Source organism: Homo sapiens, chromosome 5 (assembly GCF_000001405.40).
Source record: "Homo sapiens chromosome 5, GRCh38.p14 Primary Assembly".
NCBI lineage: Eukaryota > Metazoa > Chordata > Mammalia > Primates > Hominidae > Homo > Homo sapiens.
This window is the reverse complement of record NC_000005.10, coordinates 51745806-51817894: the sequence shown is the minus strand read 5'-3', so window position 1 is coordinate 51817894 and position 72089 is coordinate 51745806.

Here is a 72089-nt window from a genome sequence, read left to right as displayed (position 1 = left end):
TTGGCCACATCCTGCGCTGCTTTTCTGCACTCTATGATCTAGTGACTTTATACCCTATCTCCAGGACACATGAAGTTGCTCACTCCTTTAGCATATCCACATGCTGTTCTCACTTCTTTGCAGATTCTTTAGACAGGATTCTTCCTGCCCAGGCTTCAATGCTCACCAGGTCTCATTTCTTCCATAATCTGCCAAAACGAATCTAGCAAATGTGATGTCTCCCTTCTCTTTCCCCCTCAGCACTTAGTCAGAAGCTTACCACAGAGCGCAGCTCTCTGATTCTTGTTCCTGTGCTAATTCTTTCCTCCCAGCTGGACAATAATGCACTTGACAGAGAAGACGTTTATTGCTCATCACCCTTTACAGCCCTGGGGATAACACTGGCTATTTAAAATACATTCATCAATTATTAATTATGTTCCAATTTTCAGGTTGTACACTTTGACCGTCTAGGAATATATAGCTTATGGAAGCATGATCCCTACCACAGGAGTTTAGAATCTACTAAAGGAAACTTATTTAACTTAAATAAGTTACATAAATGCCAAGTGGGACACTTTATGATCTGAGATCCCTTCATACGTGTGCATCACATTCTCTGATCTCATATGAACCCTGTGAGGAAGGAGACTTTGCAAAGGAGGAAGGTGAAGCCCAGAGCCCCAAGTCAGAGGAACAGTAAATAGTAGTGTGAGAACTAGAGACTGGGTCATCTGGCTTTGGGCCCAAGACTTTCAGCTAAAACTGGACACCTGATCAAGAGCCTATAATCTGAGAATGGAGCACTCATTTGTTGAACAATTAACTGCCAGACACAAAGTTACTGGACATACAGTTGTTGTTTTAGTTTGGACTCTCCGAAAAGGAGATCCAGAGACAAGGAATTGGTTGCAGGTAATTTATTTAGAAGGTGACCACAGGAAGCACAAGTGAAAAAGTACAGAAAGTGAGACAGGAAACATTAGAATATCTATAAGGGGGCAAATGGGGCTTAATTCTGTTGGAGACACACTGAGGAACCCTTGAAGCTTGGAGATGGTGGGTAGCGGGGGACCATATGAACACCACCTCTTATCTGCCATGGGAGAAGGATTGCTGGAGGGGAGGAAGTGTCCTCTTCCAGCTGTTTTTAGTTGCTCTCTGGCAGGGAGGTAGAGAAAAACAGGCACTTGAAGTGGGAAGATGTCAGCCTTCCAGGAAACTCTACACAGCTGTAGATGAACTCAGAGGTGGGCAGAGGAGATATGAGGCAGGCCATCAGCAATATCTTCTATGGTGATGAATAACACGAACGTGTTTAAACATGAGCTTTGCCTTTTTGGAACTGATACACTCAAATAAGAGGTTTATAGCAAAATGTAATGGGGACTCAGGGAAGAGAGAGTAATCCAGATGTTGTGTAGTGTTGAAGCAGGGCATGAATTTACCATCCTCCACCCTCACTGTCAGGTGTAGCACATGCAGACACACTGCTTCATAATACCTCTATGAATAATTTAAATGTTTCATGTTTGTTTAACACACATTTGCTTCAGCACCCAAGTATTAATGATTCCAGAAGAGGTAAATGTGCTGGCCCACCTTGAGAAGCAACAGTTTATGCTCTGTACGTCCACGTTTTTGGCCACAAACACTATCAACTTAAAAATCACTCATACAAACATCAATACCAGAAAGAGTTTGCAAATAAGTTGGACTGGCTATGAAGCAATCTTGGCAAACAGTCATTTTTCTCTTGTAGGGAAGTTACTGGCCATATATCTTAGTCTTTGGGAAGTGTGGTGAAGGTTGAAATAGAGATGCACTGGCCAGATTTCTCTTCAAGAAAGGACTTGCAAAGCATCACCCTGTGTGTAGCTGGTGGACAACTCCCAGCTGTCACCTCCTTCAAGAGGAGGAGGGAGATTGTTTCTGCTATAGAGAGCCACCTTGTTTGGGATCAAGCTCCTATCAGGATAGCCTGCATTATGTGACTTAGCAAAGTGGGGAGGAGTGGTGTGTGAAGGCTCAGTCAGTTCAGTCCCCATGGGAAAACACTGACAGGCAAAACTCAGTCCAGGCTGCTGAATTTGTTGAGCCTGAGAGCAGTTTGACTTCTTCTGCCCCAGATTGGTTTGTTTGTTTGTTTGTTTGTTTTGAGACGGAGTCGCACTCTGTCGCCCAGGCTGGAGTGCAGTAGTGTGATCTTGGCTCACTGCAATCTCTGCCGCCCAGGTTCAAGCAATTCTCCTGCCTCAGCCTTCTGAGTAGCTGGGATTACAGGCACCTGCCACCACATCCGGCTAATTTTTGTAGGTTTCAGTAGATGGGATTTCAACATCTTGGCCAGGCTGGTCTTGAACTCTTGACCTCATGAATCCTCCTGCCTCGGCCTCCCAAAGTGCTGGGATTACAGGCATGAACTACAGCACCTGGCCACCAGATGGTTTTTATCCTTCTCCTTCCATAGTTGTTAATTTCTAATAAATGTCTTCTACCCCAAACTCTGTATCAGCATCTGCTCTAGAGAATACAAACTATACAAGGAAATGGGGGGCTAATTGTGTGCAATTTAATATTTTTAAAAAAACAAAATCAGGCCTGGCATGGTGGCTCACGCCTGTAATCCCAGCACTTCGGGAGGCCGAGGTGGGTGGATCAACAGGCCAGGAGATGGAGACCATCCTGGCTAACATGGTGAAACCCTGTCTCTATTAAAAATACAAAAAATTAGCCAGGCCTGGTGGCACGCACCTGTAGTCCCAGCTACCCAGGAGCCTGAGGCAGGAGAATCACTTGAATCGGGAGGCAGAGGTTGCAGTGAGCTGAGATCACACCACTGCACACTAGCCCGGGCAACAGAGCTAGATTCTGTCTCAAAAAAAAAAAAAAAAAAAAAAAATCAAATGACTCATAGAATGTCATAGCTATAAGGAATTTAAGAAATAATCCTAACCCATTGTTTTCATTTAATACAAAACAAAAAAGATCTGAAGAGGCCAGGTGAACTGTCCTAAGTGACAGAAACTTTAAGTTGAATTAGTATTCCATCTCAAGCAGGTCAATAATTTAAATTAATTCCTAAATATGGGTTTTGGTGTACACATAGTTTGAAGGAAGGTGAAAGACAACCAAAAAATTCGAGTTTAATTGTAGAAACACTTGAATTTCTGAGTAATATACTAGTAATAATACTAGTATTATTACTATGCTAGTAATAATACTAGTATTAGTACTAGTATATTACTATGCTAGTATTATTACTAGTATATTACTAGTAATAATATACTAGTAATAATACTAGTATTAATACTAGTATATTACTATACTAGTATTAATACTATATTACTATACTAGTAATAATAGTATTGTATTATTTGCAGGTGTTGAAACTGGAGCTTAGAGAAGTTAAGTGTTGTTTTGTACCTCACACAGCTAATACATGGTATTGCCAGGGGTTTAATCCAGTCTTTCAAAAACTAGATGAGAGTTCTTTCATTGTGCCATCCTGTTACCTTAAAAGAGCATGGTGGTCTATCAGCCATAAGTGAGAAAAAATATTGACTGTGAACCTTATATGTGGTAATATTCTTTGGAATAGAATTTTAACTGAGTGTTCTGTAGAATAATTTTCTCAGTATATGATCCATATGAACCACCTGCATAAAGATCCCTGGAAATGGGTTTGGTAAGCCAAGTTGTTATCAAGTGCCCTAGGGTGATTTTAATGCACACACTTAAGTTGGGTAGCTATTGTAGAAATCGATTTATTTAGTGTTACTAAGAGTAAAATCAATTCATATGATGGATTATAGACACATTAATATAGGCAAAGCAAAATTGCTTTAGTGAGTATGAGTATCTTAATGAAGTTACTAAAATGTTTGCATAGAATAGAGAGAAAAATTAGAGGGACTAATGTATTAATATATTCATAATTGCAGCAACAAGTCCACACCCTCTCGTTTCCACTTTAGTGCATGGTGACCTGACTTCCAACTGCCAATAACTGATGAGTGTGATGCATCACTCAGGTTGCCTTAGATAACTTTGAGACACACTTTTTACACCAGCCCACAGACTTTTTCCAGCTCTCTAAAGTGGTGGCTAGCTTGATAACCCAACCTGTATTCTCCCTGTTCCTTTCTCCCTCAGTTCTAAAATTTCTTTAACTCCCAAACAAACGACTTGCAGGACTTCTCTTAAAACATCCAAGGCATAAACATCTATATAAATGGAATCCATAGACAATACAAAAGTTTAATTTAATTTGTAAAAATGCTTCTTACATTTTACATATATATGCTGTAGTATTTTCTATTAATTTCTTTCTAATCAGTCATCCAGAGACAGACAGTGATAAGTTATCTTCTCTCTGTGTAAAGCAATGTCTTTAATCAACTAAATTTTTGAGCAAATTTCCTTCTCCATGTTGAAAAACTTTTTTTTAAGTTTATAGATATTTTGTTAAACTCCTATTTTATTGTTCTTTGATAAGGAGCCATGTCATGAATGTCCATGGTTCTAGTTCACTCTGATATCTGGGAAGAAACTCAACAGATCTGACTCTGTAGACCTGTCAAAACAAAACATTGAAGTGAAATGGAATTTTTAATCAGATTACTCAGATAATTTGCTACTAAAATAATTGAATTCCAGGAAAGATTAAAAAAATATGAAAATGAGTTGTCTCCTATATTTCCAAAACTGTTCCTCCTGTACATGTCAAAAATGCAAACATACCAAATAGATACTCACATTCACATGAAACATACACACACACACACACACACACAGAATGACAAAGGGTCATATCATCCTGGAAATACAAATAAATAGCATTTTATCGCTGATTAATCCTAAATTTAGGTGATTTGTATGGGCTTTGAATTTGAACTGCAGTACAACAATGTAGCCTAAAATACATGTTGGATTCAATTTGGTAATTCCTTGTCTTGCTAATTAACAGTAAGATTTAAAATTCCTGTTTAAAAATCGGGCTTTGTAAATGCCTAAGCCTCAATTGTATATGCAAATTCCACACATTTTCATACTGCTTGGAATAACTGCATATGCAAACAGGTAATTTGACAGTTAATGATTCATTTGCACGTGCAAACCCACAATTTAAACATACAGATGCCAATTGGTGCATGTAAATAATATTCCATGTGGACCCTATTTGCCAGGTTTCTTTTTTCTTTTCCTAAAGAAAATGACCCTTTAAATAGTTTTCCTTTTTTCATTTTCAGTACAGAAAATGTATTAATATTTAGGCAGGAAAAATATTTTAAAATTTTAAATATATTTGAAAAAATACTCCTGTTTGCCTATTTGATATTCATGAAAGCAAAGTTTATTCATTTGGTCCCAAATTTATAGGATATACTGTATTTATTCATGCGATGCCTGTATATGTTTGATTAGAAATATAAAATTATGACACAGCTGACTTTGTGTTTATCATCTTAACACTTTTCAACCTGAAATAACATAAAAGCTTTTTTCTTCAAAAGACCAATATTTAAAGGGTGTTGATTTATGTAAATCAATAATTTATCAACTTGCTGTCTTTCCTTGCTGCTAGCCAGATGCTTCTCGCTTTGCTCGGCCAGACAATGTCAGCTGCAACACATAATGGCCTCTGCTTCATGTAGAAATAAGAGCATAAATATTTTAAAAATCCTGCTACAGGAAGTAAGGAGGGTTGGGGTGGGGGTGAGAGATTTTACTGGTTTATTGTGAGAGTGGAACAAGTCTACATATTTTATGGGTTGGTTTTATCAGAAGTGGAGGCAGGGACGTCTCTTAGCCTGATTTTTATCTCCTAACAAGGCTGACAGACCAAAGTCTTTTCATAGCAATTTGTTGAAGACATCTGGTGAAGCTTTCTAGGGGATGAACGCACTGCAGAGTGTTCCTCTGGTATCAGTTGGCATGGCAACCAGTAAAAGACTATTCAACATCAGTAGGTTTCAAAAAGGTTGAGGCCTAGTTGAAAATCCATTTGGGCTCCTACCTGCAAAATTCTTTTGAAAATGCACTAAATCTTTTCTTAGGGCTCTAGAGACTGAACCAATATGTACAACTGTGGCACCTTCAATCTTAAATAATTTTCAAAACATGGGATTAATGATTCCAGTCACTGGAGGTATTACAGAAGATAGGGAATTACTGGCACTGTGTTGGAGAGGATATTAGTAGAAACACGGTTGTTGTTTCTCTTTGTGTCTTATCACACAGGAAACAAAGTGTTACTTTCAAATTTCAAGTTAATAGGATCAAATGAATGAAAGAAAATCTTTACAGGCATTTTAAAAATATATGTATTTGTCCCGAAGGACTAACTATGATTTTCAATGCTGAAAGTGAATAATCTATTTTAAAATATTTGTTACTATAAAGAGTCTTTTCAAAAGATTGCTACTATTTTATGCTAGAATATTCTAGTTCCAGGACATTTTTTATAATGTTATTATCTGTTTAAGCATTATGTTTTGCTATCAATAAAGTTATAACTCTTTGAAAGACAAATAAACACTGACGTTAACACAATTTTTATAAGTTATAACTAAACTAATATTAACTTTAACTAAAATGAAAAGTTCTTGTGATATTTCATCCAAATACATGTTGCATTGCATTGCTGATTTACAGCCAGGATCCTAAAATGAAAAGACAAAAAAAGGAAATAACTTTCTAAAAACATATTCTAAAAATTTATAACATGAGAAAAATAAATAACAGCACATGACATCTTTGCCCTGATCATGAGTTAAGATATAAATATTTCATTTAAGCGAAATATTCCATTCAACAGAGGGTAGTCATCAAACTTAATTTTAAATTAAAAGTTTACTCAAAATTTAAATGACAATGTTATTCTTCAGTGATTTTCACTGGCTCATGAAACTTGTGTAATGGAGTCCAGCAATAACACCACCAGCATCCCCACAATATTTAGAGCCGATTTGTATCAGTATCAAATGATACTAGTGCTGTTATCCCCCTCACCTCAGAGGCATGTGAGAGTGAATGAGGTGGCACAGGATGTCTGTGAGCTGCTTGAAATCATGCCATGAGGCATATCCAAACAGGAATTTATTTGTATTACGGACGAGTAATTCTGGTTATACTTTATTACATTCTATTGCCTCAGAGGCCATAACAATATTGGCAAGTGATGATTCAGCCTACTACAGGGGCCAGGAAGCCAAACAATTTGGGTGCTTTTCCTGGTCCTAATACTGATCTGAGTAAGAGGGAGGCCTTCCCTTCTTGCAGCCTCCTAAATTCTTTCTCAGGAGAATGAGGACAGAAGGCAGCCCTTGCTGTTCCCACAGAATTGTGATAAAGAGGGTAATTCTGCTTGATAGGGTTTTGAAAATTATAGAGTTCTGAATTATAAACTGTTTTTGTTGCTGATAAAGTAAGGAATGAATTGAATTAAAAATATTCAACATAATCAAATAATACCATTAAATTTTGAAGGCATTTAGAAATTCAGTAATTTTATAGCTTCCCAGGAAGCACTAAACAGCAACTTTTCTTCTTGAGTCTGGAAGTTGCAACTTGCTCTTGCTTTCTTTCATTCTCTCCTTTCCTTGAAAATGGACTGGGGACTACTGGCTGTTTTTCTGTGACCATGAAGCAGCAGAAAGGAAGACCTCTTTGCTCACTCTCCAAATTACATTGATGTGAAGCTCCTTCTTTTACAGTGTACTAGGGCAAACGCCAATATATCGCTTAATAATTGCAACAATTTATAAAGCATTTATGAAATGCCAGGCACTATGTCAGGAGGTCAATACATATTATTTCATTTATTCATCGTGACCTCCCCCAGAATATATTATTATGCCTTTTTTACAGATGAAAAAAACTGAGGCTGAGACAGGTTAAGCAGAATCATTATGAAAAGCCTTAAATCCAGTTCTGTCTTTCCCCAAAGGTGCACATATTTGGACAAATCAGAAAGGCCAGAGAAAGGATTTTTTTCACATTTACTCAAATCAAAAAGTAAACACATCTGTGGATAAGTGAATAATTTACAGGTGAAAGTCATAAGAAGGAATCTATTCTGACTTCCTGCTCTTGGTCCAAGCTACCTACACAAAGCAAGTCTTAAAAGCTCCCAGAATTTTAGACTTCTCTTCAGGCATTTATAGATGATGGGTCATTGCTGCTAGAAAGAGTACAAAACTCTCCACCCAGTCTTATATGGCTGTGTGGGGATCAGTCGGCCCCTGCACTTTCACAGTGAGTACTCAAAGCAACAAATACTGACAATAAATGACATACAAAGCTTCTATTCCCCTCTTCTGTTCCATTTCTCATTTTTCAGCCCTTGGTAAATGCCACATCCCCCAACCCTAGAAGATGTATTTGCGTCCAATCTTTTGACACAGGACCTTCAGGTCAGTGGATTGAAGGACAAAGAATAGGAAGAAATAGACAATCAGAATGACTAAGAACTAAATTTAAATAGACAAAAATTAATTTTTAATAAGAACATATGTTGACTACATGGCCCCAGGGAATTGACAGTTGAGCTTTGTGTCTTGTTAAACTTGTTTCAGTCCTTGCTACAAGGATTGAGTCTTTCACCAAAATGGAAAAGTTCCATAAGCCAAGAGGCTTCAGCTAAACATTTTTTTAAAAATTAATTTCCAGAATGCCAGGAACATCCTGCTGCAAAACCACAGGTGTAGCTCACTAGTGAACGTTTGAGTGATAAATTTATTACACAGCCTAATATCTACTAAGTCACATGATGAGACATAAGATGTGTTGTACCATCATGGCTTCAACCACCATATGCACAGAACCAGCCAGTACTCCAAATTAGAGCTGAAAATGTATCTTGCAACCAAACATGCTGCACTCCTCCCACCATAGTCTCATTCTGGAAAACAACATGATCTACTTCAATATTTAGCAATTTACTGCCCATAACATGAATACAGCCCATTTAGCTAAAATACGGAGGGGAGAAAACAGTATCAGCATGGGTCAAGAGCACATCAATAGATCAATAGATCAACTATTAAAAGGTGGAATATTATATTATAATAGTTTCAGCAGGAATCAGGTATCCACACAAAACTAATTGATGACAAGGTCACATAAGGAATATGGCAATTTCCTAGGTTGCCATGTGAATAGGTACGCATTATCCAGTTTAAGAGATTTCAGGGAGACTGGGGGATGGGCACATAACCATGTGGATGCCCACCAGATACCTGAAAATACAGAGACAGCATGTATAGTGCTTATGATGTGCATAATGACAGCACATGAGCTTTGGGGGTCTTGAACATTTTCCTGGAGAAGTTTTGGTCTGAGATAGAGATTCAAGAATGGGTAACTTTTACCCAGGGAAGTGGGAAGCACAACCAAGAGGGGCCAGTGTTTCACAAACATGAAAGATGACATGGTAGTGAGACAGTTTGCTCTTGTGGGAACAAAACCATTTTATTGTGAATTTGATGAGATTTTATCATTTCTGAAACAGGCAAAGGTATGTGCTAAAGTACATATTCAAAGAAATATTATTAGATAATTCTTCATATTGGACTTAATGGAACTATAACAATGAACTCAAGTGGTTGATCTGCAATGAAAATAGAATTGCAGGATAAAGCTTTACACTTACACAAAGCACCCACTATACTGAGAACTAGCTGTGAGATCTTGGGCAACTCGGTTGATGGTCCTACGACTTAGTTTCCCTATTTATAGAAGTATCTCCAAGATCCTGCCCATCTCTCTCAATTTCTACATCTGTGGTGGTGGTGTTGACATTTTTATTGAATGGAGCTCTTTTGCACAAAATCGGGGCAATGCTGCATTTGCTTTTCAATTAATTATTTCTCAACTAAATAAATAACCATCATTTTAAGTCAGATTACTCTAACTTCGAAATAACTCTAATAAGTAATTTGCTGCTTTAGTGGCATTTTAATCTATATTTATGAAAGAAGGTGGGCACCTGAGAATAATTCATTTTCTACTTATTCCTTAAGTTCAAAATTTGATAGATTTGACATATTTGTTCTCAAATATGCATGGATTAATTTCCTCTGCCAGTGAAACTACACACACACACACACACACACACACACACACACACACACACACAAATTGATTAGAAACCTCAATGTTTCTGTCATTAAAATGAGGGAAGACCATAGTGGCCAGAATTTGAAGTTAGATCCTGGATGGACATTAAAATCTAACATCAGGCCAGGCGCGGTGGCTCACGCCTGTAATCCCACCACTTTGGGAGGCCGAGGCAGGTGGATCATCTGAGGTCAGGAGTTCAAGACCAGCTTGGCCAACATGGTGAAACCCCCGTCTCTACTAAAAATACAAAAAAAAAAAAAAATTTAGCCAGGCATGGCACATGCCTATAGTCGCAGCTACTTGGGAGGTTGAGACAGAATCGCTTGAAATTAGGAGGCAGAGGTTGCAGTGAGCAGAGACCACACCACTGCACGTCCCAGTGACAGAGCAAGACTCTGTCTCAAAAAAAAAAAGAAAAGAAAAAGAAAATAAGGAAAAAGGAAAAAACATCTAACATCAAAGAATGCATCAGTTTCACACCTTTATAAACTAGGAACCACTGTTAACCTGTTTAGAAATTCATTAAAACTGGAGACCCAGAATTTTGCCACTATATTGAATGTCTTAAATTTCAGTTAATAGTATCAAGCTTGAGTTTCAAACTATAGTTCTTTGGTTTGTTGCTAATTTATCATTTGAGTTTGGTTCTTTATATAGTTATATTTAAACCCAAAGAACACCTAAGAAAAAATTCACAAGCTTTCACCTGCTTCAACCAACAAACATTTATTAAGTACCAAGTATATTATCATTGTTCCAACTTCTGGGGATATAAAATAAATAAAACTATGGAGTCTTCTCCTCCCAGAGGTAATACACAGGGCTGTATGGAGGAGGGGCACCCACTGACTGCCTCCCATCCACTGCAGCACAATGTCCCAAGTGCTAAGAGAGCATGAAATAGGAAGTGATCTGTTCTGTCTGAGAGGTCAGGGAAAGGTTACACGGAGGAAATGATATCTGAGCTGCAATTTAAAGGATGGATGGGTCTTAGCTGGATAAAAAAGGGCCAGGGGGAAGAGAATTCCAGGGAGAGGGAAAAGCGACTGACTTAAGAGCATAAGCCTTTTTTGAAAGAAATATGAAATCATCTGAAGATGTATTCCAGAGAATAAGTTTAGAAAGATAGTGACTTTATTGTTAAGAACATTAGATCCCAGGTATGGAATTTGAGATTTTATTCTCTAGAAAGTGAGAAGAGTGGGTCAAAGGAGCTAGCCAGTCAACAGTGGCCTTGAGTGATTCTAAAGAAGATTTGAACTGAGAGTTTCTCCCTGCCCTTCAAATTTGAAGTCATCATCTGGAGAATAGGGATATAGAAGGAGACCATGGGAAAAACACTAAAATAAACCTTCAGGAACAGGGCTAGTTTGCATTTATTCCTTTTTTTAAATTTTTTATTTATTTATTTTTGAGATGGAGTCTCGCTCTGCTGCCCAGGCTGGAGAGCAAGAATGCAATCTCAGCTCACTGCAACCTCCGCCTCCCGGGTTCAAGTGATTCTCCTGCCTCAGCCTCCTGAGTAGCTGGGATTACAGGCATGCACCACCACACTTGGCTAATTTTGTATTTTTAGTAGAGTCAGGGTTTCTCCATGTTGGTCTCAAACTCCTGACCTCAAGTGATCCACCTACCTCGGCCTCCCAAATTTCTGGGATTACAGGCATGAGCCACTGTGCCCAGCCTATTACTTTTTTATTTCATACATGTTTACTGAGCACTGTACTGTTTATTTGGGAAAAACAAGACTTAAAAAGTGTTGTGCCTCCACCCTTAAAGAACTATCCCAATAGTGAGGAAGAAAATAGAGTAGAGGCAGCATCTGGCAAGACAGTACAGGATATCATGGGAAGTATATCTGCCTTTGACGTGCTGGAGAAGTATTTTTTAGAAAAGACAATCAGAGAACTAAATCTGAATTGATGAGAAAAAAAACACTTAAAATCTGCGTGGTCCTGAGCCACATTTAATTTCTCTAGGTCTCAATTTCCTCATTTGCAAAGAGTTGAGTGTTAGGTTAGGTCAGTGGTTCTCAACCTTGGCTACACATTAGAATTACCTGGGGAGATTTTAAAACTACCAATGCCTGGTACCTACTGCAGACCAATATGAAATCAGTGTCTTTGGGGGTGGGCCAGGCTTTGGTAGTTATTTAAGGCTCCCCAGGTGATTCTTAATGTGCAGCCAGCATTGAAGATTGCTGAATGAGATGATCGCTGAGGTCATTCTCATTTGTAAAATAAGATATTCAAGACTAGCTTAAGTAGAAACCACAGAAAGCGGATAATCTGTTCAACAATGTCTTCTACACTGTTAGCACTTCCCATTCCTGTACCTCAATTCTATGGCTCTCATGCTGCTCAGGAAGCACCACAAAGAAGCTTACTTACACCCTGGACATGCCCAGTACTAAAGATTTTTCTTCATCTTCAATCCAAAATATGCCTGTGTCACATCCAATTCTCTAAGAGAATGGTCTCTGCTGAGAAGTTTTCTTTTTTGATTAGTTTTTAACAAGTCTTCCCCAATTTACCTTTTACCATTTCCTGTCTTTATAATGTTTAATTTAGGCAAACGACTCTCTTACTTGGTCTCCTAATTGCTCCTTCCTATCTCTGAGCTTTCTTGCTTGTGAAATTATGCATGTACTTAGTCCCCTTCTAACATCTTAACCCCTACCTAAATGTTATCCAATTTTCCAAACCCAGTTCACCTCTTACTTTTTTTCCAAAATCTGTCCAGATTTCACTTTCCTAAATTTATGTCACTATTCTCCAAGCTATAATTAATATCTGTATAACTTATTTATTTTATAATAAATAATTCTCTTCCATGTATAATTTTTTATTCTTGTGGATAACACGTAGGTATTACTTGAATATTCTTTCTATGATTACTTTGCTTGGGAAGAACTAAAAATAGGAAGAAAAATTAACAACAAAATAAACAAAATATATATATATAGGAAATTTAATTTAAAAGGTAGAATGGATACAAGAATTTTTAAGCTGAAAGGAGCTATAGAAATGTGATTTATTTACTTATTCATTCATTCCTTCCTTCATTCATTCATTATATATTTGTAAATGCCTTAGCATGTGTGGGTTCTATTTTAGATGCTGTAGAGTTGGAGTGAAATCCCTGGGAACATGAATTTTTGCATTCTGTTGGAGACACCAAACACTATATAACTAAATAAAACATGCCATGTCATAATAAACTTAATGAAAACCAATAAAATGAACGAATGAAAAGCTGAGTGAGGCCCTAGATAAGGACGAAAGGAAGTTGCCTTCTCAGGGAGGGTAGACTGAGAAGTCTTCTTTGAATCATGTGGATATCCTGATAGGTTTGTTGCAATATTTGGATAGGCTTAGACTAATTCATGTAGCCTGTTTTCCCATTCTGAGAAATAATAAGAATATCTCATTCTTTTTCAGAGAAAAGCTAAATTGTCCTATGATTATAGAAGAGTACCAAGAAATCAGGGTAACTATTGTGCTGGCCTTCAAACAGAACATTCCTATTCTTTGTCAGATATCTGTAACTTTCCCCAACCTGTGCAGGGAACAAATGCTTTTACATTTGATTAGTATTATTCCATGGGTATTAAATTTATTTTTGAAAGAGAAGTAGCTTTAGTGGCTTGAAATTTCTGGTGGTTTTCATACACACACAAAGATATACCTTGAATTTATTAGCATTGAAAAAAATTTCTTAGTGACAATCTCCCACAAATATTTTATAAAAATTACAAATATTTCATGAAGTTACTAAATAAAAATTTTATTCAAGTTGAATAAAACATCAAGCAAAATGAAAACAGCTTCTTGCAGGTGTAATAGAATAGAAATTCCACAGTAAAACAGGTAATTCAATTATTTGTTCTTATTTGTTGATGACATCCAGCGGTGTCAGACAGTATAATTGAGTTGAAAATGTAAAATAAAAAGTTCTGTAAGTTCCTTCCACACACTAGAGCATAGTATGGTTTAAATTTGGTGGAAAACCACAAGCCAGTTCTCATAAAATCAAATCTGGTTTGCCATTTCTGCTGCTGACAGGAAATGTCATTGCTAGGAAATAAGGCAGTTAGCTGCCGTCTCCAAAGTATCAGCACCTCAGAGACAGATGAGGAGAAGGGTCTCATGTGTAAACAAGAGTGACCTGTGCCCTGGATGAATATGTGTGACTTCCCGGAGATTGTTTGTGTCATTTTTGGCTAGAAGGGAATTGAAAGAATCTTAGGGGAAAGTATTCTGCTCCTAAAGACTGTGAAGCAGATTATTAGAAAATAAGCAGTAATAAGGGGAAAAAATTATAAGGGAAGGAAAAATGGTCAAGGGAGTATGCTGTTTGAGTTCTGGGGTGATCATTTTCAAATTCATGGGCAGTTAAAGAGTAGCCATGAGACATTTTTGTACAGTTTGTGATATTGAAATACTCTTGAAAAAAATGTGTGTATGATATGCAAATAAACATTTACATACTATATATATATAAAACACTTAAGAGTATTCTAGTCAGAAACAATTGGGGTATATTTCATGAAAAGAAATATTGTAACTTTCCTTCCTCTGTGTGTGTCTATGTGTGATGAATACGTGCTATGTGAATTGAAGTAATTCACATAATATACAGCTATAAACACTATAAACTATTAGAAATGTAGGCTGGAAAATCTCAGGTATTTGTGTATATTCAGTCCGTATTAGAGCACATATCTGTGATCAATTTATATTTCATATATCTTGCCCAGGGATTTGTACGTTGGCAAAAAGGGTTACAGAGTCCATTAGCTGATCTGAATTTATGACAATAAATCCCTTGATGTTTGGCTATGACAGGAATTACTCTCCTCTAATGAGTAATAAATGTGGATAAGTCATGTGTCCCATTGGATTACTTGGCTAAAATCACATTTAGAAGATGGCTAATTGTCTAAAATTTATCCAAATTCAATACAAATTTTATTGCCACTAATTGCCTTTGCAGGTTTTGGAACATCAAGCTTATTTAAATGTATTTGTCATAGCACTTCTGTGCATATGTAACACATGAATAGCATAGTCACTGCTATCCAGTTTAAGCTTTTCAGCTATTTTGGTAATTTAACTTTAGATTTTTATGACTTGAAATATAATTTTCCATTTTTAGAACCATGACATATTGTATTTTTAAATTAAATGTTTTTGTCATGAGTAATCTACTACTGTTTTGAAGTTTTCACGTGACTTAATTGTAGTATCAGTGTTGCCAATAGGTATGAACTTACTGTAGCATCTGTTAGTACCATTGCAGATTCAGTCGCATTGCCATCCTGAGTCAACTAAACTGATTCACCAGTGCCCGCATGCTAAACAATTGCATCCAAAACTTTTGTATATCTTAAACATGATCCTTTATTTGAAACTTCACATAAGGAGATGTTAACTAAACAAATTTAAAAATCATAGAAAATCTATACATATTTAGAAAAATAAATGAGATAGCATAACTATGTAAGAAAACATATTCTTTAACAAGATTTCTAGGGAAATTTTAGAGTTTTTTTCTGTATTAAACAAGCTTATAAAATAATATAGTAATAGTTATTCAAAGGGTTTTGGGGTGAGATGATTTTATACTGACATATTTTCCATAGTGGAAAAGCCCCAGGTAGAATTGTTTAGATTGAAAGCAGAAAAAAAGAGAATAAAATGAGATGAGTACTTCTTCTCTTCTAGCTAGTTTGAAATGTAATGCTTTTAACATAAAAAGAGATAAATGTTTGAAATGATGGCTATCCTAACTACCCTTATTTAATCATTTTATATTGTATACATGTATCAAAATATCACACGTACCCCCCAAAATGTACAACTATTGTATATTTTTAAATGAGATGAATAAATATGTTTTCTTTACTAAAAATTCAAAGAGATAGCAATTATAAGTCAAATGACAGTATGATAGCATATTCCTACTCCAAAAAAATAGGAATAATGGACAGAATATAAAATTATTTAATACATAGATAGGTTATACTGTACTATAAAGGGAAATCTCCGTGTACCAGAAATGGAGAGGGAATTCATGGAAGAAATAAAAACTCTAGCTTCTCTGTTAATTGGAGCCAGGGCTTGAAACAAGCCATCTCAGTTCTGGTCCCAAAGCCTATATGAAGATGAGACTAAAAATACATTTGATATGCTGATGGTCAGAACTACAGACCCCCGCCTATACCCTATGGTCTCAGTCTGTTTGTTCATAAATCAACCCAGAATACCTCCTACTAAGGCTGGGGAAGAGGTAGTATCACCTAAAGGAAATGAAAATTCATGCCAGGCTGTCCCCAGTGTGGAGCCTGATCTGCACAGGTGATAGGTGTAAGCTCTAGATGACTTAAAAACCTTGTAGATGAGGAACAATTTGGAGGAATCTCCCTGGGAAAGTGAAATTACCAAAATGAATTACCACATGAGGAAATCCATTAGCAAAAAAGAGAGATTATAGACCAAACAATCTTAAAAAGTTTATATCCAAAAAAAAAATAATGAAACAATTTGGAAATGACTTTAATATTGAATGTTTAAAATTTCTAAGCTATAATAGAGGGAATAGCCCCCATGAAACAAGAGTTTTTTCCCATTAAACTATTTTAAAATGATTTTAACATAAGCCATTAGGATTGAGAATATATTATTTAAAACATATAATCCTCTATGAAAAATGACCTATTTGAAATATGTAAATAAAAAGTATAATCCAAATATCAAAAATTAAAAGATGAGCTTAAAGTCACCAGAAAGCAACTAAAGAACTAGTGACTGAATTAAAAGACAGAACATAGAAAATGTGCAATAATGTATCTCAAGGAGATGGAAAATCTGAAAGAAAAATTAAGATATATGTAAGATTAATTAAGAAACTCCATTTTATAGCTAATATTCCAGAAGAATAAAATGGGGATAATGTTGAATAGACAATATTCAAGGGGTTTATGGCTAAGAATTGTCCATATTGAAATATTAGTTGTATTGAGAAAGCCCAGAAATAGGATAATTATGTTTAATCCACATCTGGTCACATAATAAAATTGCAGGACATCAGAGATAAAATAAATCCTAAAGCCGCAAGAAAAGAAAATTAGACAACTTACAAAGAATGGTAGAAAACCAACAGCCAACTTGTCATCAGCAACTAGAATACCAGAATACAGTAGAGTGATAGCTTTCAAACATTATGGGAACATAAAACCCATAAACTGAGAATTTTAATTCAGCCAAATCGTGATTTGATAATCTAGGGAGGTAATGTAGTGGGTACTATTTTCTGAACACTGTAGTGGGTTAAGTTTTCTGAATACTCCTTTTCCTGTATTAACATGAAGTGAGAAAAAAAAATGAAAGTAGATAGAAGGAAATGTGAGGCAACAGGCAACAATGAGAAAAAAGTACTAGTAAATTCAGACAATAAACCTAAATGAATATAAACAAAAATAACTAAGATAATAAAACATACAAATTTAATAATAAATTTAAAAATACATGATTGGCATTCAGAGGAAAGCTAAGGCACACTATATTTATAAAACCAGTAGCTTCATCTCCTTCTTTATTTAACAAATATTTTCAAAGTTGGGGGTAATTTTAAAGTAATTCAAGCATAATGTGTATTATATTAATCTTTTCAAATAGCTTTTGGTAGTTTTAGTATTCTCTATATTTTGAGTTTTTGATCTGTTTTGTTTCTTCATTTAGTTTAAGTATTTCTTTCCTTTTTGAGTTTGCTCTGTTACTGATCTTGATTGGAATAAGCTTACTTATCTTTATCTTTTTTATTTTCTCTAGAATGTATTTAAAGATTTTCAATACTATGTATTATTTCATTTTATGAATAGTTTTAGCCATTAGTTATACTGTTGCTATGAATTGCTGAGTTATAAGATATGCACATATTTAGCTTTATTAGATGTTACTCTATATTTTTCTGTAATAGCTATGCTAATTAACTTCCACCAGAAGAGTATAGAAGTTCTAACTGCTCCAGATTCTCACCAATACTTGGTATTGTCTTTTTTCCTTTTAGCTGCTGGTGTGTCAGTAATGATCTCAGATTAAAAATGCTCTCTCTAATGACTTTATTTTTTTACCGTTTAGATATATGCTTTTGTGAATGGCCTGAAAAATGAATTTGTCCATTTTTTCCAATGGGTTGTCTGCTTTGTTTCCTGTTAATTGGTAGACATACTGTTTATATTCCGGTCATAAGTACTTCAATATATAAATGTATTGCATACCTATTCTCCCATCTAGAGGCTTGACTTTTTACTTCCTGATATTGCTTTTTGATGAACTGAAATTTTAAAACTGAAATAGTCCAATGTAGTCCAATTTAGCATTTTTTTAAATGTATGGATAATTGCTTTTTACATCTTAAGAAACCTTTGTCTACCCCCAAGACCAAAAACTATTTTTTACCAACACTATTGTTTTACCATTCAATTTTAGATCTATAATCTGTTTAGTTTTTATTTTAGTGTGTTGTATGAGTTAGAGGTATTATACATACACACATATGCACACATACATGGTATACATGTAGATACCCATTTAACCAGCACAATTTATTGAAAAGTTTACTCTTTTCCCTACTACAATCCAGTATCACTATTCTCATAAATTGGGAAACATATATGGATCCGTTTCTAGAATCTACCTGCTATATTGATCTATTTGGCTATCCTTGAGAGATGGTGCAAAAGTAATTGCAGTTTTGCCATTAAAAGGCCAATACTTCTGCACTGACCTAATATCATCATACTGCTGTAGCTTTTTGTCTTTATAACTGGTAATATAACTTCTGTAGATTTGTTCATCTACTTGGCCTTTTCCATTTCAGTGAGAATTTTTGAATCAGTTCACTTTGTACACACACACATACACACACACACACACAGATGTGATTATAAATAAAATTGTATTGAACTTATCAATTGACTAAAAACAATTGACAGATTTAAAATATAGTTTTATAATCCATGAACTTCATACATTTGTTTATCTAAATATTTTAAATAACTCTCAGTAGAATTCTATGCATTTTATGTTATTTAGTATAAAGGTCTTATATAGCTTCCACTGAATTTCCTTCTAGGCAAAAGAAATAATCAACAGAATGAACAGGCAACCTGCAGATTCAGAGAAAATTTTGGCAAACTAGGCATCCAACAGGACACTAACATCCAGAATATACAAAGAAGCCAACTCAAAAACAACAACAAAATACAAAATTCCATTAAAAAGTGGGCAGAGGACACGAATAGACATTTTTTAAAAGAGGCATGCAAATGGCCAACAGGTATATGAAAAATGCTCAACATCACTAAGCATCAAATAATGCAAATTGAAACCACAATGTGATATCATCTTATACCAGTTAGAATGGCTAAAAATAAGAAGACAAAAAAATAGGAACAGATGTTAGCAAGGATATGAAGCAAAGGGAACTAACTCTTACACACTGTTGATGAGAATGTAAATTAGTACAACCCCTATGGAAAACGGTATGGAGATTTATCAAGGAATTAAAAATAGAACTACCATTTGATCCAACAGTCCCAATGCTGGGTATCTACTCAAAGAATAATAAATCAACATATTAAAATTATACCTACACTCTTATGTTTATCACAGTGCTATTCACAAAAGCAAAGATATGGAATCAACCTAAGTTTCCATCAGTGGATAACTGGATAAGGAAAATATGGTGTATATATACACAGTGGTTCAGCCACGAAAAAGAATAAAATAGTGTCTTTTAAAGTAACATGGATGGAGCTAGAGGTTATCATCTTAATTGAAACAAGCCAGACACAGAAAGTCAAATATTACATGTTGTCACTTAGAAGTGGGTGCTAAAAAATGCATATACACGGATATAGAGAGTAGAATGATATACAATGAATATTCAGAAGGGTGATGGGTTGAGGGCGCTTGGATGATGAGAAATTAGTTAATGGGTAATATATATATATATTATTTGGGTGATGGATACCCAGAAATCCTGACATGACCACTACCCAATCTATGCATGGAACAAAATGTACTACTTGTACCCAGCAAATTTAAACAAATAAAAAGATTTCTCCTAGATATTTGATGGCTTTGTTGACTATAAATTGTGTCTTATAGGTTTTTTTTGCTGTTCAGATCTGGTTATTTTCTCCATTTCTGCTTTTCTGTTAAAGTCTTTTTCCACTTTACTTTTAAAAGATATTTTTGACTGCAAAGAGAATTATGAGTTACAATTATTTCCTTTTAGCGATTTGAAAATGTTATTTCTAATATGACTTCCACTGTTTCTGTTGAAAGGTCATCTGTAAGAATTGTTGCTCATTGGATGACAAACTTACTTTTATCTTCTGGCTACTTTTAAGCTTTTTTCCATGTCTTCAGTAATTAGTGGTGTTTCATAAAATATCTTAGTGTAGTTTTGTTTTTGTGTATTTCGTTTGGGATTCATAGTCTTTCTCCTCTTTGTGGCTTCATGTATTTGACATGTTTGCAAAATCTATTAGCTTCTACTCCATTTCTTCTTTTCCTTTTTTGGTATTACATCATGCACATATTAGACCTTTTCATTAACACCTACACATATGTAATATATTTCCTGTATTTTCTTTTATTCTCTTTCTGTGTTTGAGTATTTTATTGTTGACCTACCTTCTAGAACATTAATCTTTTTTTTTTTTGTTTGAGACAGAGTCTCACTCTGTCACCCAGGCTGGAGTGCAATGGCGCAATCTGGGCTCACTGCAACCTCCGTCTCCTGGGTTCAAGCAATTCTCTCACCTCAGCCTCCTGAGTAGCTGGGACTACAGGTGCGCGCCACCACACCTGGCTAATTTTTTGTATTTTAGTAGAGATGGGGTTTCACCATGTTAGCCAGGATGGTCTCGAACTCCTTGACTTCATGATCCTCCCGCCTTGGTCTCCCAAAGTGCTGGGATTACAGGTGTGAGCCACGGTGCCCGGCCCTAGAACATTAATCTTATCTCCTGCTGTGTCAAATCTATTGTTAAGTTAATCCTGTTTAGTTAATTTTCATTCTTTGTTTTTCATCTTTAGAATGATTACTTGATTCTTTTCTTTCCTTAAATAGTTTCCATTCTCTGGTAAAACTTCTTATTTTTGTTTATTTTTGACTATTTTCTACATTCATTATCTTGAACAAATTACACAGTTACTATAAGGCTTTTTCTGGCTAATCCAAATATCCTGACCATATTTGGATATGTTCCTATTTTTTTCTCTTGTTTTTAAGTTGTTTTGTTATATATTTCCGTGGCATAATATTTTTGTAAATAAATGCTAGGAGTTGTATATTAAAAATTTTGTAGTATCCAAATGATGGCTTCTCTAAATAGTAAGAGTTCCTCCTTCTATTCTCGCAGGAAGCCAATATTGTCTCTGAACATTTTAACCAAGTAAGGTTCTGTGCTGAAATATGTGCTAAGGCTGTGTTAAGTTTTAATGCTAGTAAGGCTTATTCTAGTTCTGGTTTGCTACTGAACCTGCAGAGTTTTCTGCTGTTTATTTGAGACAGTTCCTACCAGTAAGACCCAAATTCACTGAATCACAACTGCCAAAATAAATTGCTCAGCTTTTCAAAAACTTCCTGCTTTGGTTTTTAATCCCCCACCTGCCCCATCTTTGTGTTTGGCAAATGGCTGAAGAGAAAAACTTGCGGTGGGCTTGTTCCCCCACCCCAGATCTCTTTCAAAAACTTTGCTTGATTCTGACCCCAATATCCTACCTCTACCAGCATTTGTACCTGACTTACCATAAAATTCTCAGCCTTCTGCCCATGACACCAGCTCTCCAGGTTTATCAATGAAAGCCTATTTTACCTTCTGGCCTTTCTTCCTGTACGTTTTTGAAATTTAATCTTCACTCCACAGTCTACTGAAAATAAATGCTCTCCTTTATAGAGACCTTTGTATTGCTTATATTCTGAAAAAAAGTGATAGCTTAGTAACGGTTTTTAATTACATATGGTAACTGGGATCTTTGTTATTTTCATAGTTTTCTATACATTTTTTCCCATTTATAAAACTTTTCATAACTGAATTTAAAATTAACACATTAATAATAAACAAAACTACAATAAATGGAAACAGAACATTAATAACAAAAAAATAAAGAAAATCAGGGAATATAGTAAAAAAAAGAATTTCAAAATAGTGTATAAGAAAAAAATTTAAACAATAACAAAAATAATAATACAGAAGACATTAATTAGTCTAAACATTAATAAAGTTGATGTTCTTAAATTAGAGATAAAAAAAGGAATAAAGCCATGAGACAAAAAAGTTTTACTAACATTAGTTAATACCCAAGTCTTCAATTTATTCAAACACAATTAAATCATACATATATATACCAGTTATATTTTTTGAAATTTAATAATTAAAAATTTATAAGGAAGCAAAAAGTTATCTTTAAAATAATAAAAATTAAACTTGCTTGAGACTTATCTTTTATTATATTAAATATCAGAAGACAATGGATTAATTAAAAGATAAAATTATATCACTCAGTTTTTAATATTCTGCATTATTTTTGTTACAGGATAAAGCAATTGAAAGGTACCTTGAATTCTATAAGGATTCAGAAAGTATTCCACCTAAATGCCTTTCCTGAGTAAAGTCTCAAAGATTCAGTGCAACTGACTGGGTAAGGAATCAAATAAGTTAAAAGCAGGAAAACTATATTGTAAAAGGACTACCAGTGAATGTGGAAAAAGCCGTATTTTCACTTAAGATTAGTTTTGTATACGTAATTTTAGAACAAAATTTTGATACTAAAATAGAAAAACTTGAACAATATAGAAGTAAAACAAAATATTCTTCTGGGTCTTAAATTTCTAAGTGAAACAAACCGTATCAGCAAAAAGATGAGAAAAATTAAACCAGCTCTCATAAAAAGTATTCCAAAAGGCAATATTTCATTAATAACTTACTAATTAGAGAACTACTGTTTACATTTTTTTTTTCAGTTTTTATTTTACAGTCAGGGGGTACATGTGCAGGTTTGTTGCCTGAGTATATTGTGTGATGTTGAAGTTTGGTGTACAAATCATCTTATCACCCAAGCACCAAGCATAGTGTTCAACAGTTTTTCAACCCTTGACTCCCTCTCTCTTCCCCCCTCTAATAGTTCTCAGCATTTACTGTTACCATCGTTACGTCCATGAGTGCACAATGTTTAGTTTCCACTTACAAATGAGAACATGCAGTATATTTTTTTCTTCTGTCCCTGTGTTAATTCACTGGGGATAATGGCCTCCAGCTGCATCTAGATTGCAGCAAAGGAAATAATGTAATCATTTTTATGACTGCATAGTATTCATGGTGTGTATGTACCATATTTTATTTATCCAGTCCACCATTGATGGGAACTTAGATTGATTCCATGTCTTTGCTATTGTGAGTAATGCTGTGATGAAATGTGAGTGCATGAGTATTTTGGTAAAAAAATTTGTTTTCTTTTGGATACATACCCAATAATGGAATTGCCAGGTTGAATGGTAGTTGTGTTTTAAGTTCTTTAAGAAATGGTCAAACTACTTTCTAGAGTGGTTGAACTGATTTACATTCCCACCAACAGGGTGGAAGTGTTCCTTTTTCTATGCAACCTTGCCAACATCTGTTGTTTCTAGACTTTTAATAATAACCATTCTGGCAGATGTGAGATGGTATCTCATTGTGGTCTTGATTTGCATTTCTCTAATGATTAGTGATGTGGAACATTTTTAAAATATGTTTATTGGCCCCTTGTATGTCTTCTTTTGAGAAGTGTCTGTTCATGTTCTTTGCCCATTTTTAATGGGATTTTTTTTTGCTTAATTGTTTAATTTCTTTATAAATTCCAGATATTAGGCCTTTGACAGATGCACAGTTTGCAAATATTTTCTCCCATTCTGTAAATTTTTGTTTACTCTGTTGATAGTTTCTTCTGCTGTGCATAAGTTCTTTAGCTTAACTAGGTCCCACTTGTCAATTTTGGTTTTTGTTGTAATTGCTTTTGATGACTTAGTTATAAATGCCTTCCCAATACTGAAATACAAGAATAGTATTTCCTAGGTCTTCTTCTAGGTTTCCTACAGCTTAAGGTATTACACTTAAGTCTTTAATTTATCTTGAGTTAATTAATTTTTGTATATGGTGAAAAGTTGGGTCCAGTTTTATTCTTCTGCATTTGGCTATACAGCTATCCCAGCACTATTTATTAGAGAGCTCTTTCTCCATTGTTTATTTTTGTCAACGTTGTCAAAGATAATATGGCTGTAGGTGTGCAGCTTTATTTCTGGGTTATTTATCCTGTACCATTGGTCTATGTATCTGTTTTTGTACTGGTACCATGCTGTTTTGATTACTGTAGCCTTACAGTTTAGTTTGAAGTCAGGTAATGTGAAACCTCCAGTTTTGTTATTTTTGCTTGGAATTGCTTTAACTATTCAGGCTCTTTTTTAGTTCCATATGAATCTTAGAATAGTTTTTTTTCCAATTCTGTGAAAATTGACATTGGTAGTGTAATAGGGATAACACTGAATCTGTAGATTTCTTTGGACTGTATGGCCATTTTAATTACATTGATTCTTCCTGTCCATGACCATGAAATGTTTTTCCATTTGTTTGTTTCATGTGATTTATTTCAGTGGTGTTTTATCATTCCCCTTGTAGAGATCTTTTACCTCCTTGGTTAGATGTTTTCCTAGGTTTTTTTTGTGTGTGTGTCTATTGTAAATGGGATTTCACTCTTGATTTGATTCTCAGCTTGTACTTTATTGTTATGTAGCAATACTACTGATATTTGTACACTGATTTTGTATTCTGAAACTATACTGAAATTTACTTTTGTGTTCTGAAACTCCACTGTCATGAAGTTGTTTGCTGTTTATCAGCTTTAGGAAGCTTTAGGTGGAGTCTTTAGGGTTTTCTAAGTGTAAAATCATATCATCTACAAAGACAGTTTGACTTTATCTTGTCCTATTTGATGCCTTTTATTCATTTATCTTGCCTGATTGCTCTGGCTATCACTTCCAGTACTACGTTGAATACAAGTGGTGAGAAGGTGCATATTTGTCCTTTTCCAGTTATCAAGGAGAATGCTTCCTTCCAGTTTTTGCCCATTAAGTATGATGTCAACTATGGGTTTGTCATAGATGGCGCTTATTATTATGAGATATGTTCCTTTGATGCCTAGATTCCTGAGAGTTTTTATCATAAAGAAATGCTGGATTTTATTCAAAGATTTTTCTGTGTCTATTGAAATGATCATATAGTTATTGTTTTTAATTCTGTTTATGTGGTGAATCATAATTATTGATTTGTGTATGCTGAAACAACCCTTCATCCCAGGAATGAAGCATACTTGATCATGATGAATTAACTCATTTATGTGCTGTTAAATTCAGTTTTCTAGTATTTTCTTGAGAATTTTTGCATCTAAGTTTATCAGGGATGTTGGCCTGTAGTTTTCCATTCTCACTGTGTCTTTGCCAGGTTTTGGTGTTAGATTGATCCTGGCTTCATAAAATGAGTTAGCAAGGAGTCTCTCTACCTCAATTTTTTGGAATAGTTTCAGTAGAATTGGTACTAGCTCTTCTTTGTACTTCTGGTAGAATTTGGCTGTAAATCTTTCTGGTCCAGGGCTTTTTCTGGTTGGTGTAGGTCCTTTTTTTTTTTTTTTTTTTTTTGAGATGGAGTTTTACCCTTGTTGCCCAGGCTGGAGTGCAATGGCATGATCTCGGCTTACCTCAACCTCTGCCTCCCGGATTCAAGTGATTCTCTCACCTCAGCGTCCCAAGGGTTGGTAGGTTCTTTTATTACTGTTTCAATTTTGGAACTCAATATTGGTCTGTTTAGTGTTTCAATTTCTTCTTAACTCAATATTGGGAAGTGGTGTGTTTCTAGGAATTTATCAGATTTCTCTAGGTTTTCTAGCTTGTGTGTGTACAAACATTTAGAATTGTCTCTATTTCTTTTTTTGTATTTTGTGTGATCGGTTGTAATGTCACCTTTGTCATTTCTAATTGTGCTTCTTTGGATCTTCTCTCTTTTTTTCTTTGTCAGTAGAGCTGGTGGTCTATCAATCTTGTTTTTATTCTTTCAAATAATCAACTTTTGATTTAGTTAATTCTTTATATGGATTTTTGGGTCTCAATTTTGTTCAGTTTCTCTCTGATTTTAGTTACTTCTTTTCTTCTGTTAGTTTTGGATTAGTTTGTTTTTATTTTTCTAGTTCCTCTAGGTGTGATGTTAGATCATCTTAATTTTTGAGGTAGGCATTTAGTCCTATAAACTTTCCTCTTAAAACTGATTTTGCTGCATTGAAGATACTTTGGGATGTTGTGTCTCCATTTTCACTTATGTCAAAGAATTTTTAAAATTTCTACCTTGATTTTATTGTTTACCCAAAAGTCATTCAAGAGTAAGTCATTTAGAGAGGGGGGAGCTAAGATGGCCAAATAGGAACAGCTCCAGTCTACAGCTCCCAGTGTGAGAGACGCAGAAGATGGGTGATCTCTGCATTTCAAACTGAGGTACTGGGTTCATCTCACTGGGGAGTGTTGGACAGTGGGTGCAGGACAGGGGGTGCAGTGCACCGAGCGTGAGCCGAAGCAGGGCAAGGCATCACCTCACCTGGGAAGGGCAAGGGGTCAGGGAATTCCACTTCCTAGTCAAAGAAAGGGGTGACAGATGGCACCTGGAAAATCAGGTCACTCTCACCCTAATACTGCGCTTTTCCAACAGTCTTAGCAAATGGCATACCAGGAGATTATATCCCGCACCTAGCTTGGAGGGTCCTACACCCACGGAGCCTTGCTCATTGCTAGCACAGCAGTCTAAGATCAAACTGCAAAGCAGCAGCGAGGCTGGGGGAGGGGCATCCGCCATTTCTGAGGCTTGAGTAGGTAAACAAAGCGGCCGGGAAGCTCGAACTGGGTGGAGCCCACAGGAGCTCAAGGAGGCCTGCCTGCCTCTATAGACTCCACCTCTTGGGGCAGGGCATAGCCAAACAACAGGCAGCAGAAACCTCTGCAGACTTAAATTTCCCTGTCTGACAGCTTTGAAGAGAGTAGTGGTTCTCCCAGCACGCAGCTGGAGATCTGAGAATGAACAGACTGCCTCCTCAAGTGGGTCCCTGACCCCGAGTAGCCTAACTGAGAGGCACCCCCAAGTAGGGGCAGACTGACACCTCACATGGCCGGGTACTCCTCTGAGACAAAAATTCCAGAGGAAAGATCAGGGAGCAACATTTGCTGTTCACCAATATCTGCTGTTCTGCAGCCTCCACTGCTGATAGCCAGGAAAATAGGGTCTGGAGTGGACCTCCAGCAAACTCCAACAGACCTGCAGCTGAGGGTCCTGACTGTTAGAAGGAAAACTAACAAACAGAAAGGACATCCACACCAAAACCCCATCTGTACGTCACCATCATCAAAGACCAAAGGTAGATAAAACCACAAAGATGGGGAAAAAACAGAGCAGAAAAACTGGAAACTCTAAAAATAAGAGCACCTCTCCTCCTCCAAAGGAACACAGCTCCTCACTGGCAATGGAACAAAGCTGGAAGGAGAATGACTTTGATGAGGTGAGAGAAGAAGGCTTCAGACGATCAAACTATTCCGAGCTAAAGGAGGAAGTTTGAACCCATCGCAAAGAAGTTAAAAACTTTGAAAAAAAAATTAGACAAATGGATAACTAGAAGAACCAATGCAGAGAAGTCCTTAAAGGACCTGATGGAGCTGAAAACCACAGCACGAGAACTATGTGATGAATGCACAAGCCTCAGTAACCAATGCGATTAACTGGAAGAAAGGGTATCAGCGATGGAAGATGAAATGAATGAAAAGAAGTGTGAAGAGAAGTTTAGAGAAAAAAGAATAAAAAGAAACAAACAAAGCCTCCAAGAAATATGGGACTATGGGAAAAGACCAAATCTATGTCTAATTGGTGTACCTGAAACTGATGGGGAGAATGGAACCTAGTTGGAAAATACTCGGCAGGATATTATCCAGGAGAACTTCCCCAATCTAGCAAGGCAGGCCAACATTCAAATTCAGGAAATACAGAGAACGCCACAAAGATACTCCTCGAGAAGAGCAACTCAAAGACACATAATTGTCAGATTCAGCAAAGTTGAAATGAAGGAAAAAATGTTAAGGGCAGCCAGAGAGAAAGGTCGGGTTACCCACAAAGGGAAGCCCATCAGACTAACAGCTGATCTCTCGGCAGAAACTCTACAAGCCAGAAGAGAGTGTGGGCCAAAATTCAACATTCTTAAAGAAAAGAATTTTCAACCCAGAATTTCATATCCAGCCAAACTAAGCTTCATAAGTGAAGGAGAAATAAAATGCTTTAGAGAAAAGCAAATGCTGAGAGATTTTGTCACCACCAGGCCTGCCCTAGAAGAGCTCCTTAAGGAAGCACTAAACATGGAAAGGAACAACCAGTACCAGCCACATCAAAAACATGCCAAATTGGAAAGACCATCGAGGCCAGGAAGAAACTGCATCAACTAACGAGCAAAATCACCAGCTAACATCATAATGACAGGATCAAATTCACACATAACAATACTGACCTTAAATGTAAATGGGCTAAATGCTCCAGTTAAAAGGCACAGACTGGCAAATTGGATAAAGAGTCAAGACCCATCAGTGTGTTGTATTCAGGAAGCCTATCTCACATGCAGAGACACACATAGACTCAAAATGAAGGGATGGAGGAAGATCTACCACACAAATGGAAAACAAAAAAAGGCAGGGGTTGCAATCCTAGTCTCAGATAAAACAGACTTTAAACCAACAAAGATCAAAAGAGACAAAGAAGGCCATTACGTAACGGTAAAAGGATCAATTCAACAAGAAGAACTAACTATCCTAAATATATATGCATCCAATACAGGAGCACCCAGATTCATAAAGCAAGTCCTTAGAGACCTACAAAGAGACTTAGACTCCTACACAATAATAATGGGAGACGTTAACACCCCACTCTCAACATTAGACAGATCAGCGAGACAGAAAGTGAACAAGGATATCCAGGAATTGAACTCAGCTCTGCACCAAGCGGATCTAATAGACATCTACAGAACTCTCCACCCCAAATTAATAGAGTATACACTCTTTTCAGCACCACACCACACCTATTCCAAAATTGACGACATAGTTGGAAGTAAAGCACTCCTCAGCAAATGCAAAAGAACAGAAATTGTAACAAACTGTCTGTCAGACCACAGTGCAATCAAACTAGAACTCAGGATTAAGAAACTCACTCAAAACCACTCAATTACAAGGAAAATGAACAACCTGCTCCTGAATGACTACTGGGTAAATAATGAAATGAAGGCAGAAATAAAGATGTTCTTTGAAATCAACGAGAACAAAGACACAACATACCAGAATCTCTGGGTCACATTAAAAGCAGTGTGTACAGGGAAATTGACAGCACTAAATGTCCACAAGAGAAAGCAGGAAAGATCTAAAACTGACACCCTAACATCATCACAATTAAAAGAACTAGAGAAGCAAGAGCAAACACATTCAAAAGCTAGCAGAAGGCAAGAAATAACTAAGATCAGAGCACAACTGAAGGAAATAGACACAAAAAAAAAACCTTCAAAAAATCAATGAATCCAGGAGCTGGTTTTTTGAAAAGAAAAACAAAATTGATAGACTGCTAGCAAGACTAATAAAGAAGAAAAGAGAGAAGAATCACATAGACGCAATAAGAAATGATGAAGGGGATATCACCACCGATCCCACAGAAATACAAACTACCATCAGAGAATACTATAAACACCTCTATGCAAATAAACTACAAAATCTGGAAGAAATGGATAAATTCCTTGACACATACACTCTCCCGAGACTAAACCAGGAAGAAGTTGAATCTCTGAATAGACCAATAACAGACTCTGAAATTGAGGCAATAATTAATAGCTTACCAATCAAAAAAGTCCAGGACCAGGTGGATTTACAGCCGAATTCTACCAGAGGTACAAGGAGGAGCTGGTACCATTCCTTCTGAAACTATTCCAATCAATAGAAAAAGAGGGAATCCTCCCTAACTCATTTTATGAGGCCAGCATCATCCAGATACCAAAGCCTGGCAGAGACACAACAAAAAAGAGAATTTTAGACCAATATCCTTGATGAACATCGATGCAAAAATCCTCAGTAAAATACTGGCAAACCGAATCCAGCAGCACATCAAAAAGCTTACCCACCATGATCAAATGGGCTTCATCCCTGGGATGCAAGGCTGGTTCAACATATGCAAATCAATAAATATAATCCAGCATATAAACAGAACCAAAGACAAAAACCACATGATTATCTCAATAGATGAAGAAAAGGCCTTTGACAAAATTCAACAACCCTTCACGCAAAAAACACTCAATAAATTAGGTATTGATGGGACATATCTCAAAATAATAAGAGCTATCTATGAGAAACCCACAGCCAATATCATACTGAATGGAGAAAAACTGGAAGCATTCCCTTTGAAAACTGGCACAAGACAGGGATGCCCTCTCTCACCACTCCTATTCAACATAGTGTCGGAGGTTCTGGCCAGGGCAATCAGGCAGGAGAAGGAAATAAAGGGCATTCAATTAGGAAAAGAGGAAGTCAAATTGTCCCTGTTTGCGGATGACATAATTATATATCTAGAAAACCCCATTGTCTCAGTCCAAAATCTCCTTAAGCTGATAAGCAACTTCAGCAAAGTCTCAGGATACAAAATCAATGTACAAAAATCACAAGCATTCTTATACACCAATAACAGACAAACAGAGAGCCAAATCATGAGTGAACTCCCATTCACAATTGCTTCAAAGAGAATAAAATACCTAGGAATCCAATTCACAAGGGACATGAAGAACCTCTTCAAGGAGAACTACAAACCACTGCTCAATGAAATAAAAGAGGATACAAACAAATGGAAGAACATTCCATGCTCATCGCTAGGAAGAATCAATATCATGAAAATGGCCATACTGCCCAAGGTAATTTATAGATTCAATGCCATCCCCTTCAAGCTACTAATGACTTTCTTCACAGAATTGGAAAAAACTACTTTAAAGTTCATATGGAACCAACAAGAGCCCACATTGCCAAGTCAATACTAAGCCAAAAGAACAAAGCTGGAGGCATCACACTACCTGACTTTAAACTATACTACAAGGCTACAGTAACCAAAACAGCATGGTACTGGTACCAAAACAGATGTATAGACCAATGGAACAGAACAGAGCCCTCAGAAATAATGCTGTATATCTACAACTATCTGATCTTTGACAAACCTGAGAAAAACAAGCAATGGGGAAAGGATTCCCTATTTAATAAATGGTGCTGGGAAAACTGGCTAGACATATGTAGAAAGCTGAAACTGGATCCCTTCCTTACACCTTATACAAAAATTAATTCAGGATGAATAAAAGACTTAAATGTTAGACCTAAAACCATAAAAACCCCAGAATAAAACCTAGGCAATACCATTCAGGACATAGGCATGGGCAAGGACTTCATGTCTAAAACACCAAAAGCAATGGCAACAAAAGCCAAAATTGACAAATGGGATCTAATTAAACTAAAGAGCTTCTGCACAGCAAAAGAATCTACCATCAGAGTGAACAAGCAACCTACAGAATGGGAGAAAAATTTTGCAACCTACTCATCTGACAAAGGGCTAATATCCATAATCTACAATGAACTCAAACAAATTTACAAGAAAAAACAAACAACCCCATCAAAAAGTGGGTGAAGGGTATGAACAGACACTTCTCAAAAGAAGACATTTATGCAGCCGAAAAACACATGAAAAAATGCTCATCATCACTGGCCATCAGAAAATGCAAATCAAAACCACAATGAGATACCATCTCACACCAGTTAGAATGGCGATCATTAAAAAGTCAGGAAAAAACAGGTGCTGGAGAGGATGTGGAGAAATAGGAACACTTTTACACTGTTGGTGGGACTGTAAACTAGTTCAACCATTGTGGAAGTCAGTGTGGCGATTCCTCAAGGATCTAGAACTAGAAATACCATTTGACCCAGCCATCCCATTACTGGGTATATACCCAAAGGATTATAAATCATGTTGCCATAAAGACACATGCACACGTATGTTTATTGCAGCACTATTCACAATAGCAAAGACTTGGAACCAACCCAAATGTCCAACAATGATAGACTGGATCAAGAAAATGTGGCACATACACACCATGGAATACTATACAGCCATAAAAAAGGATGAGTTCGTGTCCATTATACGGACATGGATGAAGCTGGAAAGCATCATTCTCAGCAAACTATCGCAAGGACAAAAAACCAAACACTGCGTGTTCTCACTCATAGGTGGGAATTGAACAATGAGAACACATGGACACAGGAAGGGGGAACATCACACACCAGGGTGTCGTGGGGTGGGGGAAGTGGGGAGAGATAGCATTAGAAGATATACCTAATGCTAAATGATGAGTTAATGGGTGCACCACACAAATATGGCACATGTATACATATGTAACAAACCTGCACATTGTGCACATGTACCCTAAAACTTAAAGTATATTAAAAAAAAAGAGTAAGTCTTTTAGTTTCCATGTATTTGTATATTTTTTAGAGATCTTCTTGGTATTGATTTCTATTTTTATTCCACTGTGTTATAGGAGTGTGGTTGTTATTACTTACATTTTTAAATTTTTTTTTGAGACTTGCTTTATGGTTGAGCATGTGGTTGATCTTAGAGCATGTTCTGCATGAAGCTGAGAAGAATGCATATTCTGATTGATTAGCAGAGTATTCTTTTTTTGTTGTTGTTGATGGAGTTTCGCTCTTGTTGCCCAGGCTATAGTGCAGTGGTGCGACCTCAGCTCATTGCAACCTCTGCCTCCCGGGTTCAAGCGATTCTTCTGCTTCCATCTCCTCAGTACCTGTGATTACAGCCCCGCACCACCATGCCCAGCTATTTTTGGTAGAGATGAGGTTTCACTATATAGGTCAGGCTAGTCTCTAACCCCTGACCTAGTGATCTGCTCGCCTCGGCCTCCAAAATGCTGGGATTATAGGCATGAGCCACCATGCCCAGTGGATGGGAAGAATATTCTGTAGAAGTCTATTAGGTCCAATTGGTCAAGGGTCTATTAGGTCTAGAATACTTGTCTTATGAATGTGGGTACTTCAGTGTTGGGTGTGTATTTATTTAGGATAATTAAATCTTCTTGTTGGACTGAATCCTTTATCATTTTGTAATGCCTTTCATTATCCTTTTTTACTGTTGGCTGAAAGTCTGTTTGATGTCAGAATATTTTTGTTTTCGATTTGTGTGGCAGATCTTACTTCAATCATTTACTTTGAGTCTATGTGTTTCATTATGTGTGAGATTGAGATGGGTCTCTTGTAAACAGCAAACAGATCTTGTTTTCTCTTTCTTTCTTTGTTTGTTTTTTTTTTTTTTTTTTTTTTTTTTTTTTTGAGATAGAGTCTCACTCTGTCACCCGGGCTGGAGTGCAGTGGTGTGATCTCAGCTCACTACAACCTCAGTTTCCCAGGTTCAAGCAGTACTCCTGCCTCAGCCTCCTGAGTAGCTGGGACTGCAGGTGCAGGCCGCCACACCCAGCTAATGTTTTGTATTTTGGTATTGACAGGGTTTCACTATATTGCCCAGGCTGGTCTCGAACTCCTGAGCTCAGGCAATCCACCCACCTCAGCCTCCCAAAGTGCTAGGAGTACAGGCATGAGCCACTGCACCTGGAAGTTCTTGTTTTTTTTATCCAACTTACCACTCTGTGCCTTTTAAGTGAGACATTTCAACCATTTACATTCAAGGTTAATATTGACATATGCGGTTTTAATCTTATCATGAAATTGTTAGCTGGTGGCTTTGTAGTTTCTATTGTTTGAAAATTTTAATGAAAGGTTAATCACTAAGAGAACGAGTCAGGATCTATTTCAATCAAATCAGTATAACAAATAAAGAAAGAAATATTTGAGCTCGATTATGATTTCTGAAAATAAATTATGCCAAATAGAATTGTGTATAATTTATGATATGCATTACATGCAACATATTGGTTGTGAAAATAAATATTAAAGGATTAACACATACATTATAAATTAAAAATTTCAACTTCACTCAAAACCCTAAATACACCTATATGCTATTTATAGAAAACACATTAGAAATAAAATGACATAAATGTTAAAAAATGACAATGAGCAATAATGTATCATGAGGCTAAATAAATAAATAGACTGGCTGTCATGGCTCACATCTGTAATCCCAGCACTTTGGAAGGTCAAGGCAGGTGGATCATCTTAGGCCAGGAGTTCGAGACCAGCCTGACCCACATGGTGAAACCCCATCTCTACTAAAAAAGAAAAAATTAGCCAGGTGTGGTGGCAGGCTCCTGTAATCCCAGCTACTTGGGCGGCCAAGGCAAGAAAATCTTTTGAATCTGGGAGGCAGAGTGAGCCAAGGTGAACCAGTGAGCCGAGATCATGCCATTGCACTCCTGCCTTGGTAACAGGAGTGAAACTCTGTCTCAAAAAAAGAAAAAAAAAAGAAGAAAGAGAGAAAAGTAGTTGGGGACTTATTACAATATACCCTAGGTCTCATTTTGCTTATGCTAGCTCTGATAGGCTTGTGGGATGGGGAGATATTAATTTTTGTAAACAAAAGATAATATAACCATTGAAAGGTAAGAAGCATTATAGACTGATTATCTATCCAAAAAAAAACCCAGATAAGAAATTATCAAAACTAATTTTTTAAAAAAGTATTGAATTTAGTAAGTTAGATGTTTCAGAAATCAATGAGTTACTAAATATCAGTACAATACAATGTATGAGACAAACAATAGCATAATGGCATCACAAATTATTTTTCAATTTTCAAGTTTTTGTGAGGATGTTTCTAATCAATCTGGAAATTGCTGACAATGGTACCCACAGGGTTAATGTGCTAGGAAAATGTAATATAAATATGTTATTATCTGACTTTGAATTTGCACTTGGTGAATAGATTTTTATGCACTACAGTTTAGGCAAAATGAAACAAATTACATAGACTGATACCAATTTTTTCTAAGTTCTTTATCTAAAAGACAGTTCTCAAATTATAATCTTCATATTTCTTTGACAACTAACAATATTAATTTGTATATCCTAAAACCTTGATAAATCTACAGAAATTAAGATGATGCAACACCAAGGTAACAGAGACTTAGGGCCAATTGAGGTTGATCAATTAGTAAAAGCATATTAAATTCACATGAGCACACACACACACACACACACAATTGGCAATAGTAGATGGAAAACCATAAATAGAAAGATAATAGATTTAAATGAGTTTCAAAATAGAAAAATTAATGAAGGACTTTAGCTAGTACCTAAATGTATCTGTCTTTCTAATATTTATTATTACTTAGTTATAGCATGATAATTTCATTTGTAGTATTTTATGTAAAATGATATATTGATTTACTTTCCCCTTTCTATTTACACATGCCATTAAAAAGGGACAGTGATCAGGACACTCTGCCTATGGAATAGCCATTCTTTATTCCTTTACTTTGTTAATAAACTTGCTTTCACTTTACCCTATGGTTTCACCTCAAATCCTTTCTTGGATGAGATCTAAGAACCCTCTTTCTAGGTCTGGATCAGGACCCCTTTCCTTTCCAGTAACATCTTCCTGGTGAATCCTGAAGAGATGATATGAGGAGACCCCTGACCCAAAGGAAATAGACTGCAGTACAAATTGGCTGACTTTGGGTAAGCGGTGATGGGATTTCATTAGAGGCCCAACTTAAGAGGAGTTAAGAGTCTCTCCTAAGACAGAGAGTTTTAAAGGCCCCTCTTGAAAAAAGGTGGGTTTGAGGCTCAAATTAGGAAGGTTAGAGTCCTTCCTAAGATTGAGGGGGTTAGAACCCACCTGCCATGAGGAAAGTCCCTGCTCCTAAGAACAGGTTTGACACTATGGGATGTTAATTGCTATTCTCTTTGGATTAATCTGTCTTGCACTCTTTGCTGATGACTGTGCGTGACAGAATTAGGTATTTACAGGATTGTGGGACATGGGGAGCTTTTTCCTCCCTAAAAGGGGAAATTTGAGAGCTGACAGGACTGCTTGCAAATGTCCCTTCACAGCTAACAAGCAGCCACCTGAACTTTCGATTCAGTGTCTCTAAAATGGGTGGGTCATTCTCTGGCCTGCCTGAGCTCCTCACCTTTCCCACCCTGCTGAGGCAATGCTTTTCTTTCTTTCTCTACTTTACCTTTCCTATCTTGTCTGTTACTCAGGGTGATTGTCTTGTCCAGAGACCACATGTTGAAAAACGCCTGTGGGAGATTGATCTTGTAATCATGTGGCGGTACTTTCTCTTGGTTTCCACTATCCAGTGGACAAGAATTTGGGGGTTCATGTCTTAGTTAGCCCTAAAAATTATCTTGAGCATTTGAAAGCCTTCACAAGCTCAAAATTGGCTGATCTAGGCTTCTTCTGAAAATGGCACTGGAAACTGCCCAATGCTGTAGCTCAGCAGCTAAGGCTTTGCCTTTTTAAAATGGCAGCCCAGGGTTCAATCCAGGCTTAGGGAATAAGTATTTTCTCGTTGATATCTGTGTGAACCATTTGTTGATTCTCCTCCACTGCATGAACCATCTTCAATTTTCCTTTCTCTGACCTACCTTTAGGTCTTGTAAACACTGCTTACCACCTCTTTGAAAATATCTCATATACTTGTGATTAAGTCATAAACTTAGTCAAGGCTCATTGGTGAGGTTGCTTTTGATAGAGTTCAAATGTCAGAAATATCAGCCATGTAGCCTGGCTAACATCAGGTAGTAAGAAATTTAAAGAACTTTTTAAAAGAGTGCTATGGTTAAAAGTCAGCTTAATTAAAAGCTGATATTCAAGCTCTAACTGCCTGGGACTTCTTTGGAAAAACAAGGAGTTTTTCCACAGATCTTGTTTTGGGAAAAATCTGTTTTCCTCATAAAATCCAGCAATTGGAAGTGGATAGATCCTTCTCAAACTCTAAGGTCCTATTCTGTTTTGCATTGATTATCTGATGTTTTTGACTTTCGGAGGTATCAGAAATTATTTTGCATTATGAGAGAGCTTTGGTGGGTAATACCTAGGTCAGAAATATACTTTTGGGCATAGATAATGGCAGTTATGGAGGGATACTCAGCTCTTTGCCCGTTAGGATCAGAGAAGCATGCTCTTGGTCACCTGGAAGGTATGGAGGTGTCCCCACCCCACACTGAGTTATCACTCCCATGGGGGATGGGCTGATCACTGAGGAGGCTGATTGGCTTTAGGTTGCTTTGCAATGAATTGTACAGTAAAATCATTGTACTGTCTTGTTACATAGCATTTCTCTTTTTGACATCCATGATCTGGTACAAAAATGGGACCCTTAACTTTTGGAGATCTGTTTTGCCCTCTAGCTGTGCCTGCTTATTAGGCTGTAGAAATCGCATGCTTTCCTGTCCCTGTTCCTCCAAGGGATCCACCCTGAAGCCAGTAATCCAATTAAGAAACTGGCAAATGAAAAAATCTTACAACTACAGGATCTTCTTCTGTGTGTCTGTGTATTTATATGTGTTGTGTGTGTGATATGAAAGAGCATTGATTAATTGGATTAATTAGCTTAAAATAAGCGATTAACTCAAATATTTTACCAGAAAAAATAATTGCAATGCTTTTTGGTTCACGTTAATTAAGTAATCTCTATGACATAGAAACTGTTTTACATGCAAGTTTTGTAAGGAACGTGAAATGTGTTTTTGTTAAAAGATTATAAGAAGTCATGGTAATGTGAATTTTTTCTATCTAGATTAAAGGGTTAAATGATCATTTTACATTAGAGAAGATAAAGCTGAAGGTTTGAACAAGTTGCAGAAGGTTCATGAAAAATTAATCTTGTAAAAGAAATTCTATGTGTGAACATATTGCCTAAAATTAAAGGGGTATTATTCAGTTTATTTGTAATTTGAGCATTGGAATAAAAGCACAACAGGGTTTCCTGAGAGCAATGATCCACTCTTTAACAAACATTGTAAAGGATTATAAAATGTTTGTGAAAATCTTACCTTATAGTCAGACATTAAAATTAGATAGATTTGTCTATAAGGTATTACTAAGAATTAGGTTTGACATTAATAATGCACTAAAGCAAAGGGTGAGATTGGCTATCTTTCTCGAACATGATTTTCATGTTATGTTAAGAAAAAGATTTTTGTTTGCCTTTTGAATAAACTATAGAAAACAAAGGGAAAGAAAAAAGACAGATTATTTGGAAAGCTAATTCTTCCCTTTATCTATGAGTAAAGGTTTCTGCCTTTTAAAAATTTTTGAGTTGTCATTTTGGCTAAGTAAATGATATATGGTGACCTGGGATTTGATTTTATAATATCAAGTGTTTTAAACTTTGCAAAATCAAATTATAAATTATATCTTTGCTGACCTAATTAATATTTTAGATATTAGATCCCATAAAGTCCAAAAATGACATATTTGGATTATTTGGTGTAAACAACATACAGGAAGCACTGTCAAATACGAAATGGTATTTGGCTTTCTTTGGGCTGTATTTGCAAAAATATGTTATTGGTATATGTTCTGAAATTATGAGAAACTCCTGTAATCCTGATATGACTTAGTGTATGTTATTAATAGTTATAATTGCTATATAAAATTATTGCATCTCACAGAAGTAATCAAAATTTCTTTGTCAATTGTGGCTTTAATAGTGGCTGTCGTAACTCGGATTTTTTAAATTCATTAATAATTGTCTTGCTTTGATTCTCTTCAAAAGGTGGTTTATAATAAGCTATAGGACTTTGACAGGTGCTCTTGAATGCAGGTTTCTGATAACTTTGGAGAGTGTGACATTAGATTAGAGGAATAAACTTTCAGTACTCATGGAGAACTGAAATATGAATATCAATATAACAGGAGTTAACTGCATTAACTGAACTAATAGAAGACTGAAGTAACCTTTTTTGACTTTTTTTTGCTTAAAACATTATTGATCCTTTGTTTTGTTTTTCAGAAACAAGAAAACTGTTGAGCTATTTACAGCTTTTAACATTTGAGTAAATTATACTCTCATGATCAAAATTTGGAGCATATTTGTTTCTCTCTACATGCTTTCCCCAGAATTTGGAAATTATTTGTGACTATTCTTATTTCAATATAGTTATTTGCATAAGTGCAATAAAAGTATTTTGTTTTACAACAGGACACAATTGGAGAAACTGATTATTTTACCAAGACTTCGACTGGATTGGTGCTTCACACATCATGCTTTCCTTTAAGGCATCAAACTTGACTTGTAGAGCCAATAAAAGCCCCCTGGGACAACTGGCCTCATATCTTGTCTACATAGTCCCTGTACAGGGTTCCTGAGCTGTGCTAAATAAAGAATGTCATTTCTGATAGGTCCAGGAGCCCCATTTTATCTCAGGACCTCAAGAGGAGAGGAATTGACCCAACTCATACAGGTACTTGAGGGTATAAACCCATGGCTGGACTCGGCTTTAAAAAAGTCTTGTCTGAGATTCCTTATGGAATAAACTTCCATCAAAGCCAATTTTAAAAGCCCATGGGAAAAATAATTATTTTTGCTGTACTTTATATATATGTATAAATAATCAGGCCAAATAAATAAAGCTAATCAATCTTACCATGATTTGTCTTTAGTAAAAATGGGACACTAGAGGGAGAAAAAAAATTGTTTCAAGAACTATGGTAAACCTGTTATTAGATTCTAGTCTCATTAATTGTTTTTGAGATTTTTCCTGCAATTTAGACTAACCTTGCTTATTCTTGTGAGCCAGCCGGTGACCTCTGCCTGCTGCTCAGAAGAAACAAGAGGGATTGGTAATGTAAAAAAAAAAAAAAAAAGAAATCAATATTCTAATTCTGGGCACATATTGGGATTGGCTAGCAACCTTGTACCAGCTTGGTTCCAACCATTGCCCAGTTCATGGAAAGCCTTCTAATTTAGTTACTTTTGGAGATAATTTCGCTTTACTGTTGTGGAATATATTGCTGTTATACTCTTTTGTATGAATGCAGCATAAGCTTACTCAACATTTTCTTATATTCAATACTTATTAACATTCCATATATAATCTTTTGTCAGAACTCAGAGTTATGAATGGCCATTGACATACTGATGCTTTGTTTTTTCTTTTTCTTTTCTTTCTTTTTTTTTTTTGAGACAGAGTTTTGCTCTTTCACCCAGGATGGAGTGCAATGGCAGGATCTTGGCTCAGTGCAACCTCCACCTCCTAGGTTCAAGAGATTCTCTTGCCTCAGCCTCCCAAGTACTTAAGTAGCTGGGATTATAGCCACCTGCCACCATGCCTCACTAATTTTGTATTTTTAGTACAGATGGTGTTTCACCATGTTGGCCAGGCTGGTCTCAAACTCCTTACCACAAATGATCAGTCCACCTTGGCCTCCCAAAGTGCTGGGATTACGGGTGTGAGCCACCATGTCCAGAGCATACCAACACTTTCTGACTGAGCTCCTTTCTGCCCCAAATACCAGACACCCTAATAGTTAGGCAGGAATATCATCACCCCTATTCATCCCAAGGAAGTTATAGAAGATGAATCTTCATCCCTCTACAAACCTTAGGATTAAGGGTTCTCTTATAAAAGAGAGGGGGAAAATAGCTCAGAGGTGTTTGAGCCAGAGCCACTCCATCTTGAATAAGGGCTGGATGAAATAAGGCTGAGACCTATTGGGCTGCATGCCCAGGAGGTTAAGCATTCTAAGTCACAGGGTGAGATAGGAGGTCAACACAAGATACAGGCCATAAAGACCTTGCTAATAAAACAGGTTGCAGTAAAGAAGCCAGCCAAAACCCATGAAAACCAAGATGGCAAAAAGAGTGACCTCTAGTTGTCCTCTTGGCTCATTGTATGCTAGTTATAATACATTTGAATGCTAAATGACACTCCCAGCAGCTCCATGACAGTTCACAAATGCCATGTCAATTTGAGGAAGTTACCCTATATGGTATTAAAAGGGGAGGAACCCTCAGTTCCACGAATTGCCCACCCTTTTCCTGGAAAACTCATGAATAATCCACACCTTGTTTAGCATATAATCGAGAAATAGCAATAAGTATCCTTAGTCAAGCAGCTCAAGCAGCTGCTCTGGCTATAGAGTAGCCATTCTTTATTCCTTTATTTTTAATTCCTTTACTTTTTAATAAACTTGCTTTCACTTAAAAAGTATCCGTGATAAAAAGGGTTATTGGGATTTCCACTTTTTAGAGTCAATTTTGAGACATCTCTGTCAAAGCATTAAGAAAAAGAGAAAAAACATAGAAAATTCTAAATTTGGAGATAGCTCATTACAATTGAACATATGAAGTATAAAGGTTGGGGATAAAAAGAAGGAAAGAATAGAAAACAGTAGATTAGCTGGGCGTGGTGGCTCATGCCTGTAATCCCAGCACTTTTGGAGGCCGAGACGGGTGGATCACAAGGTCAGGAGATCAAGACCAGTCTGGTCAAGATTGTGAAACCCTGTCTCTACTAAAAATACAAAAATTAGCCAAGCCTGTCATCCCAGATACTCAGGAGGCTGAGGCAGAGAATTGCTTGAACCCAGGAGGTGGAGGTTGCAGTGAGTCAAGATCATGCCACTGCACTCAGCCTGGGCAACAGAGCAAGACTCCATCTCAAAAAAAATTAAAAAACAAAAAACAAAACAAACAAAAAAAAGTGGCTTAAAAAAGAAGCTTTTCTTTTGCAATCAGTTGAAACAGGTTGAGTTGCTCAAAGGAGTTGTGAGTGGTTATTTTAGAAGTGAAAGGTCAGGTACAATGTAATAAAAGCTTTTTGAAATACACACATGAATTTCCCATACTGTGAACCAAAATGCCATATATTGGCCAATATAAATCATGTAATTGCTTAAAGAAATTTTGGTCAACAATGTGGTTATCAATCCCAAATGGTGAACAAACTTGAAAACCATGTGTTTCAGGTATAAAATAATAAAGAGTCTAATCAGAAGATGAAAAATGGGAGAGGTAGGCTTTTTTGATAGGGAGAAATAGAACATTTACAAATAGACATTTGGAAAAATTGGTACAATGAAGGGGCAAATATCAATGCAAAAGAAAAATTTTCTTCCTGGGAAGAGAAACTCCTTAAGCGCCTTAGAAAAAAACACACACAGAGACACAGACACACACACACACCATATAAAATAAGCAGCAATTGGCTCAAGCAGTTAAATGTTAAAAGAGAAAGCAAAAACATAAATATCTAATAAGAATATAGACACATGATATTTTCTCAGATAATTAAACACATTTTAAAGAATATGAGATTACTATGAAGATAAAAATAATGGGTCAAGAAGACCAAAATTACAAAATATTAAATACTACAATAAAAGGCACAAAATACAATAAGAAAATAATTTGCATTGTACGTAGCAAAGTTACAGTTTCAGTTCATTTTGTGTTGCTATACCTGAGACTGAGTAACTGATAAAGAGTGTTTTTTTTTTTCTTTTTTTCTTTTTTTTGAGACAGAGTTTCGCTCTTGTTGCCCAGGCTGCAGTGCAATGGCACGATCTCGGCTCACCGCAATCTCTGCCTCCTGGGTTCAAGCCATTGTCCTGCCTCAGCCTCCCGAGTAGCTGGGATTACAGGAAGAAGGTTTTATTTAGCTCACTGTCGTGCAGGTTGGCAAGTTCAATGGAACAGCTCGGGATTTTGGTAAGGGCTTTCCTGTTGCATCATAACATGGTGGAGAAGGTCAAAGGGGAAGTGGACACTTGTGAAGAGACAAAACCCTAAGAGCGTTGTGGTTTTATAACAACCCTTTGTTAACTCATTTCTGTGAGAACTAATTCAGTCTCACCAGAGTGAAAACTACCTCACAACTGCAAGAATAACACAAAACAATTCATGAAGGATCCATCCACATGATCCAAATACCTCCAACTAGGCTCAACCTCCCAACACTGCCACATTGGAGATCAAATTTCAACATGAATTGCGGTGAAGACAAACAAATTATATCTAAACCACAGCAGTTACCTTCCCCATATAGAGAACAGTTTTAATCATTAAAATCATTAAAACACGTGTATATATATAGTTTGTATATATATTCATTATATATATATAGTATATATACTTTGTGTATATATATATACACATTGTATATATACTTTGTATGTATATATACTTTGTGTATATATACATTGTATATATAGATACTTTGCATATATATACAATGTATATGTGTATACTTTGACACACATGTATACACAAAGTAGAAATAATGTTACGTTGTTCCAAAGAAAAATTCAATCACCTAAACATTCTCACTATATTTAATATTACTTAAAGAAATAAAAAGCAAAAATCAACCAAATGATGTATTAATTTTATATATCAATATGGCAATTTAAAATAGTCAGCATCTAATATTGGTCAAAATCCAGGGCAGGAAACATCCTCACACCTGTGGGGATGTATCTATTGATGCAGTCTCCCAGAAGACAATATCTAAGAATTTATATTAAAAGTAATTCTGTAACAGAAATATATTGTAAGGCAACCATAAGACCCATAAAAAATATTCGTAACACCATTGACATCAGTCTTATGTAACAATAAAAGCAGAGAAACAACCTAAATATTTGCCAAAGATTAATTATAATATATATGTAAAAAGAAATATTCTATGTCTACAAAAATAATTTCAGAAATGTAATGAATTATATAATGAATATTTGTAATATAGCCTTAAGTAAAAAACACCATATTAAAAATATAAAAAAATTTATAGTAAAAATTGAGAATGGGTGAGTAGGAAATACTCATATGGAAGACATACAGGACTATCAACACCCAAGGTATTCACCTACCCAAAGAAGTAAAAATAAGTTGCATAAATGTGCTCTGTTTAGATGTGCCCTGTTGGGTTTGTATGTTATATACAGATGTGTTCTGTTAAATTAGAAAGACACACTTAAAGTGAGTTATAAACTAGCAAAGGAAATATAAGGCAACTTAGGAATAGGTAGGCAGCCTCTCAAACTTAATAGGGTCTATATATTTGATGAGATCCACTTCAGCAAGCCAATGGCAAGCAATGACTTGTGAAATTCAAATGAATGAGTTGGTCAGCTGGACATTCTTTTTGATCCATCTTGCTCTTGTCTATATGAACTAAGTACATTTTGCAACTATTATATGTGTGACAATATTCTCACCCAAGTGTGGTTTGATAGCCCTTACATGTTCATTGCAAGGGCTGGAAACCTCCTCACATACCACTGGATTCCCCAGTCCCTTAGTAAATGAGACAGTACAACTCCTCACACTGTACTTATTCAAGTGCTAATTGCAGTCCAGGTGAGTCTTCCCTTCATGCTCAGGTATCTTGGGTGTCAACAGATATGTCAGAGCTAAGTATGTTGTGCAAACACATCTCTGCTGTGTTAACTCTATTATATTAAACACATACAACAATTACTAGTGTTTAGGAAATCTGATAGTAGTGAACCAACCTTAGGCAATTTCATATATTAATGATTTACAAATTTAGAAATTTTTGGAACTACTCTGGTAATGAATGTTTCCCTCTCTAACACCTCTATCACAACCATCATCTCTTTTTTTCCATCTTACACAGGCTCTACTTTTTTTTTTTTTTTTTTTGACTTCATTGGAAGATCAGCCCTTCAAATTTAGCTGGCCACCTTCTTGAAGTTTACTAATTTGAGCCCCTCATTCCCCAAATGAAAGAGATTTACTGTGAAGCTCCTAAAATTAGAAACAATTAGAGCCTAGTGACCCACCAAAGCTAAGCAACTTTTCTCTTGTGGCTTAGAAAGTTATGGCAGTAACATAAGTCAGAGAATTCCTGTCCAATCTGTGACAAGGGTTTAGAGGACCAGGCCATCTTCACTCCTGCACCCAGCACAATGCTGTTAGTACTGCCTGGAGCATAATTCTGGTGAAGCATAGGCCCCAAAGACTGCAAAATCCTCTTTTTACTAGTCCTGACAGATGAAGTATCCAGATCTCAAAGTGCAGGCATCTCACTAGTACCTGGCCACTTTCTCCAGTTAGAGGCAACAATATCCACCACTAATAAAATCATCATAAAAACAAAAAACAGAGCACTTAAGTCTAAAAAAGTAGAATTAAAAGGAAGAATAAAAACTTCCCATTTTTAATTGGATTATTTGTTATTTTGCTTTTGAGTTGAGTTCCTTATATATTCTTAATATTAGCCCATTGTCAGATACACAGTTCACAAACACTATCTCCCATTGTGTAGGTTGTCTCTTTACTCTGCTGATTATTTTCTATGCTGTGCAAAAGCTTTTTAGTTGGATATAATCCCATTGTACTTTGCTTGCCTATGCTTTGGGGGTCTTATTTAAAAAATCATTGCCCAGACTAATGTCATGAAGCATTTCTCTTGTGTTTTTTTCTAGTAGGTTCAGTTTTGAGTCTTACGTTTAAATATTTAATCCATTTTGAGTTTTTTTTAAGTGGTAAGGGGTCTAGTTTTATTTTTGTGCATGTAAATAAACATTTATCAAAAGAAGATATACAAATGGCCAATGAGTATATGAAAAAATGTTCAACATCACCAATCTCCAGAGAAATGCAAATTAAAACTATGAGCTATCTCACCCCAAATAGATGGCTACTATCAAAAAGACAACAAATTTTAAAAATTATGGCAAGGATGTAGAGGAAAAGAAAGTCACACTGTTGGTGGAAATGTAAATTAGTATAGCCATATGGACAACAACCTGAAAGTTCTTCAAAAAATTATGAACATAGCTACCATATGATCTAGCAATCCCATCACTGAGTTTGTAACCAAAATAAATGAGATCAATACATCAAAGAGATGTCTACACCTCCATGTTTCTTGCAGCGCAACTCACAATTGCCAAGATATGTAATCAACCTAAGTGTTCATCAGCAGATGAATGGCTAAACGAAAATGTGGGATACATAAACAGTGGAATACTATTAATCCATAAAAAGAATAAAATCCTTTAATTTGCAACATCATTGAATCTAGAGGACGTTATGTTAAGTGAAATAAGTCAAGCAAAGAAAGACAAATACCACATTATCTCATGTGAAATCTAAAAATATTGATCTCATAGAAATAAAGAGGAGAACAGTGGTTACCAGTGGTTGGAGAAAGCAAGGAGAATGGGGAATTGGGAGAGGCTGTTCAGTAGGTACAAAGTTATAGTTAAGTAGGGGGAACAAGTTCCAGTGTTCTATCACCCAGTAGGGTGACTATAGTCAGTAATGTACTGTATATTTCAAAATAGCTAAAAGAGAGGATTTTGAATTATTCTCACCACAAAGAAATGACAAGTGTTTGAGGTGATGGGTATGTTAATTATCCAATGTGTACATGAATAAAAATATCAAACTGTGTACTCCATAATATGTAAAATTATTATATGTCAATTAAACACAAAATAAAACTTCAAAAAAGAAGAATCTAAAAAAATAATTTAAAAGGTAACTACTCTGAATATTGAGGAAATTATTGAGCATTTAGAGTGAAAGTAATGTGAGTATGGCCAATTTGTAGACCCAATCAGCATCTGATCATGTCTGAAAGGTACAGATTGGTACTGGCAACTCACCATATTTTCAGAAAAACTGAGATCTGACATTTTGCAGTGAAATTAGACACAATAAGGTAATATTTGTATTAACCTCTGAAGCCTTTCAAAGTACACAGAAGCCCTTACACTCAAATGAGTTGTTATCTACTTCCTTCCAACCTAACAACAGTTTTTTACCTGTCAAATACTAATATTAACGATAAATTAAAAACAAGTGTTCAACATACACAATTGTATTTTTCAAAAGGCATATATGCATTCAATGCAACAAACATTTTTACTCTGAGAAACTGTGACAGATTCTGTGGAAGCTGGACAGACTCAATAACTCCCCAAAAGGAACATATTGAAGAATTGCTGCCTTTGGGAAAAGTACTATAGATGAATTTGAAAGAGTGGGTTTGTTTGTTTGTTTGTTTGTTTTTTGAAACAGGGTCTCATTCCTTTGCCCAGGCTGGAGTGCAGTGGCACGATCTGGGCTCACTGCAAACTCCACTTCCCAGGTTCAAGTGATTCTCATGCCTCAGCCTCCCGAGTAGCTGGTACTACAGGCACGTGCCACCATGCATGGGTAATTTGGCTAATTCTTGTATTTTTTGGTAGAGATGGGGTTTCCCCATGTTGGCCAGGGTGGTCTCCAACTCCTGACCTCAAGTGATCCACCTGCCTGGGCCTCCCAAAGTGCTGGGATTACAGGCATGAACCATCATGCCTGGCCAAGGGTTTTGATATCTATATATATTCAGTAAATTTTTTAAAAAGTGCTCTGTGTTGTTCAAGCAGATTTTGACAGACTAAATTGAGTACTTCACCAACATACATAACCCATTCCTATAAGAAATTTTGAGCTTCAAACAAATAATTTGGTATCTTCCATTTGCATGGACATAGAATTTACCAAAAAAAAAAAAACCCACATTTATTTAACACTCATACATATAGTCTGCAATTTGAGAATTGTTATATTTATTTTACAAAAAAACAATTAACAATCAAAGACCTTGTCTAACCCAAAGCCAGTGATGTAGTCCATGACCAATCTGACGTGACTAAGTCTTCTTCCTAGTTTAGGACTTTTTTTTTTTTTTCATTACACTAGAGATGAACTGTTGGTCATACAACTGGTTCATAACATAATGCATGCCGGTTTGATGAAAGGGAAAGTTAAAGAAAAAGCGTTATAAATATTTTTTCTTTGATTCAGAGTACACATAAAGATTTTACATGCTCTAGAACAGGAGTTTTCAAAGTTTAAGAACATTAGTGTTGCCATCAATGGAGAAATTGTTAGAAATGCAAATTCTTAAGCCCCGTCCCAAATCTGACAAATCAGAAACTCTGGTGATGGGGCTCTGAAATCTATGTTTTAACACGCCCTCCAAGTAATTCTGATGCATGCTAAAGTTTGAGAATTATTGCTCTGGAACCTTCCATGAGTGATTCACATCCTTCATAATGTCTTATTCAAGATGTCACAGATAAGGTTGATTAAACTGAATATGTGCATCTCGCATCATTAAAATGGTTTTATTATATAAATCCCTGTAAAATTTTTGAAAGAGATATTGCTCATTATAATCAGTTTTTCTATCTTAAAAGTAGAGCACATTATAATTATGATATTTTACTTATTTTACCATTAAAGTAAAAAAATTCCAATGTCTTGCAATTTCAAAAATTGTTTTTATGTTTATTGGAGCAAATTAAAATAATACTATATTTTAAAGAATGCTTTAAAATGATGATTCTTCATAAAATAATAAAGACTCGCACAGCTGTAATTAACCTGGTAGGAATATCCAGCAGGCTCCGTGCCTAGCTAACACTTTTGAATTATTTGCATTTTATGTTAAGCATTTTTATATTCTAAAATTATTGTTTCCACATTTCAAAAAATGTAATTGACAATAAAAACTATTAGCACTTTTTAGTAATGTTATAGTAAAAATAACATTTCGAAATGACAAGAGAATTTTAAATTGTGAATTGTTTTTGAATAATAGTTTAATCAAAATTTAACACAATTATACTCAAAAATACAGTAGAAATTACTGAGCCAAACATTTTTTTGTATATTATGCATAATCAAGTTTTCTGATTTATATAAATATTGTCATAAGCACTAACACACATATTTTAATAGTTTGTAGCATGTACATATGCTACTATGTAATTTATAATTTGTAATATTTGTAAGAATTCAAAATAACACTTTTTTTAACTCTTTCCATAAGACAAGACTTATGTTAAAAATATCAGATCCAAGATTATTTATAAAACATATATTTTGTGTTTTTGTAAAATAATCAAGTTAAATTGAATTTAAAAACTGGTTGAAGCATACCATATCAGAGTAGAGAAAATAACCAATCACCCTGAAATAACCAATTGCTATGATTTTCACTATACTCAATCAAATTGAAACTCCCACTGTCTGATTCTGTTTTCATTTTAAAAGCCCATTTGACTGAAATTAATATTTTCTTGCCTATGTGCATGTTTTCTGTTTGGCCAATGGCTTCTGCCAATTCACAGTGACAGTTTTGAATAATGTCACCACTTTTTAAAAAATTATTTTTGAGTTTATTGCATTGAAAGTTGAAATATATAGTGAAAACATCATTATGAGAAGCATAATACACAGCAAGACATTAACAAATACCACTTATAAGTTGTTTCTGCTGAACAACTGTAAACATTTTGCTGTGTCTTCTCTATATATTTATATTTAAATCGAAACCAAGTACAATAGTATGGCCCAATGAAGACCATGACTCATTACGTTTATTAACCATTTGCTTTTCATTTCATCCATTGCAGCAAAAAAAGAAAAATAATAGAAAGGAAAGAAAGGAAGAATGGAAGGAAGGATGGAAGGAAGGAAGGGAGGGAGGGAGGGAAAAGGAAGGAAGGAAGGAAAGAAGCAAGGAAGGAAGGAAGGGAAAGAAAGGAAGGAAGAGAAAGAAAGAAAGAGAGAGAAGGGGGAAGCATCTCTAATTTGATTTTTAAAACCTCTATAATATGACCTAATTCTTTCTTGAATATAGCTTGATAACTCCCAACTTTTTTTAAACAGGTCATTTCCTTGATTAGAATGGCCTCTTCACCTACCAATATATACTTTTTACCCAATTCAAACCCTTCCCATCTGTCAAGATCCAACTTGAGTCACTTGCAGGATGACTTTTCAGTTCACTTTCATTGAAGGATTCCTTTATTCTTAGGACTCCTATACAGATATCAAAAATGTCAGTCTGAAATGGCATTAATTGAATGATTCCTTATTTTATGTATAATCTCCTAACTTGTCAACCCAAGTTTTAAGGGAATCAATAGGTTGTGAAAGTTAAGTTCACAGGTACTGGCATCACACTGTTTGACCTTGAATGCTTCTTTGGTCAATGTCTTTTGGACCAAAGAAGTTTGGTCAAGCTGTGTGATTTTAGCCAACAAATTATATGTGCATTAGTGCCCTCATCTATAAAATGATGATAAGGAAAATATCAGTATTTTGAGAGTTAATACATATAAATTGTTGATAAATGCAGCAATTTTTATAAGGGTATACAGGAAGGAACAATGGAATGAATTTTTCAAATCTGAAAAAAATAATATCTGAGTTGTTTCCCATTAACTAGCCTAAAAATCTCATAATATCCCTGAGTTTTATTTTGTTTTTTCCTCCAACTGATTTTCTTCATCGTAAAATAGAAATTCTGTCTTCACTTATCTCAAAAGTCCATCCTAAGTATGAAATTCTACTGTTACTAGAGTGGGAATATTATCAAACCAAGCCAGTCCTCTCTTCCTCCCAAAAGTGAATTTTTGGAAGAGAGATTTTAATGCTGATTTCTTTTGTCTGTTTGTTTTGTTTTGTTTTGTCCCACAGAAAACTTTGCATTGTCTATGTTCAGCACTTGTGTGAGTTAATCAACTGACAATTCTTCTGGGCTAAATAAATCATGTTCAAAATAGATTAAGGTGAGTCTTTTACAAAGCTTTTTGGATCTGCTTTCATTTTACTCACTCCTTCCTTTCCTAAATGCATAAAAATAGAAAGGTCAAGTGAGCACCATTGCTACCCAATATTTTGCAAGTGGAGATCCTAAATTATGGTATTTAAAAAAATCACCTTTTCTAGGCAGACATAGTCTTCAGGCTGTTCATTTGTTTATCATTTGGTTGCTTCATGACCAAACAGCGAAAGCAAACAAACAAAAAGGCCTCCCTTCCACCAGGCTGAGGCAGTCCTGTACAAGGCCACATAGCTTGGCAAGTGAAAGGTTCGTTAGGTATCAGGCTTCTTTCATTTGTTCTGACAGAGACCTTTGTGTGGTGCAGAACTGCACATCTGTATGCACCATCCTCAGGATACCTTTTTTATATCTTTATGCATTTCTTTCCCTTCCATATAGAAAACTGACCCTAACTATATGTACTTACTCCATTTCTATTTTCAAGTATAGCTTTTCAAAAAGAATAAACTTAGGAGAGAGTTTTGTTGGAAATGAATGAGAACTTCTTGATCATCAGAATAACAAAATATTGAAATATTTGGGACATTGGGAAATGTCTAACAAGAAAATAATTGACTAATCTAAACATTTAAGTTGAAGTATAGGTGCTAAATTAGATAACATGCCTTATCCTTTTTATGGTTCTGTTACTTAGATATATTTAAGTCTATAACAGTACCCCCAGAATGACTGAGATGCTGTTCAGTTATAAATGTGCTTGAACTAGCTCTGGGGACAGACATTTTGGCAGGTAGGAGAAATTTTCAAAAATCTCCAGTTTTATGGTTTCTGGTATAATAGTAACATTTTATTTTCATAATGCAGATTGAATTAGCTAAATTATTTGATTATGCAAAAATGAATTTTGGAGAGCTTTACACTTTACATTATTCCAGTAAGAAACTTAAAAGAGAGAAGAGTTTGAATACAGCTACGTGAGATTTGATAAGTATATACTGGGTGATTTTCTGGTTATATTTTAAAAATATTGTTCTCATTTTCATGTACACATTTGGACAAAATAACTGCACATATTTATTGTGTATATTTTAAGTGGTAGAAATACCATTAAAGTCCATGGAGTAAATATATAGTCATTTTAAAAATTATCTGGAAACCTCAAGAGCTTTTTGCTGCTGTTTCATCTGTCAGTTAAATTTATTTCAGTAGTATAAATAATAGTTACGTGATATTATTATATAAAGTAGCTATGAAAATATGTACAATTTACTTGTAAGAATGATCAAATAAATAAATACAGGAGGGTATATCCTGTCTTGATCAACGCGTGTAACTCTATGAGTGTTAATCGGCTTTTTGCTTATACTTTTATAGGAAAATGTACACACTAATTTAACATATGCTGTTTAATTCATTTCTAAAAAGTGATTCATGTGTCACATTTTTAACGTGTACAGATTCACACATTAACAGAGTTGGGTTTAAAGAATTTGGTAGATTCCTAAAACAATTTATTATTGAAACATTATAAGAAAGAATAAGACAACCTAAAACTAATCCACCAATTTGTCTGAATACACTGGTCAAAATATGCAGAGATAATGCGCTAGTATTAATTTGTATTAAATGAACACTTTTTTGAATAATCACTGTGTTTTTATTAATACCATGTAAGATTTTCTATCTTTTTTTTCCTCAAAGATGATATAAAATAAGAGAGAGTTAAATAATACTTCACAGGCTTTTCTATGGAAAGAATACTTCACACTTTTTCTATGGAAAGCTTGTATAAGCATGTCCTTAAACAATTTAAATGTATGGCCTAGCACTTGGGCAAGTCTGTAGAAAATTTATTTTGGGGATTCCATTCTTACAGTTGTTTCTTTCTTACCAAATCACCTGATTTCCAGGAAAACAGATTGAACATATCCAGAAACATCCCCATTCTAAACATACCAAAATAATAAAATAGACATGCTTTAAAACTTTAAAAATTATGAAAAAGAAATAATCTCCCAATACCTTAAACAAATGGTGACACCAATTCGGCAGCTTACTGTAAGAGTCTCTAGTTAAGAGGAAGAAGTTACAGGTACAGATTTAAGTTTGAGAAGCGACAATAGGTAGATGTTACTGTTTTTATAGAATAAGGTTAGACTCTAGAGAGAGAAAATGAAAATAGGGAGAATGACAACTGCCAGAATTGAGCTCGCTTCTTTAATATTTAATGCTTAGATAGAGGAAGAGGAGGAGGAGGAAGAGCTAACAACAAAAACAACCTGAAAAGACATAACTACAGAAATTGAAGAAAATATTAAAAGAGGGAAGCATCAACAAACATACAAACATGGAGTGCCTTCATAGACGAAGCTTTACTGTGTCAAGCATTCCTGAGAGTTTAAGGTAGATTACTGAGGCAAAGAACCGACCGTCAGATTTAGCAAAATGGAAACCAATGGTGAAATTGACAAGACAGTTTCATGAAAACAAAGAACATAAAAAGAAATGCAATATGACTGTTTGGCTAATGATAAATACACAGTAGGCACACGTAATTATAAATTGAAGTGATACTAGTTGACCTAATTATATAATTTCCTACAGATATATAATATACAATTAATATTCTCTACCTATTTTTCCCCTGCTTCAGTGAAGCCACATGTATTAGTTTGCCAGGACTGCCATAACAAAATGCTACAGACTGTGTGGCTTAAACAACAGAAATGTATTTCACACAGTTCTTAAAGTAGAAATTCAAGGTCAAGCTGATGGCAAGTTTGGTTTCTCCCGAGGCCTCTCTTTTAGGCTAGTAGAGGACTACCTTCTTGCTAGGTCCTTACATAGCCTTTTCTGTATGGTCTCTCTCTCTCTCTCTGTCTCTCTCTCTCTCTCTCTCTGTCTCCCTCTCTCTCTTTCTTTTTATAAGGATACCAGTCATAATAAAGGGCCCCACCCTTGTAACTTTATTTAACTTTAATTGCCTCCTTAAAGGCCCTGCTTCCAAATTTAGTCGCACTGGGGGTTAGAAATTCAACAGATGGGCCTGACGCGATGGCTCACGCCTGTAATCCCAACACTGTGGGAGGCCGAGGTGGGTGGATCACGAGGTCAGGAATTCAAGACCAGCCTGGCCAACTTGGTGAAACCCCGTCTCTACTAAAAAAAAAAAAAAAAAAAAAAAAAAAAAGCCGGGTGTGGCGGCGGGTGTCTGTAATCCCAGCTGCTCAGGAGGCTGAGGCAGAGAATTGCTTGAACCCGGGAGGCGGAGGTTGCAGGGAGCTGAGATCATGCCACTGCACTCCAGCCTGGGTGACAGAGCGAGACGCCGTCTCAAAAAAAAAGAAAGAAAGAAAGAAAGAAATTCAACAGGTGGCTTTTGAGGAGGAACAAATTCAGCCTACAATAAAATAAATAAATAGCGGAATTTAACTAGGATTGGGTATAACAAAAAGGGTGGCAAACATAAAGGAGTAAGGCTATTTTTAATGAGGTTGGACTACAGGATCTAAGTTTAGAAGTGGGGAAGATATAAGATGTAGACTTACACTGTATTTCTTAATGAAGGAGAAAAATTATCACATAGGTACTATTACTGTGATCATAATAGGTAACAATTACTGAGCACCTACTATGTGTCAACTGGGCTCATAACAATGTCATAACAAAGGACTGGTATTGATCTCATTTTACAGATGAAGATACTGAGTCATAACATAGTTCAGAAACGTTCAAAGATCACATATTCAGAGAACAGATGACACAAAATGTGAAGAATGTCAGCTTGAGTCTAGAGGAGGAAAAAGAAGAGAAGTCCACAGAAAATAATTATCAAAATCAGTTTTCCTGAAGTGGCAGCTCTATTGGGCATGGCAAGCTACAATGCTGATCATAAAAACGGTTGGCTGAATTCAGAATGAGGAAATAAAAGTGGTTTGAGAAGAAAAGTTGCTGAGGGTCTAGGGTGATGAGTGGGGATGGATCATCTACATGAACGAGCAGCCACAACAATGATGACAGAAGAGAGTGTTAATGCTTCATAAGTCAATAAACAAGCCCACTCAGACAAGTAAGTAGAGGACATGGCAGACAATTTAAAAATAAAATACATATAACCAGCAAGATTGAAAATTTTTCACCTCCACAGTAATCAAAATGTCCAAATTAAAACTTACATTTAAAAATAGATGACTTCTACAACTTGTAAGAAAGACATTCTCAAGTATGGCTTATGGGAGGAGGGCTTGGTATGCAGATCTATTATTCCAGTAATTCCACTCCTAGGAACTCACCATACATAACCCATCAAAGATTGAGAAAAAGACTTATGTACAAGAATATTTACAATATTACTTATGTTATAATTAATAAAAAATTAAATGTCCAAAAACAAAAGAAAAATTAAATAAAATAATATCCCATTTCAAACCTGTAATTTTGAGGAATTTTAATATGGATGAAAATATATCTTAAAGAGTAAAGTGCTAAATTATGTATATTCTTTAATACAGAATTTTGAGGGGAAAGATATATATATGAACTCATAGAAAATAAACAAATGAAATACACCAAAATGATCTTTGAGTAAGGTATTATTGGGGATTTTTTTCTTTACTCTTTATATTTTTCTGTATTTTTCAAATTTTGTACAATGAGCATATATTATTTCAATCTAAAATGTATATATTTTAAAATAAGTCTTCAAAAATACTGGCTAGAAATATGAGAATTATTAATTTATCTATTGAATTAAATTTGAGTATAGATTGAAGCAATAAATATGAAGAATAGTAGTAGAAAAAGGATAAGTAGCCAAGAAAGAATAATGTTAAAGGCATAAAAAGTATCAAAGTATCAAAAATTAGCAACACCCTCTTAATCACAGCATATTCATTGTAAGTATGTTTGTAGACAGCAAAAATCATAGATTATATCACATTTAGCTCTGTAAGCTGTAAAAGTCCAATTAAGAGGTACATAAGTCCCAGTTGAGTGCTACTATGTGTCGGCTCACAGATTTAGTTTATATAGGGAATTTACATTAATTATTTCAGGAATGAGTAGCCTTTGTTGCATTTTCCCCAATCTTTCTTTTTTGCATATGAAAAAATTTCTCTCTCTCTCTTTGTGTGTGTGTGTTGTGTATGAGTGTGTGTGCATGTGTGTATGTGTGTGTGAATCTAACCAGCCCCTCAGGTCTTCTCAACTTCATAAGTAGACTTGTATATGTAAAGTTGAGAGGATGACTGTGCTTCACTCTGTTACATTCAGAATCAGCAGCTCTCCATTTCCTTCTTTTCTTTCCATTCTATTTTGTATATTGAGATATTAGAGGAGGAAGAAAACCTAGGTCTTCTCGTTTGCATTGTCAAGCTACATAACAAAAACAGAGAGAATCACTAAAAAATATATTTATTTGGGGATAGGGCATGGCAATGAGAATATGCAAGCCATAGTAAACTATGTGCATATTCAGGAAGGTTAAGAAAGACAAAAGTTTTTAAAGGAAAAATGAAGAGGATTACATAATTGTTCTGAGAATATTATCTTTGGCTACAAAGATCAGTAACAAGGGTGATGGTAGTTTGAGGTTAGATACAGTTGCCTTAGAAAAATATTTTGTGTGTGAGGTTGTGATGACCTTGTGCAAATCTGTGGGTTGCGCAGTCTTTGGTGTAAGCTCTTGTTATTAGGCATTTATGCATAAAAACTCTCTTTTCATAGCCTTCCCTAGTTCTATTTATCAAGTGTTTTGTTTTGTTTTGTTTTCAATACAAGTGACTCCATTTTGACTCTGACACTTTTCACATTTTTCCCTTTTGATCAAGATATTTCTTCAAAAGCATCACTGATAAATCATCCTGTAGATAGGTTTTGATGTTCCTCAGTGCCAAGATGAACTTGTCCACGGTTACTGGTCTGGTTCCATGTTGGAGGGAGTAAAGGGCACTAGTAGTGTCAAAACCCTTTTAGCCACATTTGAGCAACAAGGGAAGTTTGAAGAGAATGACTCTAAAGCTTAATCTAACCAGAGTCCATCATTAAGGTTAATTTTTTCTGTTTCCTAGTGTTTTGCTATCATCTTTAAGTGCTGGACCAGCATTAAACTGTTAGGAGTTGTATTTCTATAAAAAATTAACAAGTAACAGATATAAGGTTTAAAAAAGAAAGTATAAAGTAAAACTAGTAGTAGTATAACAATCCCAGTTTACAAATGATTTTGAACCATGAACTTCAGTTTAAAGGCAACCAATTGAATAAATCAAATAACTGTTATCCTGTCAAGTGAAAAAGGTACACGCATTTAGAGGGGTGAGTCTCTCTGTGATATGAAGTCTTGTTCTGATATCTTGGGGAAACCTATCTACATGTAAAAACATCAATTTTTCATCCCGGTTTGCAGTTTGAACGTCTATGGTTATGGTCATGGGCATCTTGGTAAACTTTCCGTGTGGCCCATATATCAGGCACAAGACATGTTTCTTACAACGTATCTAGTTGTAGCACATAATATTTTAGGAACAGTGCAGTTCCTAATTTTAGTAATTTCATGGAAAAAATTTGGATTGTAGAAATCTAGAAGAATTCAGTATCTAGTTTTGTCTATATGCAGATAACAAAACTTGAAAACAATGTACAGAGCTGCAATTTAATAGCATGTTTTATAGCTTTCTTTAGAAACATAACTTTTCCCCTCTTCATTGACCACATATGATTCTCAGATATAAAATTTCTTGAGGCTAGGAAGCCAAACTCATGTAGGCTCTAGATTATACCTAGAGTCAAGGTTCCTCAGCCTGTCAGCAAGTGACAGTTTTTATCTACTCACTACAAGGCAGAGAAATCTTGAAGCCAAGCATTCTATACATTTTCAAAATGCTATTTTAGTGAAAGCTTTGGTAATATAATCAGTGTTATATTTTATCGTAAGGAGAGAGCAGAGTTTTATTGGACTTATGTGAATAACCATATTGTCATAAGAATACTCATGAATAGTTTTTGAATTTTCAAGGAATGAAGTAGGGATAAAAAGTAAATGCTTTCATTTTTGTTAACAAAGTATACTTTATCAAATTGTTGTAAACTGTAGAAAGCTAAAGAGAAATTTTGTTATATCTGGAAAATAAAACATTTAAGTAAAGAATGAACAGTGTTTTAAATACAAATCACAAAAGCACTATCTTCATCACTATTCAATCTCATGTAATTGGTTTTTGTTTTGCTTTATCTTGATTAATAGCTTCATGAATCCATCAGTTTCTTCATTAGAGTTTTGAAAAAAATTATTTAGTTCATTGACTTTAAAGTTATTAGAAATCTGTGCTCAAGGGTATTTGTTAGAGTCTTTTCCATTAAAAAAAACATTTTGAACTGTAACTGATTGCAGATGTTTTTAAAGAAAAATCAAAACAATGACTGTAGATGACAAAAACTTAGAATAGCCAAGGTTAACATCTGATTAAAGTTCATTATAATTAGCAATAGACAAGGAACGTTAGTTATTTTGTGGCGTATAACATATTATCCAGAATTCCAACTAATGAAAGATTTCTGAGAGTTTTGTACAATTTTGGAACATTCCTATTAATACTATACTCATAAATGTATATAAAAGAAGATATACTATCACTTATCTTTTGACAATGTTTCTTATGCAATTTACAAAACAAGTCTAATGATTTAATACATATATAAGATTATATGAGAGATACATCTTTGAGACTGTCAAATGTCCCAACTGATAAATCTCAAAGTTAATTTTAGTCAAAAAGACGTAATATAGAACTTTGGTACCGAGAGGCCTGCCAAAGAAGTCAAAAGCTTCAAAACATTTGATCAAAACAGGATTCCAGGTAACAGTGAAACAGTAGTCATTCATTTAATCAGTGTGATAATTAAAAGACATTATAAGAAATACAGAAAGTTATGTGAATTAAAAAAAAAACCCTTAACACATTTAAAGCTCAGTTTTCCTGAGTAATCAAAAACCTAAAAACAACCACACAGGAAATTATCTTGATAAAAGATAAAACCTTTGTTTTTAGGCTAGTTACTAAAAAGGTAAAGGAAAACCTCCTGTAGTGTGATTGCTTCTGCCTGTGGGAAGTTCATTTAGATAATCTGGAAGTTGAACCTGTTGAAAAGGGTCCTTTAACCTGACACAAGAAGAATATGTGTCCTAGGTAATGAGTATACACTACATTACAGAGGCATGTAAATGAGAAAACTAGTACCCTGTGTAGGAAAATGCATGCCTTCTAGTACACATGAGAAAGTTTGAGTTATACGGAACAATTCTGACATACCAAGAAAAGTCAAGAGTACACAGTCAAGTTATACTAGAGAAACCAATCGTAGTGTATAAACCATGATAAGCATTCCCACATCTGGTCACAACAGTAGAGTTAGAAAAAAGTTCCAGGAACTGATTGAAAAATTTATAGCACTAAAGGCCCACAAGAGAAAGCAGGAAAGATCCAAAATTGACACCCTAACATCACAATTAAAAGAACTAGAGAAGCAAGAGCAAACATATTCAAAAGCTAGCAGAAAGCAAGAAAAAACTAAGATCAGAGCAGAACTGAAGGAAATAGAGACACAAAAAATCCTTCAAAAAATCCATGAATCCATGAGCTGGTTTTTTGAAAAGATCAGCAAAATTGATAGACTGCTAGCAAAACTAATAAAGAAGAAAAGAGAGAAGAATCAAATAGATGCAATAAACAATGATAAAGGGGATATCACCACCGATCCCACAGAAATACAAACTACCATCAGAGAATACTATAAATACCTCTACGCAAATAAACTAGAAAATCTAGAAGAAATGGATAAATTCCTTGACACATACACCCTCCTGAGAGTAAACCAGGGAGAAGTTGAGTCTCTGAATAGACCAATAATAGGCTCTGAAATTGAGACAATAATTAATAGCTTACCAACCAAAAAAAGTCCAGGACCAGACGGATTCACAGCTGAATTCTACCAGAGGTACAAGGAGGAGCTGGTACCATTCCTTCTGAAACTACTCCAATCAATAGAAAAAGAGGGAATCCTCCCTAACTCATTTTATGAGGCCACGATAATCCTGATAGCAAAGCCTGGCAGAGACACAACATAAAAAGAGAATTTTAGACCAAAATCCCTGATGAACGTTGATGCAAAAATCCTCAATAAAATACTGGCAAACAGAAACCAGCAGCACATCAAAAAGCTTATCCACCATGAGCATGTGGGCTTCATCCCTGGGATGCAAGGCTGGTTCAACATACACAAATCAATAAATGTAATCCAGCATATAAACAGAACCAATGACAAAAACCATATGATTATCTCAATAGATGCAGAAAAGGCCTTTGATGAAATTCAACAACCCTTCATGCTAAAAACTCTCAATAAGTTAGGATTGATGGGACGTACCTCAAAATAATAAGAGCTATCTATGACAAACCCACAGCCAATATCATACTGAATGGGCAAAAACTGGAAGCATTCCCTTTGAAAACTGGCACAAGACAAGGAGGCCCTCTCTCACCACTCCTATTCAACATAGTGTTGGAGGTTCTGGCCAGGGCAATCAGGCAGGAGAAGGAAATAAAGGGTATTCAATTAGGAAAAGAGGAAGTCAAATTGTCCCTGTTTGCAGATGACATGATTGTATATCTAGAAAACCCCCTTGTCTCAGCCCAAAATCTCCTTAAGCTGATAGGCAACTTCAGCAAAGTCTCAGGATACAAAATCAATGTGCAAAAATCACAAGCATTCTTATACACCAATAACAGACAAACAGAGAGCCAAATCATGAGTGAACTCCCATTCACAATTGCTTCAAAGAGAATAAAATACCTAGGAATCCAACTTACAATGGATGTGAAGGACCTCTTCAAGGAGAACTACAAACCACTGCTTAATGAAATAAAAGAGGATACAAACAAATGGAAGAATATTCCATGCTCATGGGTAGGAAGAATCAATATCATGAAAATGGCCATACTGCCCAAGGTAATTTATAGATTCAATGCCATCCCCTTCAAGCTACCAATGACTTTCTTCACAGAATTGGAAAAAACTACTTTAAAGTTCATATGGAACCAAAAAAGAGCCCGCATTGCCAAGTCAATCCTAAGCCAAAAGAACAAAGCTGGAGGCATCACGCTACCTGACTTCAAACTATACTACAAGGCTACAGTAACCAAAACAGCATGGTACTGGTACCAAAACAGAGACATAGACCAATGGAACAGAACAGAGCCCTCAGAAATAATGCCATATATCTACAACCATCTGATCTTTGACAAACCTGACAAAAACAAGCAATGGGGAAAGGATTCCCTATTTAATCAATGGTGCTGGGAAAACTGGCTAGCCATAGGTAGAAAGCTGAAACTGGATCCCTTCCTTACACCTTATACAAAAATTAATTCAAGATGGATAAAAGACTTAAATGTTAGACCTAAAACCATAAAAACTCCAGAAGAAAACCTAGGCAATACCATTCAGGACATAGGCATGGGCAAGGACTTCATGTCTAAAACACCAAAAGCAATGGCAACAAAAGCCAAAATTGACAAGTGGGATCTAATTAAACTAAAGATTTTCTGCACAGCAAAAGAAACTACCATCAGAGTGAACAGGCAACCTACACAATGGGAGAACATTTTTGCAATCTACTCATCTGACAAAGGGCTAATATCCAGAATCTGCAATGAACTCAAACAAATTTACAAGAAAAAAACAAACAACCCCATCAAAAAGTAGGTGAAGGACATGAACAGACACTTCTCAAAAGAAGATATTTATGCAGCCAAAAGAAATATGAAAAAATGCTCATCATCACTGGCCATCAGAGAAATGCAGATCAAAACCACAATGAGATACCATCCAGTTAGAATGGTGATCATTAAAAAGTCAGGAAACAACAGGTGCTGGAGAGGATGTGGAGAAATAGGAACACTTTTACACTGTTGTTGGGACTGTAAACTAGTTCAACCATTGTGGAAGTCAGTGTGGCGATTCCTCAAGGATCTAGAACTAGAAATACCATTTGACCCAGCCATCCCATTACTGGGTATATACCCAAAGGATAATAAATCATGCTGCTATAAAGACACATGCACACGTATGTTTATTGTGGCACTATTCACAATAGCAAAGACTTGGAACCAACCCAAATGTCCAACAATGATAGATTGGATCAAGAAAATGTGGCACATATACACCATGGAATACTATGCAGTCATAAAAAATGATGAGTTCATGTCCTTTGTAGGGATGTGGATGAAGCTGGAAACCATCATTCTCAGCAAACTATTGCAAGGCCAAAAAACCAAACACTGCATGTTTTTACTCATAAGTGGGAATTGAACAATGAGAACACATGGACACAGGAAGGGGAACATCACACACCAGGGCCTGTTGTGGGATGGGGGGAGGGGGGAGGGATAGCATTAGGAGATATACCTAATGTTAAATGACGAGTTAATGGGTGCAGCACACCAATATGGCACATGTATATATATGTAACAAACCTGCACATTGTGCACATGTACCCTAAAACTTAAAGTATAATAAAAAAATTTTTTTTATAACCTTAAACCTTGAAAAAAAGAAAAGTTGAAAGAGCGAGTTATCATACCTTCTCAAGGGAAGAAAGAGCTGAGGCAATGATGCATGACCTAAAAATCATGTGTTGCAACATACAAAAACAATTGAACTTTTGAGATATAAATCTGAGTAGCTTTAAGATGAAAACTACCTCAAGAAACAAAATCATTATTTTGGGTAAAAAACATAGCATTTGTAACCTGAAATTAATGAAATTAAATGAAAACTGTAAACCAAAAGCCTCTTGTAATTTTTAATAAGAATGGATTATTATTTTAAGGAAACATTGCTGTTTTAACAGTGGGGGCAAATTTTTTAGTTTTGTATTAGTGTATTTTTAATATTAAAGCTCAATCTTTAGAAACACTTATACTTTTTTTCTAATGATAGCCAACTTGTTTACACAAATTCCTTCATTTAAGCCTTCATGAAGCTAGAACTTTGACAACATAGTTAAACGTTTTGCTTTGTCCTATACTTTTTATTTCTTAAATAACTAGTCATTGCACATTAGGTCAAAATTTACCACACAAGGTTATTTTTATATAAAAAAAATTTTCAAACTTTTTTTTATACCAAAAATACAACTTTAGACCTGTAACTATTTTTTACATTTCTCTCTCTCTCTTTACCTACTGGTTTCTTTTTTACTTTGTTTCTATTGCTCTTCCAAATTTACTTTTTGAAACAGCTTTAATAACCTTTGAATTTAAACAAAATTTATAAAAATAAGAAAACATTTTAGTATCATTTCTATACCTTTCAAATCAAAATATATCTATTGGGGTACACTTTATATATAGAATTATATATATTAGTGCTAGTTTTAACACTTGGTAATCTAGATTTTTAGGAAGCAGTTTGAAACTGTCACGTATAAGAATTTTATAGATGAGAATCATTTTATAATTCTCAGAAACATGTTTTCCAATAACGTAATTTTAAGATGTGCAATAACAGTCTCTTTTATTAACAGTCTCATTTAAATGTGCATTTATGGCCCCATTTACCCTTGGGACTCTATATGGTGTAGTCTATTGCTCCTAGGCTACGAACCTGTACAGCACATTACTGAACTGAATACTACAGATCATTGTAATAGACTTATAGGTACTTGTATATCAAAACACAAGTAAACATGGAAAAGGTACTATAAAAATATGATGTAAAATATTGAATATGGTACATCAGTATAGGGCACTTACATAAATGGAGTTTGTAGAACTTGAAGTTTCTCTGGATAAGTTAGTGAATGGTGAATTAATGTGAAGACCTAGAACATTACTGTACTCTACTGTGGTCTTTATTAACATTGTATATACATTAAATTTATAAAAATACATTTTTGTCAATAATAAATTAGTGTACTGTAACTTTTTACCATATAAATATCTTAATTTTTTAAACTTTTGATTCTTTTGTAATAACATTAGCTTAAAATACAAGCACATTTTATAGCTGTACCAAAATATATTTTTTAATATTTTTATTCTGTAAGCTTTTTTCTATAATTTTTTTTAACTTTTCAAACGTTTTTGTTAAAAACTAACACATGAACACATACACTAGCCTAAGCCTACACAGGGTCAGGATCATCAATATCACTGTCTTCCACCTTCATATCTTGTCTCACTGGTAAATTTTCATAGGCAATAGCATGCATGGAGCTGTCATCTCCCATGATAACTATGTCTTCTTATGGAATACCTCCCACTGTTGTTTTTTACAGTGAACTATATTTTAAAATATGTAGGAGTACAGTCTAAAATAAAGGTAAACATTATAGCATAGTAGATACATAAACCAGTAACATAGTCATTTATCATTATCAAGTATTATGTACTGTACACAATTGTATGTAGAATTTGATTAGTTTGGATATATGTATCTTCTCAAGACACCGTTACTGCAAAGTAATAAACACATCCATCATCTCTATAAGTTTTCTTGTGATCCAATGTGTTGTGTGTGTGTGTTATTGTGTTAAGAATACTTATGAGATCTACTTTTTTTTTTTTTTTTGAGGGACAGGGTCTCACTCTGTCACCCAGGCTGGAGAGTGGTGGCACAATAGTAGCTTACTGTAACTTCAAGCTACTGGGCTCAAGCAATCCTCCTGCTTCAGCCTCAGTAGCTGGGACTACAGGCACAGGCCACCATGCCCAGCTAACTTTTTTCATTTTTTGAAGAGACAAGGTCTTACTATGTGCTCCAGGCTATTCTAAAACCCCTGGCCTCAAGCTGTTTTCCTACCTCAGCCTGCAAAAAGTTCTGGTATTACAAGTGCAAGCCACCTCTCCTGGCCATTATTTTCTTAACAAATAAAAGCGCATAATACTATATTGTCAACTATGGGCACTATGTTGTATTCTTAATCATCTCGCATAACTGAAACTTTGTACCTACTGAACAACAACTTCCCGTTATTTCCCCTTCCCCAAACCTCTGGTAACCAACATTTTATTCTCTGCTTCTATGAGTTTGACTATTTCAGGTACTTCATATAAGTGGAATCGTGCAGTGTTTGCTCATCTGTGACTGACTTACTTCAAATAGCATAATGTCCTCCAACCTCATCCATGGTGTTGCAAATGGTAGGATTTCCCCTTTATTTTTAAGATTGGGTAATAGGTAATATTCCTGTGTGTGTGTGTGTGCGCGCATGTGTGTGTGTGTGTGCATGTGTATCACATTCTTCTTATTCATTCATCTATTAATGGGACATTTGGATTTTTTCTATATCTTGGCTATTGTGAATAAAGTTGCAATGAACATCGGGGTGCAGTTGTCTCTTTGAGATCCTGATTTCAATTTTTTTGGATAGTTGCCCATAAATGGGACTGATGGATCATATGGTAGTTTTATTTTTAATTTTCTGAAGAACCACTATACTGTTTTCCATAGTGGCTGCACCATTTTACATTCTCACCAATGCACAAGGGTTCCAATTCCTCCACATCATCACAAACAATTGTTATCTCTGTCCTTTTTGATAATAGTTATCCTCAAAAGTAAGTTATCTTTAAAAGTTATCCATAAAACTCATTGTGGTTTTCATTTGCATTTCTCCGATAATTGATTATGATGTATACCTTCTCACACAACTGGTGGCCATAGGTATGCCCTCTTTGAAGGGATATGTATTCAAATCCTTGCCCATTTTTAAATTGGATTATTTAGTTTTGGGGTGTTTTGCTTGTTTTTGCTATTTAGTTGTAGGAGTTTCTTATATATTTTGGATCTTAAGCCCTCATCAGGTAAATGGTTTACAACGATTTTCTCTCATTCCCTTGGTTGCTTTTTTACTCTGTTGATTGGATCCTTTACTTTGCTGAAGCTTTTTAGTTTGTTGTAGTCCCACTCACCTATTTGTATTGCCTGTGCTTTTGGTGTCATATCCAAGAAATCATTGCCAAGACCAGTGACAAGAAGCTTTTCTTCTACATTTTCCATATTCATTAATCCATTTTGAGTTGACTTTTTGTGTGTAATGTAAAATAGAGGTTCACTTCTATTATTTTGCCTGTGGATGTCCAGTTTTCTTAATACTAGTTGTTGAAGAGCATATCCTTACTCCATTTTGTATACTTGGAATCTTTGTCAAAGATCAGTTGATCATGTATGTGAGGGTTTATTTCTGAGCTCTCTATTCTGTTCCATTGGTTGTTATGTTTTCCTTTATGTTAGTACCATAATGTTTTGATTACTATAATTTCAATAATATATTTTGAAATGAGGAAGTGTAATGCCTCCAGCTTTGTTCTTTTTTCTCAATATCACATTGACTAATTTGGGTATTTTCTGGTTCCATATGAATTTTAAGATTGTTGTTTCTATTTCTATAAAAAATGCCTTTGAGATTTTAATGGGGATACCAATGAATCTGCATATTGATTTGGGCAATACAGATATTTTAACAAATTAATTGTTCTAGTCTATGAACACAGTATGTATTAAATACCTAGGAACAAACAGCCCAATAAGTGTAATATTTATAAACTGAAAGCTTTGAAACATTGAGAAAACAAATTAAAGACGCAAATAAATGTTCTTTTTTCCCTACAGTGTAGAGACTAGTTTTCTGGTCTATAGGTGGATAGGCTTCTATTATTCATGATCTTCTTAAAATTTCAGATTAAAATCATTAAAATTTTCAAATTCAAAGGGCAGGAAGAGATATTCTCTTTTCTACTACTTTTTGAACCACATCTTTTCCCCAAAGAATAGACAGTGCTACTTGGTGCATGAATAGAGGTGGAAAGAAAATCGGGGGAAGGAAAGAGAACATTGGGAAACATAAACCAAGTTAGTATTTCAATTACGATAACCTACCACTCTTGCAACAACCCACCACCCTCCCCAGGATACCATAAATTGAGAGAACTTTGCTTATTACCTTGGGGCTAGATGGATCTCTAAAGGAATTAGGGACTTGGTAATATCCACATAAATTGCTTCTCTGAGCCTAGCTGCATTTCTAATTGAAAGGAGGTCTTGATCTTTGTGTTTTTTATTTGATCTTATCTGGAGGCTTCCAGGAAGTTTCTAGAGGGTTTAGATTAAATTCAGGTTTTCTAGAGCTTCTCAAAGATATTATCAATCGTATCCTCTATTTACATACAAGTCAACTGGACATTTAGGTGTAACTAGAGTGCTTTACAGACCTGTGAGAACCTCATGGGAGAGGCCACGACTCAGGAAAAGCTTCCTGTTAAATACTGACTCTGCTCAAGTAACGGTCTTACTACCTTCCCTGTGAGCAGAATCTGCCCACTATGTTTTGATATCCTCAGCATCTAGCAGAGCTCCTGGAACATATTAAATCTCAATATATGTTTGTTGAATTGTTTTATAAATAAATTTAATTATTCATCTATTCTCTAAATCAAACCTTTACTCTCAGTGCAGCTATGCAGTCATTTTTAGAGAAGTTCTTTTTACAGCAATTCAGCTATGGAATCTTGGTGCTTTTGGATTTTATCGGCATAGTCAACCCAGTGTAAGTTCGCTGGTTCATGTGCTAGGATACCTCATGATTCCCACTGGGGAGCAAAGTGATTCCCAGAACATAGCATTGTGCTATTATTCTTACTCCCTTTACTTATTCTGAGAGCAGCTCAGAATCTAGGCATCAAAGTAAAGCCCCAAATTTCAAACACAAAAGTGACAAGAACTTTCATTTTCTTGACATTCTCCTGGGGGAACAGTGGCTGTTATTAGGGTGAATTTGACAGCATTGATTGATTGTCAATTTTATTTAGAGAGCACAATGGCCCCCACTTTCATTTTATTCTTACCAAGGACCCTTTACAATTTGACTGTATTTTACCCACTCTTCATTTCACCCACCCCCATGTATCCCTCCTTCCATCCTCCAAATAGTTGACAGATTTGGAAAGGGGATAGTTTAATCATATGCCAGTTTGAGTGGAAGTCAATTTTTATTTCATTTCTTCTGTGCTTCACTGCTGGCCAGGCTTTTTAAAAATTCTTTTCTGTTGCTCTGTAAATAATAGCCAATTCAGCTCTTTCTGACTTAAAAGAAAACCTATTCTTTGCAATGCCTTTGTTTTATTCCAAACCCTAGTGATGTTCTGACCCATACATTTTATTTGATTTAGGGCCTGTAGATTTCCAGTTAGACAAAGGCACCCTAGAACCCAGGTGAATCTCCAGAAGTCTTTGAACTCAATCCAAAGCAAGCACAAAAGCTCAGCTCTAGACAGTGCAGTACCTGTCCTTTAAAAGTTTAAGAAGATCCAAAGTTACGTTTATAGGAAGCACTGTTTTTCCCAGTCTTTTACTGGAAAAAATTAAATCTACAAGGTGAAAAAAAGAGTAAAATGAGTACTGTATAACCTTCACTTCACTTCACCATTTGTCAACATCTTGCATATTTGTTTGCTATCATGTTCGTTCTCTCTCACTGTGTAAGTTATCTATCTATCTATCATCTATCTATCTATCTATCTATCTATCTATCTAATCTATCTATCTTTTATCTATCTATATCTATCATCTTTCTGTCTATCAATCGTCTTTCTATCATCAATCAATCATCTATCATCTATCTATCCATCTGCTTGTCTATCTTGGTGAGCAATTTAAAAAGTAATTGCAAATGTGATACTTCACCTCAGGAAAACTTATACAAAACACTGTAGACATATAGGTTGGTTGTCAAGTACCTGACAAACTTATTTAAAGCAAACAGAAAAACATGTACGTATGGGTTAATGTAGCTGGAAAGTAAAATACTTCACAAAATCAAGTCTGTTAAAAGTGTTAAGTTTTCATTTAGTGAATCACTCATGTGTTTGTGTTTCTGTGTGTGTGTGTGTGTGTGCGTGTGTGCATGTGTAGACCAATAGTCTCTTTTTATTGATTTGGCACTATATGGAAATAGACAACACTTGCATGAGATATATACATGTATAAAAAAAGATTTGACAGGTGAACTTAAAGCACATATAAAAGTTAAAAAAGCGAAAGCACAAAAGAAATGTGTTTCTGGATTTTGAAATGCATCCCTTGCCAATTGCTTCTAAACCCAAGAGAATTGAGTTAAAGGTAAACTGGCACTTTGCCATGACATGAGGAAAACTAGGGCTCTGATGAAGTTTGACATGGCAGCACTTGCATCTCCTGAGGGACTTCCATATACTGCTTTTCCTTCCTGAGGTAATATGCACAAGGCTGCATTAAATTATATTTTCTGTCTCCATCCTCCATACTGAAGAAATGTAGTTAAACACATTGCAGCACAGAAGGGAGGAGAGTAGCAAAAGTCAGTTTGCTGACTAAGTGATGTGTGAGTAAGGGAAATCGAATATCATTATTAGAAAGGCTGCTACAGCTCCTTGGAAATGAATGAATATGTTTTCTTTCTGAGGATTTGCTGGTTGCACAGTTTCTTTTCCAATAATTAATGTGTGGCTAGAATTGTTTAATCCCCATAGCGGCCTGATATTCCTCACCTTTCTAAATCTGGAGCAATGACCCTAAGACTAAATGAGAGGCCAGTGAAATAAGGGAAAAGTAAATTAATACAGATCTACACTAGGAACATGAATTAGGAAACTACTCAAGAAAGGTCAAGTGCGTGTCTGACCTGATGTAGCTGATAGGCACCATCTCAGTGACAGCCTTCGCTTCCTTCTTCACCAACTGGGCTTTCTAGCCACTTCCTAGGGGAAATCTCTGGCTCACAAAGTAGACTTTGAAATGGATGACTAGGGATGTATTTGACAGAGATAAAGGAACACGCAGCAGTAGCCTGACACCTTAGACAGCTTCTTCCTCCAGGTTTGTCTGGAGGAGTTCCCCAGTCTGCAGTCTACATAATGGAATGCTTAGTTATTGCTCTCTCTCTCTCCCCTCTTCTCCTCTATCCTCTCGTTCCCTCTCCCTCTCATCACTCTCTTCCTCAGCCCTTGTATTGTTCATTTTAAAGTAAACTAAAAGGAAGGTCCAAATAGAAATGTTGTATATTAGTATCTCAAAAGCAAAACACACACAAGACACCATGTCCTTTTGTTTAAGCACAGTAAAGCCAGAAAGCACAGAACTTCATAGATGATAAATATTTATCATTTCAATTAGTAAAAAACATATCATTGTTATCTACCACAATCAATGTTATTATGTGTAGCCCCAACCTTGAATGAACTTAGAGCATATTTTGATATACATTTACACAGATACACAAAGTAGATATAGTACACAAAAAACGTGGCACAATAAATAATAACAACTAGATTACTTGCCTATGCCACTCTTCTTTGCACATCAACTAGTAATTTCCTAAAGGGCAGACATGGTGTGTTATTCACATTTATTCTTTGTATAATGTAGGTTTTATTAACCCCCTAATAAAGTGATATAGTTTGGATATTTGTCCCTTCCAAATTTCATGTTAAAATGTGTTGAAAGTAGGCCTAGTGGGAAGTGTTTGGGTCATGGGGGCAGATCCCTCATGAATGAGTTGGTGCTGTCCTGTAGTAATGAGTGACTTCTCATTCTATTAGTTTACAGGAGAACTGGGAGAGCTGGTTGTGGGAAAGAGCCTGGCACCCCCCCACACCGCGTCTCTATTTTGCTCCTCATCTTGCCATGCAACACACTGCTCCCCTTGCATTCTGCCATGAGTAAAAACTTCCTGAGGTCATCACCAGAAGCTAAGCAGATGCCAGGACTATGCTTTTTGTATAGCCTGAAGAACCATAAGCCAAATAAACCTCTTTTCTTTATAAATTACGAAGCCTCAGGTATTTCTTTAGAGCCATGCAAAACAGACTAATACACAAAGATTGTTTGTTTAAAAATAAATTATATTATAGGTATTGTATGAGTAGTATGAACTAAATAGTCTATTGAAATTCAAAGGAGGGGCCCGGCATGGTGGCTCATGCCTGTAATCCCAACACTTTAGGAGGCCGAGGTGGGCAGATCACATGAGGCCAGGAGTTCGAGACCAGCCTGACCAACATGGTGAAACCCCGTCTCTACTAAAAATACAAAAATTAGCCGGGCGTGATGGTGCACATCTGTGATCTCAGCTATTCAGGAAGCTGAGGCAGGAGAATTGCTTGAACCCAGGAGGTGGAGGTTGCTGTGAGCACTGCACTCCAGCCTGGGCGACAGAGCGAGACTCTGTCTCAAAAAAAAAAAAAAGAAATTCAGAGGAGGAAGACAATATTACAGACCTTAAACAGGAAATAAAAAGAGCAAGAAAACTTGAAAGTTGCTCCATAGAAAGGTCTCTCCTAGGCAAAAGTCCAAACAGATTGGAGTGAATGGTTTGGAAGTTTCATAAGATAGATGTTTTCATAGTAAATTAAATGTTTGGTTTTGTTTGTTTAATGTCACCTAAGAGAACTTCTTGAGAGGGAGAGAAACATGTTAGAACCGTTTTCTAGGAGCAAGAGAAAAAGGAGTCTAAAATAATGCAGAGACTTCAGGCTTTGACAACTAGGAAGTATGATGACATTAAGCCCTACAGGAGAATATAGTTAGAGCAAGCTGGTAAAGAATACAAATTTGGGTTGATTCATACTGAACTCTTCACTAGAAAATAAAGGATTCAGGACTGTTTGACATAGAAGTCAATGCTGGAATATAGTTCTTAGAAACAGTTATATAGAGTTGATGGTCTATGTGTATTACATCATCATAGTAGGCTCTTTTCTCCCTTCTCTCCTTCACTCTATTCACCTCTAATGGTCTCCATTAGTACCATGTTGGCTTTGGGACTGCACAAATCACAAGACAAATTAGTTTCTTCTGCAGATCCACCTGCTTATTCTGAAATGTGCAGCTGGATATTAAAATAAATGAACATTCACAGCTTCTTTTGTAGTCCTGTCACACCCATATATTTTATTACTTTAGTGCAAATATCACTGGGTAAGCTTTTCAGAACAAGTGCTTTCACTATTAAGAACATCTGTCTTGTGACCTTGTCATTTTTACTGATTCAACTTTAAACCTCATTGTTTTGGCCACCCTGCTTTGCCAGTTTAATATTTGGTGTTATGAATATTTTCTTGCTTAATTATAAACAGAAGATTTTTTGCTCCTCTTATTGTTGTCTATTTAAAGAGAGGCAAGTGAATAAAAATATTTGGTGAAATATATTACTAAGAGGATATTAAACACTGGCATAACACTGA